General features: G+C 38.7%; 2 protein-coding genes, 3 long non-coding RNA genes and 1 other non-coding gene across 12 annotated transcripts; 3 read left to right on the top strand and 3 right to left on the bottom strand.

Annotated features, from left to right (window-relative positions):
- Window positions 1-8,836: 8,836 nt before the first annotated feature.
- LOC131257048 (small nucleolar RNA R71) lies at window positions 8,837-8,943 on the bottom strand. The gene has a single exon (XR_009177070.1). It is a non-coding gene; the product is annotated as a small nucleolar RNA R71 (small nucleolar RNA).
- A 16,935-nt stretch (window positions 8,944-25,878) lies between these two features.
- LOC131256201 (pre-mRNA-splicing factor sap145-like) lies at window positions 25,879-29,885 on the bottom strand. 2 transcript variants are annotated; one of them, XM_058257220.1, is made up of 6 exons: window positions 29,729-29,885; window positions 27,206-27,307; window positions 26,996-27,115; window positions 26,818-26,880; window positions 26,490-26,611; window positions 25,879-26,413 (listed from the first exon to the last, which is right to left on the bottom strand). In XM_058257220.1, the coding sequence occupies exons 2-5, from the start codon at window positions 27,290-27,292 to the stop codon at window positions 26,582-26,584; spliced, it is 300 nt and encodes a 99-aa protein (XP_058113203.1). In that variant the 5' UTR covers window positions 27,293-27,307; window positions 29,729-29,885; the 3' UTR covers window positions 25,879-26,413; window positions 26,490-26,581. The 2 variants fall into 2 exon arrangements, with proteins under 2 accessions (XP_058113203.1, XP_058113202.1); XM_058257219.1 differs by lacking the exons at window positions 26,996-27,115; window positions 27,206-27,307; window positions 29,729-29,885 and having other exon boundaries at window positions 26,818-26,979.
- A 6,487-nt stretch (window positions 29,886-36,372) lies between these two features.
- On the top strand, window positions 36,373-42,900 carry LOC131256200 (uncharacterized). Of its 3 annotated transcripts, XR_009176652.1 has the most exons (5): window positions 36,373-36,436; window positions 41,570-42,079; window positions 42,158-42,226; window positions 42,358-42,414; window positions 42,825-42,894. It is a non-coding gene; the product is annotated as an uncharacterized LOC131256200 (long non-coding RNA). The 3 variants fall into 3 exon arrangements; XR_009176651.1 differs by lacking the exon at window positions 42,358-42,414 and having other exon boundaries at window positions 36,374-36,436; window positions 42,825-42,900; XR_009176653.1 differs by lacking the exon at window positions 42,358-42,414 and having other exon boundaries at window positions 36,376-36,436; window positions 41,576-42,079; window positions 42,825-42,900.
- A 2,594-nt stretch (window positions 42,901-45,494) lies between these two features.
- LOC131256199 (uncharacterized) lies at window positions 45,495-46,733 on the top strand. 2 transcript variants are annotated; one of them, XR_009176650.1, is made up of 3 exons: window positions 45,495-45,608; window positions 46,163-46,359; window positions 46,438-46,733. It is a non-coding gene; the product is annotated as an uncharacterized LOC131256199 (long non-coding RNA). The 2 variants fall into 2 exon arrangements; XR_009176649.1 differs by lacking the exon at window positions 45,495-45,608 and having other exon boundaries at window positions 45,619-46,359.
- Window positions 46,734-57,822: 11,089 nt separating this feature from the next.
- On the top strand, window positions 57,823-58,324 carry LOC131256198 (uncharacterized). The gene is made up of 3 exons (XR_009176648.1): window positions 57,823-57,880; window positions 57,968-58,041; window positions 58,195-58,324. It is a non-coding gene; the product is annotated as an uncharacterized LOC131256198 (long non-coding RNA).
- Window positions 58,325-62,153: 3,829 nt separating this feature from the next.
- Window positions 62,154-64,757, bottom strand: LOC131256196 (uncharacterized). Of its 3 annotated transcripts, none has more exons than XR_009176647.1 (3): window positions 64,349-64,383; window positions 63,750-63,874; window positions 62,154-62,658 (listed from the first exon to the last, which is right to left on the bottom strand). XR_009176647.1 is itself a non-coding variant. In XM_058257217.1 (3 exons), exons 1-3 carry the CDS (start codon window positions 64,737-64,739, stop codon window positions 62,605-62,607), a joined length of 249 nt encoding a protein of 82 aa, XP_058113200.1. In that variant the 5' UTR covers window positions 64,740-64,757; the 3' UTR covers window positions 62,154-62,604. The 3 variants fall into 3 exon arrangements, 2 of the variants coding, with proteins under 2 accessions (XP_058113200.1, XP_058113199.1); XM_058257217.1 differs by lacking the exon at window positions 64,349-64,383 and adding an exon at window positions 64,670-64,757; XM_058257216.1 differs by lacking the exons at window positions 62,154-62,658; window positions 64,349-64,383 and adding an exon at window positions 64,670-64,757 and having other exon boundaries at window positions 63,506-63,874.
- Between the last annotated feature and the right edge of the window lie 7,332 nt (window positions 64,758-72,089).

The following is a 72,089-nucleotide window of genomic DNA, read 5'->3' as shown; positions in this document are numbered from 1 at the left end:
TCCATAAAGAACAAGCATTTTCACTCGAATGACTGTATTTGTTCAATATACATTCTTAAATGAGGGGATACATTGCTAAACCACTAGGTGAGCTAAATACTAATTAACAACATTAGTTAACAAAGAATCATAAGCATAAACATTTAAAAAACAAATATCAAAATATATAAGAGAAGAAAATATCTGATGGAAATTCAATATTAAAATTTTGAAATATAGATTAACTTTCTATGGATTGAAGAATAAAATAGCCCACCTAATAGTTTGGATCTTAACTTCAAGTTTTTGAATTGCTTTGAATACACTAGTCAAAAGTTTGAACCATTGCCAGAAAGAGGAAATAGATCTGACTGTGGTAAGAAAAATAACAAAAAATCAACCACAGAGAGAGAGAGAGAGAGAGAGAGAGAGAGAGAGAGAGAGAGAGAGAATCTGATGGGTTGTAGTTCTTATGAGTTAATTACAATCACTTGTTCAAAAATCAAATATACAGGATGAAAGATATCTTTCTCACAGCCTGTGGGGGTCCACCTTGATGATGTTCAAAACTCACACTTATTCAAATATGATGGGTTTTTCTTTCTACATGTTGGATTTCTTTGTAGAAAAGCAGATCTTTCTTTATTCATCTTTCATTGTTACTAGGAACTAATCTTTTATTGCTTTATGTGAATGATATTATCATTATCAATAATATTTTCTCTTTTATATTGCTTACTCATCAAATTAGGATCTAAATTTACTACAAAATATTTCGGCTCTCTTCACTATTTTCTCAGCATAGATGTTATACCCTTGATGAATGTGTTATACATCCATTCTGCCTATCGGTATTCACCCTCAGTTTAGGACGTAATCCCAAAAATTAAGAAGATCCATATCCAAATCTCACTGAAAAAAGTAGTAAATAGCCATTTAAAACTTTTTATAGGCTTAAAAGAGTCTTGGATCAAGCTGATCTTTGCATTGTCACTTCATCAAGGGGTTAGATGGAGTTTAATCACCTGGTTCCTTATATTTGCTTAAAATTTCGGACCACATCCTAAAATGAGCTAATAAAATGAATGGACAACATGGATATAAAACACATCATCAAGGTGGTGACGGAGGGATGAACGTGATGAGGTCGATCACCGTCTTCCTCAAGGATAACTACTCCGAATCCATGGAGCTTCTCTGGACTCCTCACAGAGACTTCTCGAATCCACGAGGAAAAAGAGCAAGAAAATAGAAATAAATTCTAATAAATTTGAAATTTAATTGATTAATGAAATAAATGAGTTCACAACCTTTTAAATAGGGGTACTAAGAAATGAGAGAGAAATCGGAAGCAAACTATAACTAAAGCTCCTAGAAATTTGTAACTTACTATAAATAGTAAATTTACTTTTTATGGTAAGTTTCCTATGTGGATTAACCACGTTATTCTCCTAATTATTCTAAGCAATTTTCATGTTGGACACAACTCCTAACACCCAACGGATGAAGAGTTATAATCAAACTAAAACTTACTATAAATAGTAGAAATGGAATTAAACATGGAATTCGGCCATCGATATGATGGAATCTTACAAATTCGGCATGGGTAACCTAGTATAGCTGGGTTGGTTGGCTAAAGTAGCTCATCCTACCCCAAAATCATATACGGTGCGTCGAGTAACTCATTCCAGTTTGCGAGATATGCCTGTTTTAAGGTTCTGACGGTCTTGATGACTTCTGCTTCTGATCGGGCCTTCTCTGATCCATCTTGGATATGAAAGTGTCTGTGACCCACTCTACATCAGTCTCCTCCACTTTAAAAGAACTCGTCATCAAGTTCTCGTGCTACTTCGGTTCATGATACTCGATATGGTGCACCATATTGATACCCGGATCAAAAGTTATGATCAATTTACGGTCCGCCTTCTTTTGGTCCAACCATACTTGGAATGTATCTGTGACATGTTCTGCATCAGACCCCTCCACTTGGAAAAAAGTCATCCTCGAGTTACTCAAAGGACTTGGTTCATGATTATGAGATAACTTTTGATGCCGATGTTTATTAATCCTTTTCTTGTATTTGGCATTAGGCTCTTAAGTTGACACAATACATGCACTCATGCTTTCCTTGACTTGACTAATATCGATCAGTTCCATCACTTCTGCCTTCAAGATCTCACATTCCTTCTGATAATGTGGGCAATTAGACAGACTTATCCCTGCGACAAGATCAATGTAGTTTTGTATATCTTGTATGGGAGGCAATTTATTAGGGAGTTCATCAAGCACAATCGCCTTAAACTCCTGCAACATTGGCTTAAAATCCCCTTGGATGTTTGCAGGCTCCATATATTCTTTCTTTTCAACTAATGGATATATATTTCTTGTTTCCTCAGATTGTTTAACAAAAGTTTATTCAGTTGTGAGAAATTGTTTCTCAACTTTAGAAGTCGTGGGTTGGTTCTCCTCTCTCACAAGGAGGCTAATCTTTCTACCATCTTCAGTAAATTTAAATACATTATCCTGATCTCTATGCATAACAATAACATTAATATTATTTTTCCATGGTCGACCAAGTAACGTATGACAAACTTTCATGTCGACTACGTGACAAAGTGCTTGATCCTTATAATTTTTACCAATTAAAAAAGAGACAGTACATTATTTGGTTACCTCTGTTTTGTTGACCTCCTTAATCCATCTAATCGTGTACGAAGATGGATGTTTTTCTGTTTTTAGTTGTAGCTTTTCCACCATTATTTTCTACACGAGATTCTCACTGCTCCTAACATCGATGATCACATTACAGACTTTTTGGTTTACAGTGCACCTCGTTCAAAAGATGTTGTCTTGCTGTAATTCTATTTCTATCTTTCGCATGTATAACGGTTTCCTCATGATTAAAGTGGTAGCCTGTAATTTACCATCATCTAATGGTGGTTTGCAGAAATCAAGGTTGTGTCGTATAGCGACCATGGGCAGTTGAGCATCACTTTGAGCTCAGGGAAGAATTAGCGCATCCGCAATATGGTTGAGGGTTGCCTACAGCCCTCGCATAGTCAACTGACTCTCCATGTAGAAAGCTTCCATTTTTTTTTGAAAGATAATGAATCCCTGGATCACCGTCCATAGGATTTTTGTTCATACCTTTGTTATTTGCTATCAACCCGAGAGGAATCCTAGCTTTTATACCAGTTGACGCAGGGATGAACGTGATGAGGTCGATCACCGTCTTCCTCAAGGATAAGTACTCTGAATCCATGAAGCTTCTCTGAACTCCTCACAGAGACTTCTCGAATCCACGAGCAAAAAGAGAAAGAAAATAGAATAAATTCTAATAAATTCAAATTTTAATTGATTAATGAAATAAACGAGTTCACAACCTGTAACGCCCTGATATTCGAGGGTCGAGCATAACTCAGCTCCCGAGTTCCAAAACATCACTTATGCAACATATTTAATGATGGATGATGTTGTCTGTATTAGTGCATAAAACATGGAATAGATTAAGCCAAAGCACAGATATAATTCAGGAATAAGTGAAGAAAGCAAGCGGAAGACTTATAGAAATATATGTGTACAAGTGCAAATCCCTGAAGTACATATATATACCAGGTCGTAATGAAAGTGTTACTATCAAAATTACAAGTATTAGATTACATCATTAAATTCCCAAAAGAAATCCCAACATCCCGCGCATCAGAACGAGGCTCATTAGAACCCGTTTGAAAACTGCATAAAAGAGAAAGCAGCCTCATCATCATCCATCTCCCGCTCTGCCTCAGAGGTCGCATCCACATCTACAACATCAGAACCTAAGACAGAGTCTGGTGGGTGTTTAACACCGCCCTAGAACGTGGGAGTGAGTGATCAACTCAGTAGAACAATAAGGCACAAGTTAACATGTTATCAGTTCAATCAAGCAGTAATGATAAAGTAGAACAATTAAACATGTCCTAAGTACTCTTGTTAATGCAAGGATGTATGCAGAATTATGCGTGCCCTCATGCGTACACCCTCAGCGTCTTCATCTTACGTTACGCATGACACCACCTCAAAGTGCGCCACGTCTACAAAGCACATGCAAATGCGGTGCATGAACATGATTACCAAGTTGTTATTAGTCCTTTTCATACAGCAGGATTGGAAAGCTAAGATACCTTCCTCATATCACCATCCAAATAGTGATCCATTCTAGGGCCGTCAGTCCTAAACATCTCATACGATCATATGGTTTGAGGTCGTTGCAAAGGGCTCGTCACCAATCAATGCACGCCTATCATACCATCGTTACTACAATAAGGCTCGTCACCTCAATGCAGTATCCAGGTATGCTCGAGGTCATTACAAAGGACTCGTCACCAATCAATGTAGGCCGATAGCACGAATATAGTGTCCCATACCACCATAATCGGCTCACGAGTTTGGTTGCTCACTGGTCACTATGGGGAGGCTCGTCACCCCAGCGTAGGCCGACAGTTCGACCACGGTGTCCCATACCACCATGTCCGGCTCATGAGTCTTAGCGGATCAAGGTACCATGGTTAATAGGATTTCATCGGTAAGTTCGGTACCCCAGATTCAAGCAGTAGCGTCCATACATGGTGAACATACATCGGACAATCGGGTTACTTGTCGAACTCGACTAGCATGAGCGCATGTTGGGTTGAACGACATAGAGTGCGCAAACACTCCACGTGGCCAAACCACTGCCGACAACTCTATTAAGACTCGGGTTCGTCTAATACGTCATTTGTGGCGAAAGCAACCTCAGCCACGAACTTAAGGCCGATTACCGATTTCCTGGACTAATGTATAGTCCCACACACATTACACTACAACAGATAATCGTATTGAATGTAAAACAATAAAGGAACAACAACTCAAATCATGTGGTACACAAACATTTGAAGAATATCAACTTAACATAAATGTAAGCATAAGTAATGCTTGAAATTAAACAACAAAGAATCTAACTTGCATGAAGGAAATCATACACATTAGTGGGAGAGTTGAGAATCACTTCTCAACGCCCATACTAGGTTGAAATAACACACTTTAGATCATTCAGACATTTTTACAAATACTTAGAATGCATAATACAACATACATGACGTATGTTGAAATACACACATTTGGACGATTCCTTTTACCAAGGAGTTGTCACACATACATCTAGCATACATACACGATAGATAATCATGGCAATCACATGTTCATAATTTATACGCATACGGTACTTTATACATACACATAGAATACACAATTCCCAATATAACACATGCATATCAGGAACGCAACATAAACATAACATTTAGCATGTGAAATCTCATCCATAACAAGAATAAATGTTGAGGGTCGAATATTGCATATCAGACCCTAGTTATTGCCAGGATTTACAAACATAGTACTGTTTATCGGCCTGATTTAATCATGTTTGTGATGCAGGGCGTATTTACGAGCCTGGACTGGGAAAAGGTACTAAAAGCATGGATTTAACGGTCTGAAATCACCAAGGCAAGCGACGAACCCCAGGAGACCAAGATCGACGAATGTGCATGTCAATGATTCAAGAAAATCGAGAAACTGAAGCTCAAGTGGCCCAAAGGACATCCAGAATGCAAGATCACAGGGTTCCCATCATCCGTTCAGCTCGAAAATTCATACATCAACCGAGGACCACAAATTAACCGTACATGTCAAATTTCATCCGTTCAATCCCTGTGCAAGTGTCCCAACAGACAGATCAGCCCATAAACCCTTGATTTGGGTCCCACCTGCTATCTGGATATGCTTAAAAATTGGTATCTACACATTAATTGAGTTGACAAAACGGATGGACGGAGCGGATTTCTCACGAAGTCTTCATAGGACCTCATGTGCATCGCATGTGCACGGTACACAAGTGCACTAGCCGTGCACTGAACTTCTCTAAGTCGGTCAGCGCACGCTGACCGACTCTCTTCTCCAATTCAAGAACGAACACATCGTCCTTGCGCCGTCTGTCAGTTCCGTGCAGTGGGGCCCATTCCTCATCAAAATTATCAATCTGGCCCGTCCATTATGTACAGAGGAGGGTTATTAACCTCACCTAGGTGGAATTTTTTTAGGAAGCAGCGTGTAGCGGATTTTGACCGTCGAAACTCAGGATGGACGGCGGAATACAATATCCAGTGGGCCACACAAGAACCTGCAAAAACCACTCGTCCCTGACTGGATTTTCACGAGGATTTCAATGGACGGTGTGGATTTCTCATAAAACATCACTATGGGGCCTACCGATCACGTCAACAGGTCTGCGTGAACCTCACGCGCGTCCGGGAAATCCAGAGATTCGGGGGAGTTGTGGGCCACGATCATCAATCTTTTCGATGATCTGAACCGTCTAAATGATAGAGAGGGAAGATTCATCCACTTCCACGCTGGTAGAATTGATTAGAAAATGAACAGCGGGCCGCACGAAGTCTCTGATTACTGGCTGCGTAAGCTGACCTGCGCCTCTTCTGCCGATTCCTTGCTGTGAAAGGGCTCTTCTGCACGCACCGACTCCAGCCGGGACTCCCTTCCACCGGCCTTCCTGCTATTAAAGAAAGAAAGAGATGTGAATCCAAAGGAGAGAAGAAAAACGGAAGAAGAGAAGGAAAGGCTGAAGAGGAGTGACGCTGCACGTGAGCTGGAGGTGTAGAGGAGTAGCCATGGCTGCTGGAGAGAAACAGTGGGATTGGCAGTGCATACAGGTGTCGGTCTTGGCTTTAAAAAATAGGAGAGATCAGCATGTGGAGTTGGGTGCTACTGCACATCAGGGAGAGTGAAAGAGAAACGGAGGGGAGCTGAGGAGGCAGCGAGGACTTGAGCCTGATTTTCTTCGTTCTCCTTTATATCTCTTTTATTTCTTGAGGTTAGCCGCATCATGACGGGCTAATCCTCTTAGCTAGGGCTAAGAGGTGAAGCCTGTAGCGAGATGGGAGACACTATTTCCTGCTTTTCATTTAAATTTATGAACTGAACTTGGTTTTGAGTTGATTATTAAAAGAATATTTTCTCAGTCTTTAATGGTCTGTTGTGACTGAAATTACAATGGGTTTGCAATGGCTTTGAATATCTCTTTTTCTCTTTTGATGTTTATGACGTCAGGAGGCCCTGTTGTTCACCATCGTCTCCTGGGCATGGTTGGATGATAGTACTCTTCCTAACTTTCATGTACTTTTGATTGGTTGGTAATTAGTTTAATCCTGTTATTTGCTTTGTCTCCTGGGCATGGTTAGATGATGGAATCCATTCTAATTCATATACCTTTCATCTCTTGAAAACCAGATCAAGTAAGTTCAGTTTGAATTCCATAATCCTTGATGCAGGCATAAGATCTCCCTGATCTCTACAAGTGGATCCTCTGAAACCCTAGTTTCCTTTCTTTGAATTCCTTAAAGTTTTAGATAATTATTCCATAATTATTTCCTAAATTCTATTTGGTTTAGATCACATCTTAGTCTAGTTCTATTTCTACCTAGTTTCAGGAAACGTACAAGTTTCAGTCCCTGTGGATTCGACCTCGGTCTTACCGAGTTTATTACTACATCACAACCCTGCACTTGGGGTGTGAACAAGTTTTTGGCGCCGTTGCCGGGGACTGACGGTTACGATTCTTTGAAATTAATTAGTTTTAGAATTAGTTTGAGATTAGGATTTTATTAACTTTAGTTTTAGATTTTTATTTCTATTTGATTTTTAGAACTAACTTGTTTCCTGTTTTGTAGGATCCTGACATAAACTTCTAAATTGGTAATTCTTTCCTAAATTCTCTACTTTTTCTGTTTTTAGAATTAAGGTTTAAATCTTAGAAATTTTCTAATTCTAGTATCCTCTCATCTGTAGGAAATAGAAACTAGGTTATTTCTTAATTAACTTTCTACTTTCTAATCTTAGAATCTAATTTGTTTCCTAATTTATTTTTAGAATTTTTGTTTAGAAACTAACCTTCCTATTTTGTAGGCCTTTAAGATAGAAATCTCTAATTCGGTACACTCCTTCTCTACTTTCTATAATTTACTTTCTAGTATAGGACTTTCCTAGTTTATTTTAGAAGTTTCCACTTTCTTTTAGAAATTAGTTTACTACTACCTTTACTTTAAAGGATTGTTCCTCTTCTTTTAGAATCTAACTTATTTTATTTTTATTTTGCAGGTCCTTAACTTAGGACTCCAATTTGGTAATTTCTTTCCAACTCTCTCTTTCTTTCTAGATTTTCTTTTCCTTTCTTAGGATTAGACTTTAAATTTAATTGAGGACTGCGAGTGTTTTCATGCCCAAGTGGGCCCGTGATAATACTCGACGTCTCTTAACTGAAGGAGGATTGGTTGAGGGGTTGACTATCCATCGCAGGACTAGACACCACTCGAAATCCCCTGAGTTAAGTGAAGTTATGGCTGAAGACCAACCTCCTCTACTTCCACCCAGGGTGGAGGATACCCAAGATGAAAATGAGGTGCAACAGGCACCCTCGCCTCGTACTTTATGAGATTATCTACAATCGGCGGGAGTGAGTATGCCCTCATGCATGATTTTTTCTGAAAACACAGGACAAATGGACATCAAGCCAGGAGTTATCCAACTCCTTCCCAAATTCCATGGACTTGAATCAGAAAGTCCATATTTACATTTGAAAGAGTTCGATGAGATTATAGCTACATTATGTTTTCCTAATGTATCTAAGGATACAATTAGGCTGAAACTCTTTCCTTTTTCCTTAAAAGAGAAAGCTAAGACATGGTTACATTCACTGCGTCCTAGATCCATTGGCGCATGGAACGATATGCAGAGGGAATTCATAAAAAAATTCTTCCCACATCATAAAACGATTACCCTCAGAAAAGCGATCATGAACTTTGCCCAAAAGGAAGATGAAACATTCTTCCAATGTTGGGAAAGGTTCAAAGATTTGGTCAATTCATGCCCACAACAAGGATTTGAAACGTGGCGCATTACAAATTTTTTCTATGATGGATTAACATCTTCCATGCGCCAAATGGTCGAGACAATGTGTAATGGAGAGTTCATCAACAAAGATGTTGACGAGGTATGGGATTACCTCGATAGTCTCGCTGAAAAAACACAATCATGGGACTATTACTCAATGGCGAACACCACGTCTAGGCCGACTCAATTAAAGGAGAAAGGTGGATTATATCTCTTAAAAGAAGAGGATGATCTCAAGTGTAAAGTGACTACGCTCATAAGGAAAGTTGAGGCCATGGAAGGAAAGAAGGATAAGGTCAATGAAATTGTTTGCGGCATCTGTGATTGCAACATTCACACAACTGAAAACTGTCCTACAATACCTGCCTTTCGAGGAGTGTTGAATGAACAAGCCAATGCCGTAAATAACTATCAAAGACATTTTACTGGACCTAATTCGAATACATACAATCCTGGCTGGAAAAATCATCCAAACTTTAGTTGGAGGAATGGACAAACGGCTACCCCTCCAGGTTTCTTCAATCAAAATCCAAATCAAGTGAAACCTCAAGAGGAACCGGTTCAAAATCCTATACAAGAGCTGGCTCAGGTAATGCGGGGAATTACAGATTTTATGCAAAAGATAGATTCTCGTATGACGGTTATAGAAAAGGGGATGCTTCCTGCACAACCTCTCCCCAATCCTAAACCGCAGTACGAGAATAATGATCCCAGCTCTTCAAATCAGATGGGGCATGCTAAATCCATCACCACTCTTAGGAGTGGGAAGATCATTGATAAAACTCTTCCGGTTAGGCCCGAAAAGCCTCAAGAACCAAAAGAGGACAACAATGATGGATCCAGTGATGCCCCACAAAAAGTAGAACCGGAACTTCTAGAGAAGCCAGTTGCTCCATTCCCCCAACGGTTGGTTTCACCAAAACCTCTCTCTAACTCTCAGGATATCCTAGAGGTGTTGAAACAAGTGAAAGTCAACATTCCTCTACTTGATGTCGTTAAACAGATACCTTCATATGCCAAATTCCTGAAAGACTTATGCACGACCAAAAGACGAAAAATTATTCAAAAGAAAATCTTCTTGACTGAGAAAGTGAGTGCCATCCTGAAGCAAGACGTGCCACAGAAATTCAAGGATCCCGGTAGCCCAACCATATCATGTGTAATCGGGAACCATCGAATTGATCACGCACTTCTTGACTTAGGAGCGAGCGTCAATTTGATTCCCTACTCGGTATACAAACAGTTAGGTTTGGGTGAATTAAAACCCACCCTAACCACACTACAACTTGCTGATCGCTCTGTTCGTGTACCAAGAGGGATAATTGAGGATGTGTTAGTCCAGGTCGATAGATTTTACTACCCTGTAGACTTTATCATCCTGGACACCGAACCCATCAATAACATGAGCACTCAGATTCCAGTCATTCTTGGTCGCCCATTCCTTGCCACGTCAAATGCAATTATTAATTGCAGGAATGGTATCATGACTATGTCTTTTGGAAATTTGACATTGGAGTCAAACATTTTTTTCAATAACGGCAGCAACTCAGAGGATGATGACGATTTCCACGACATTAACATGATTGACTCTTTCGTGGAAGATACGACACCGCTGACCTTATCCTCCGACCATCTGGAGACGTGCCTGGCCCACTCCCATGATTTTGATGATGACATGATTAGGGAGACGTGCGCCTTGCTTGATACTGCACCGGTACTTGAAGTTACCGGTGGAGGCCACAATTTGAAGAATTACCATAAAACGATGTAGTGCTTCTACCGTCTAACCTCAAGCCGCCGAAGCTTGACCTAAATCCTTTGCCCTCTGATTTGAAATATGCCTATTTAGGTCAAGATGAGACATACCTGGTGGTGATCTCTGCCCACCTGGAGAAAGAACAGGAGAGTATGCTCATATCTACTCTCATTGAGCATAAAGGAGCCCTAGGATGGACGATAGCGGACCTCAAGGGAATCGATCCCTCGATTTGTACTCACCGCATATATCTTGAGGATAATGCAAAAACCGCTCGGCAACCACAACGTAGACTAAATCCAAACATGAAGGAAGTGGTTAAAGCCGAGGTTCTTAAACTATTGGACGTGGGTATTATATACCCTATATCTGATAGTCAATGGGTGAATCCAACTCAAGTGGTCCCTAAGAAGTCTGGAATCACCATCGTAGCCAATGTTAATAATGAACTCGTGCCAACTAGAGTCACTATTGGTTGGAGAATGTGCATTGACTACAGGAAGTTGAATACCGTCATGAGGAAAGACCACTTTTCTTTACCATTCATTGATCAGATCCTGGAAAGGTTAGCTGGTCATTCCTATTACAGTTTCCTTAACGGGTATTCGGGCTACAACCAGATAGAGATAGCCCCTGAAGACCAGGAAAAGACCACATTTACATGTCCCTACGGTACCTTTGCCTATCGAATGATGCCATTCGGACTATGTAATGCCCCTGCCACTTTTCAGCGATGTATGCTTAGTATTTTTTCTGACATGGTGGGGCAATATCTAGAGGTCTTCATGGACGATTTCTCTGTTTACGGTTCATCTTTCAGCAAGTGCTTGGAAAGTCTTAAATGTGTGCTGAAAAGATGTGAAGAAAAGAACTTGGTACTTAATTGGGAGAAGTGCCATTTCATGGTTCAGAAGGGAATTGTCCTTGGGCATATCATCTCGTCCAAGGGAATTGAGGTAGATAAGGCAAAAATCGATCTTATCTCTAACCTACCCCCACCCAAGAACATCAGAGACGTGCGATCCTTCTTAGGACACGCAGGATTTTACAGGCAATTCATAAAGGACTTTAGTCTCCTCTCTCGTCCTTTATGCACTCTTCTTCAAAAGGATGCTCTGTACGAGTGGACTGAGTAATGCCAGGAAGCTTTCACCAAGCTTAAGGGCACGTTAACCATTGCACCTATCATGCAGCCACCCGACTGGAGCCTTCCTTTTGAGCTTATGTGCGATGCTTCTGATTATGCTCTTGGAGCGGTCCTAGGCCAGAGAAAAGATAAGCGGTCCTTTCTCGATTCGGAACGCCTCGAGCCATCATTAGTGATGGGGGCTCACACTTTTGCAATAAACCATTTGAGAGCTTAATGAAGAAATACGGTATCTCTCATAAGGTGAGCACCCCATACCATTCACAGATAAGTGGACAAGCTGAGATTTCCAATAGGGAACTCAAACACATTTTGGAGAAAACGGTTAACCCAGATCGTAAGGATTGGTCAATCCGATTGACCGATGCCTTATGGGCATACCGTACTGCCTTTAAAACTCCTATTGGAATGTCTCCCTTTAGACTTGTCTATGGGAAGGCTTGTCACCTGCCTGTGGAGCTGGAGCATAAAGCGTACTGGGCGATCAAAAATCTTAATTTCAATCTGGACAATGCTGGCTCGCTACGCAAACTTCAATTGAATGAACTTGAAGAAATCCGGAATGATGCGTACGATAATTCGAGAATTTACAAGGACAAGATGAAAGCATTTCATGACCAACACATTTTGTGAAAATCATTCATGCCTGGTCAAAAGGTCCTTTTGTATAATTCTTGATTACATCTCTTTCCGGGTAAGCTTTGATCTCGTTGGACCGGCCCTTACATTGTTGTTACTGTTTTTCCTCATGGGGCCGTTAAGATAAGAGATCCCGACAATGGCAAGGAGTTTAAAGTCAATGGACATCGATTGAAACCATTTGTCGAGAAATTTGATTCAGAGGACATGTCCATGACCCTGAATACTCCTGTTTACCAGGATTGATCTCCTAGTCTGATGGAGGTATAAGTAGGTTTATCGCTTTCATAGGACTAGGGTAGTTGCTTTATTTGTCTGGCTGAAGATGGTAAACTTAGCGCTCCTGGGAGGCAGCCCAGCTCTTCACTTCATTTCGTTTTTATCATTAGTTAGTTCAATGTTTGTGGGTAACATTACTGCAAACCCTCACGAGACTACAACTCGTCCACTAGGGGTAACCTAGGGGTTTAAAGGCTTGTTGCATATGCTAAATGCAATCGAGAGCACCTACGAAAGTGGTATAGATAGGATTTTATTTTTGTTATTTTTGTGTTACCTTCTTTCTCGTGCTAACCGACGCCCATGCTGCGATCTTTTGGAAAGCTTCTTGATTCCTTCGTCCAGGTACTATCTTTTCATCACTCCTCTTATATTTTCGTTGTCCCATGTGCATTGCAAGCTTATTTTGTTTACATTGAGGACAATGTAGATTTTTGGTTGGGGGTGGGAGATTAGGTTTCCTAATCAGTGTTTTCTTGGTCTTGAGCAAAAGTTGTGAAAATTTTTAATTTTTCAGGATTTCTGATGAATTCGAAGTGATTTTGACAGCCATCTAGGGCACTTAGAATTTCAAGATGCGTGATGTTGGTACCTTATGACTCTTGGATTCAGTTATCTATTAAATTTCACAGCTAAGTTTGAATTGTTAATCCATTACCAGAATTTGTAAACATTGATTGAGACATGAATTCGCAGGACACATCTCGCGTACATATTAAGGTTTCAGTTCGATATTGAAGGATTAACTTGGTAATTACTAAACATGAAAGGAACCAACTTGGAAAATTGAATGGATTGGGCAAACAGTCTTTACCATAGGTTTGCTCCCTATAGGTGAGGATTCGATTCCCCATGGATGATATTTGAAAAAGAGTTGGGTGTACAATCTTTACCTTAGGTTTGCTCCCTATAGGTGAGGATTTGATCCCTCTTCTTAAGCATTACTTCTAATGAAAAAGTCAAAAATTAAAAGAATAAAAGATAATGTGTGAGGCAAGTTCTGGTTATCGTGAATTCTCTTATTGGTTACCAATGATATCCTTAGATAGAGAGGTGAATCTTAATGTTGACAAGTTGAGATTAGACTATACATCCATGGAATTCAATATTTAGAATTGTTCTAATTGATGGACTAATATTTTGAACTTAATTATGAAGTTACCGTGTACTTAAGTCTAGGAGAGGAAGTAATGCCAACATTCATGAATCTTAGAATTCGAGTATCTGAATTGTTTTTCATAAATCTCTTGAGTTTGTAGAAATTGTCCTGTAATTCTCAATTTATTTTTCGCATACCTTGCTCGGGACTAGCAAGATGCTGGTTGGGGGTTGTGTTGAGGGTCGAATATTGCATATCAGACCCTAGTTATTGCCAGGATTTACAAACATAGTACTGTTTATCGGCCTGATTTAATCATGTTTGTGATGCAGGGCGTATTTACGAGCCTGGACTGGGAAAAGGTACTAAAAGCATGGATTTAATGGTCTGAAATCACCAAGGCAAGCGACGGACCCCAGGACACCAAGATCGACGAATGTGCACGTCAGTGATTCAAGAAAATCGAGAAACTGAAGCTCAAGTGGCCCAAAGGACATCAAGAATGCAAGATCACAGGGTTCCCATCATCCGTTCAGCTCGAAAATTCATACATCAACCGAGGACCACAAATTAACCGTACATGTCAAATTTCACCCGTTCAATCCCTGTGCAAGTGTCCCAATAGACAGATCAGCCCATAAACCCTTGATTTGGGTCCCACCTGCTATCTGGATATGCTTAAAAATTGGTATCTACGCATTAATTGAGTTGACAAAACGGATGGATGGAGCGGATTTCTCACGAAGTCTTCATCGGACCTCATGTGCATCGCATGTGCACGGTACACAAGTGCACTAGCCGTGCACTGAACTTCTCCAAGTCGGTCAGCGCACGCTGACCGACTCTCTTCTCCAATTCAAGAACGGACACAGCGTCCTTGCGCCGTCCGTCGGTTCCATGCAGTGGGGCCCATTCCTCATCAAAATTATCAATCTGGCCCGTCCATTGTGTACAGAGGAGGGTTATTAACCTCACCTAGGTGGAATTTTTCTAGGAAGCAGTGTGTAGCGGATTTTGACCGTCGAAACTCAGGATGGACGGCGGAATACAATATCCAGTGGGCCACACAAGAACCTGCAAAAACCACTCGTCCCTGACTGGATTTTCACGAGGATTTCAATGGATGGTGTGGATTTCTCATAAAACATCACTATGGGGCCTACCGATCACGTCAACAGGTCTGCATGAACCTCACGCGCGTCCGGGAAATCCAGAGATTCGGGGGAGTTGTGGGCCACGATCATCAATCTTTTCGATGATCTGAACCATCTAAATGATAGAGAGGGAAGATTCATCCACTTCCACGCTGGTAGAATTGATTAGAAAATGAACAGCGGGTCGCACGAAGTCTCTGATTACTGGCTGCGTAAGCTGACCCGCGCCTCTTCTGCCGATTCCTTGCTGTGAAAGGGCTCTTCTGCACGCACCGACTCCAGTCGGGACTCCCTTCCACCGGCCTTCCTGCTATTAAAGAAAGAAAGAGATGTGAATCCAAAGGAGAAAAGAAAAATGGAAGAAGAGAAGGAAAGGCTAAAGAGGAGTGACGCTGCACGTGAGCTGGAGGTGTAGAGGAGCAGCCACGGCTGCTGGAGAGAAACAGTGGGATTGGCAGTGCATACAAGTGTCGGTCTTGGCTTTAAAAAAAAGGAGAGATCAGCGTGTGGAGTTGGGTGCTACTGCACATCAGGGAGAGTGAAAGAGAAACGGAGGGGAGCTGAGGAGGCAGCGAGGACTTGAGCCTGGTTTTCTTCGTTCTCCTTTATATCTCTTTTATTTCTTGAGGTTAGCCGCATCATGACGGGCTAATCCTCTTAGCTAGGGCTAAGAGGTGAAGCCTGTAGCGAGATGGGAAACACTATTTCCTACTTTTCATTTAAATTTATGAACTGAACTTGGTTTTGAGTTGATTATTAAAAGAATATTTTCTCAGTCTTTAATGGTCTGTTGTGACTGAAATTACAATGGGTTTGCAATGGCTTTGAATATCTCTTTTTCTCTTTTGATGTTTATGACGTCAGGAGGCCCTGTTGTTCACCATCGTCTCCTGGGCATGGTTGGATGATAGTACTCTTCCTAACTTTCATGTACTTTTGATTGGTTGGTAATTAGTTTAATCCTGTTATTTGCTTTGTCTCCTGGGCATGGTTAGATGATGGAATCCATTCTAATTCATATACCTTTCATCTCTTGAAAACCAGATCAAGTAAGTTCAGTTTGAATTCCATAATCCTTGATGCAGGCATAAGATCTCCCTGATCTCTACAAGTGGATCCTCTGAAACCCTAGTTTCCTTTCTTTGAATTCCTTAAAGTTTTAGATAATTATTCCATAATTATTTCCTAAATTCTATTTGGTTTAGATCACATCTTAGTCTAGTTCTATTTCTACCTAGTTTCAGGAAACGTACAAGTTTCAGTCCCTGTGGATTCGACCTCGGTCTTACCGAGTTTATTACTACATCACAACCCTGCACTTGGGGTGTGAAAATCAACCTCCACAAGAGGTTCTCAAGGTCATTTCGGACCTCCAGCGGCATGGAGAGGCAAATGGAACACTGAACTGATTTCAGACGATATGTCTTCGTCAACGGCGACAAGATAACCTAAAGCAAGGATAGAAATGAGATACAACAACTCCAAGACTATTCTAAGCTCCATCACAGATTAGGGTTAGGTTAACTTACCCAAAGATGAACTCAGAATCATCAGAATAACGATTCAAAGTGAAGGTTCAAGAATGAAGAAGAACAGGAAAGAATCTAAGATGATTCACCAACTTCTCTCTCACTTTCTCTCTCTTTTCCACTCTCTTTCTAAGGTAGGGTTAGAAAATTCGTATGGAAAAGAGAGCTAGGGTTTTAAGGACTATAAATAGGCCTAAAGTTGATGAAAATAACCCCAGGGCCAAGGTATACTTAGGGTATAACCAAAACCGGCTTCTCACGATCCAACGAAGCACTTCCGGTGGGCTTATTACCACGAAAGGTCGGACTTAAGCTCTTTGACCATGGATCTAGGTCAAGCTGAGTTTTCGTACCAACCGGATCTTCAGATCAGCCGTGGCGGACCACACTCAAATCAACGGTCACTGAATCTCGATCAGGTCCATAAGCACAAGGACATGCCTGGGCCACCTTCCGTGATCAGAGGGTAAAATTGGGTCAGAATCCAACGGTCAAATTGCTTAAAATCGTCGTGCAAGCGACACGACTCAGATTTCATAAAAGCTTAATAAATTTCCAACCGTTCTCACACTCTTCACTTTGAACTCAAACAAATCGACCCAGGACATCTCATGGACTTGATTTTCGAGGTGATGGTCAAGCCCAACATGGTGACCGCAACAGCCTGAGATCATCGCTATCGGACTTTCGACGCCCGGTCCAGGTCCGATCCAGGACTTCCAAAAATTTCCCAGAACAACTGGATTTAGCGATGGATCCCAGATTTCAGAGTAACATAGCGCTAACTAATCTACAAGTTTTGAGTCATGTAGATACAATTTAAAGTGATTGATGCAGATTTCACAAGCAATCGAGTGTAGTGCTAATTACCTCAAAAACAACTACTAAGGAAAGATTAGCACAAAATTTTCCGGGTCATTACACAACCCTTTAAATAGGGGTGTCAAGCAATGGGAGGGAAATTAGAAGCAAACTATAACTAAAGCTCCTAGAAATTTGTAACTTACTATAAATAGTAAATTTACTTTTTATAGTAAGTTTCCCATGTGGATTAATCACGTTATTCTTCTAATTATTTTAAGCACTTTTCATGTTGGACACAACTCCTAAAGCCCAACGGATGAAGAGTTATAATCAAACTAAAACTTACTATAAATAGTAAAAACAGAATTAAACGTGGAATTCGGCCTTCGATATGATGGAATCTTGCAAATTCGGCGTGGGCAACCCGGCATAGCAGGGTTGGTTGGCTAAAGTAGATGTCCGACCCAAAATCATATATGGTGCGTTGAGTAACTCATTCCAGTTTGTGAGATATGCCTGTTTTAATGTTCTGACGGTCTTGATGACTTCTGCCTCTGATCGGGCCTTCTCTAATCCATCTTAGACATGAAAGTGTCCGAGACCCGCTCTACATCAGGTGGGCCCCACAGCAAGTGTGATAACCCAGGTAACACTTCACCTAAGGTTGTGAACATGCTACAGAGTTTAGTGCATTTCACTTCCAGTGGAATTGGTTTAGCTAAACACAACTGAATCCAAATCCACATTGATTTAGAGACCTAAATGGGTGGCATGGGTGCCGTTGATGGGTCAGTTGGCTAGAAATTTCCAATAGACTTGGGCTCAAAAGCCTAATAAATTAGTGAAAAAACTGGGCCCATATCCAGTCTCAAGTCCCATTCCTTGGACTCAGATTCTGTAGTGACCACGGACTGGAGTAAGCCATCCATAGCCTTCAGCTATGGATTGGGTTTGGTTGGGTTGGGCTGAAGCTTGGATGAATTTTTTAAGTGGGTCTAGTTTCAATGATGATGATGGACGATTCCAATCATCATATCGTCTCTGCAGGTGGGCTTGGAAAACACAAATATCACTAAACTTTTGTGGCCTCGAGAAGTTTTAATGGTAGGTGTTCTATCACAATTGTTTCCTGTGGTGTGGTCCACATGAGATTTGAATCTTCTTCATTTTTGGGCTCATGCCCTAAAATGATATGGAAAAACAATAGAGGGTACAAAACACATACATCACAGTGGGCCCCACAAATCACAGATCTATGATCCCACTAAAAGGTCACATTGATTTAGCGCTTGCAGCTGCAACTGTCATAAAATGTACTTTTGCCCATTGAATGTCTACCCCATTTTTGTTCCCCAGCCAACCAATAAGATGTTTGAAATGATATGATCCAGGCCAACCAAATGGAAGCGGATTGTGTAGTGAGGAGCTCGCCACGATATACCACGTGTGGATGCTCTGTGGGGCCACCATGAGGTATGTATTTTATCTACCCATTTTTCTAACTAATTTTAAGATTTGAACCCATAATTGAACTATATCCAAAGCTCGAGTGGACGACACCACAAGAAAGGAATTCAACGCCCGCTGTTGAAAACTTCTTAGAACTATAAAAGCTTTGGGTAAGCTGGTTTTCCCTTCATCCATCTTATGAGCAGGTTGGATGACAAACAAACATCACTGTGGGCCCTAAAAAAGTTTCAACCGTGGATGTCATTATCCCCACTGTTTTTTATAGTGTGGACCACCTAAGTTTTCGATATGCTTCAATTTTGGGCTCATGCCATAAAATAGATGGACGGCGTGGATAGAATACCTACATCACGGTGGGCACTCCTCACTGCTCAATCCCCACCCAACCAATTGGACATGTTAAATCATATGATCAAAGCTTCCCACCGCTGGGATTATTAGGCCACAGGTTTCATTAGGCTTCCAATCCATGGTGGGCCCACAAAATGAACTTCTTAGATTGAAGGGTATATGTTCTGTATATAATCTGATGGGACCCACAGGTGATGGTTGTTTGCTAGCTGCAACCCCCAAGGGTCGCAACGTAGGAAAAGGGGGGAGAGAGAGATTCAGGCTCCAGCGAATGGTAGGAATCGTTGGATGGTCGGATTCGATTTGGGAAGGGGAATGAGAAGAAGATGAAAAGGAAAAACCGAAAAGGGGATCCAGTCCTTGGATTTGAGAAGGAGAATGAGAAGAAGAGGAAAGGGGAAAATGGAGAAGGGTAAGCATCCGGTAGGCTGGTCTTGTTGACTGCTAGATTAGGGATTTTTTAAACCATTGCAATTTATATGATACTGAGTCGAGTCGAGTTCGAGCCAAGTCGAGCCTGAGTCAAGTCAATTGTTTCGAGTCGAGTCGAGTTGAGTGACTTGGTGCTCGAAATCGACTCATTTTCTGACTCGAGCTCCCTAGTGTGACTCGACTCAACCCGTCCCAGTGAGTCGATGTGAGTTTTTTCGAGTCGAGTCGATTGAGTTTCTCGAGCTGACTCGACTCATGACTAGGTCTACGCAGGAGAATAGAAAAACCAAATGACGACAATGGTTGACTTCCTGGTAGTAGACTGTCCCTCTGTTTACAACATCATTCTTGGCTGACCATCTCTCAATGGTATGAGGATGGTAGTCTCAACCTACCACCTCATGATGAAGTTCCCCACCGACCACGGCGTCGGGCGAGTTAGAGGTGACCAGCACAAAGCCCGCTAGTGCTATTCTATGGCATTGAGGGCAGGAGCGCGACATAATGCAGTTGCCGTCACAACCTTGGATCCACGAGACGAGTCCCTCGAAAGAGGATACTCGATGGAAGAGCTAACGACCGTACCTCTCTATGAGAACGACCCATCCTGAATTGTGCAGTTCGGCTTGCTATTGGCTCCAGGACTGCGAGATAAAATTATCGACCTGTTGAAGTGGTACGCTGATGTCTTCGCATGGTTCCACTGAGATATGCCCGACATCAGGCCAGAAATCATGGTCCATAGATTGATCGTGGACCCTGACCATCGACCTGTGAGGTAGAAGCGGCGAGCGTTTTAGCCAAAACGATATGCATCATTGGGGAATAGGTCGAGAAGCTCCTCGAGGCTGGGTTCAATGAATAAATCTACTATCCCGATTGGATCACAAATGTCGTACTGGTGAAGAAGTCCAACGGGCAGTGGAGGGTATGTGTCAACTACATGGACCTAAACAAAGCATGCCCCAATGATAGTTTTTCTCTCCCAAGGATTGACCAGCTGGGCACAAGCTGCTGAGCTTCACGGATGCTTACTCGGGCTACTACCAGATCGCCATGCACTAGCACGACGAGCAGAAGACGTCCTTCGTCACAGACATAAGGGACTCTACCGCTATAAAGTCATGCCCTTCGGATTGAAGAATGCTGGAGCCACATATCAACCGCTCGTAAATAAAATGTTTGCTAGGCAGATCGGGCATTCTATGGAAATCTACGTTGATGACATGTTGGTTAAGAACACCAAGGTAACAAACCATGCGACCGACCTCAAGGAAATGTTTGTCGTATAATGGAAGTATCAGATGGAGTTAAACTCGAATAAATGTGCCTTCAGTAAACTACTCCTCAGGATGGCTATGTAGGCCATCTCGGATGCTCGACCTCGTCCTCCTACTACATGTTTCATCTGATTCCAACCACTCAAACCTTATCGAAGAGATCTATTTGAGATCTTAGAAGATAACAGGGACACATTCGGGATACGATTCCCTTTACAATACGCACCTACTAAATAGAGAGATTGTCATCTACGACACCGCACCTTTTAGTTATAAATAAGAGCATATCCAATGGTGAAAGATACACACAAATCACACAAAAAAAAACCTATGTTCTACTAGACCTAGCTTGCCTATCTGACATTGGCATCGGAGGGTCCCCTGTTGCAAACAGGGTCTCCATTTCTATCATCTCTTGCAGGTACCCAGTGGTCTAAGGAGGACGTCCAGATTTCTGCATCAACAGATGTTTCTCTACCAACTGTTTTCTTTAGTGTGGCCCTTAGGCCTAATGTGGGATTACATGTTTATGGTTAGAGTGGATCTCACATACTCATCATGATGGGCCCTATAAAAATTCAAGGGTGACTGAACCATCATGATCCATATTTGATTCAGGTGGGGCCACACCTAAGGAAATAGTTTTCAGAGAGATGTCCAACCTTGATTTTATAGGGCTTTTTTGTGATGATTATTTGGAATCCACTCAATCTGTTAAATGCATCACAAAAATTTAGGCCTGAACCTAAAGGCTCATTCGAGATTCAGGTGGGCTACACCAAGGGAAAGAGTTTAGAGGATGAGGGATGTCCTGGACCCCATTTTCAATTGTTTTAGTCTACCTAAATCATAAATGGGGCTAATGTTTTAGGATATTAACTTAGCATGATAACAAATCTAGTTGCTAGGGTGGATTTCACATAAACATGATTGTATGGCCCATTCGAGCTGCCGACCCCTTTTCTTGCAAGAATAAAGTTCTTAAAAATTCTAACCTAAGGTACGCCATTGACAATTACTTAAATTAATGTTGTGGCTTATTGAAAACATCTTTGAAAACGGTACTAGAATGTAAAATTTTATATTATGTAGGTGGATTTTTGTAAAATTACCTTTTTCTTTTCTTTTTTACTTTTTTGAAAATTCAAGTTCATGCTCCTTGCACAAAATGGACGGGCTATGGCTAGCACATCAACTGTTTTCCACATTAAAAGTGGGTATTCACACCAAGACTAGGAGTTGAAAGTCTTGCCAATATCTTCAAATTCTATTTAAAAAGGGGGGCCTCATTTTTTGGGGCCTTGAAAGAGCATTAATAGATGCACATGACGTATGGATTTGATGTCCTGCATCCATCAACGCGGGCTCCACACTCAATTTGGAAGGTTCTTAATTGTGTGTGTCTCATCCCAACTATGCCAATATGGCAAACATTTGAGACATTGGGCTGTTAACCAGGTGGGGCATCTATATGACATATGCCCTATCTAAAAATTCATGTTAGCGCACTCATAAGGTACACCACACATGTACGTTTAAATAACTTTTATTTTTATTGAGTGATGTTGAATTTTCTTACTAATCATCCATTTTTCATCTACATGTGTGACTCACCTTATGGGTGATTAGTCTGATTTATGGGCCAGGGCATCTTCAATCATTGGTGAGGATTACCCAATGGGGGCAAATATAGACTGAATTATTAAATGGATGGGATTAGTTAGGATCCATTTGCACTCATACAGTAGCAAGCTTAGCCTAGTCCTAGCCCACCAATGATCAATAAGCTGACTATTGTTAAATGAGTAAGTTGGAACTGGGCCATGGAGATAAATGTCAAAATGGGGGAAAGTCCTCATTGAAAACTTTGGTTGGCCCTCCCTGGATGCAAATTGAGTGGTGAGGAGCTCACAACCCTCTCCAGCTACATACGGTTGCTAATAAAATCTCGCCACTTAATGAGCTTTTTCAACGTATATACAGGCTCTTTTCTAAGAAGTTTTTTAATAACCTACATTAATTTAATTAATTATCATTGGGCAGATTCGGTAAGAGATTTGTCAATCGGAAGTTGGGGTTCCGCCGTGTGAGCAATGAGTTGGTAGCTTGGGTGTGTCCCGCCATGATGTTTATATGAAATCCACCCTAACCATTAGGTGCATCACCCCATATTATGCCCATTGCCGAAAACTCTACCGCATCTATGATTCAAGTGGACCACGTGATTAGAAATAGGGTACAAGTAATGCTCACCCTCAAAATTGTTTCCCTTGGTGTGGCCCATTTGGCTATTGTATAGGCCTGATTTTTGCGCCCCAAGCCTAGAGATTGGTTTGACATCTAACGGTTGGAGTAAATTTCTTATAATCATCACAGTGGGCCCCATAAAAAATAAAGAGTGGATGTATCTATTTTCTTTTTGCTTGGCCCACCTGAATAATGGATTAACCTTTTTTTCTTTTTTGAACCTAACATGGGAATACACACTTAGTGCTAATGGCCCACCTAAATAATGGATTAACCTGATTTTTTGGCGTTGAGACTAATTCGGGATTGCACCTAACGGGAAGAGTGGATTTCACATAGACATTATGGTGGGCTATCATCTCTCAGCTATTCTTAAATTTCAGCTTTAAAAAAAAAAAAAAAAAAAAAAAAAAAGGAAAAAAAAAAAGAAAAGAAAAGAAAACTCCAACTTTGATTTTATGAGGCCTGCCTTGAGGCCACTCAACATGTAATCCAATGTTAGGTTCAAGGACAAAAATTCAGTTTTGATCCAGGTAGGCCACACTAAATAAAACAATTGGGAGAGTCTACCCTCAGACGGTCAGGATTGGCGTGTGTGGGCTGTTTGTGTGAGGATAAGTTGTCACAACCTTATGAGTTTCGCAGATGAATGCCTTATTTTAGCTATGCATCTACACATGCATCTCAACAAACATGTGTGTGAAAGTACATCCATTCATTAGGCAGGGACCTCTGGTGATTGTGCCTTTGGCCTAAATGATCATGTCAATCCACCACCCATTCATCATGTGTACTGCCTAACTTCACCCTAGGACCTAAATATCAAGTCGTTCCAAAGCACAAGTAGGCCGTACCATAGGGAAGTTGGGGCCATCATTAATTTTATGGGCTTACACCAACAGTTAGACGACATCCAATCCATTTCATCTAATGCACCTCATTCACCGGATGTAGAATCACCCTAAATATCTTGTTGTTTCATAACTTAGGTGGGCCACACAATGTTAATATAGTTAATATGGGGTTTTAGGGATGAGCTCCGGTATAGGTAAACGACCGGAGTTCTACTTTTTTCCGACACGAATAAGCGCCGGTAAAATTTATTATGAACGCCGCTAAAAGTAGCTTTTGACACTTTTTCCTATGGAAAAGCGCCGTAAGATTTCTACACAAGCGCCGGTAAAAGACTTTGTATTGATTTTAGTGGCCATTATGCCAAATCCTCAATATGGCCTACACCTAGCACGAGTGACGTTAAAAGGCTGAAGTGCTTGTAGGCCTAAATTTAGGCACAATTGATTGCACCAAGGAAAAAAAGAAAAAAGTCAAAAAGTAGCATTCAACAAATTGATGCATGGAAAACAATCAATCCTTTGATCTCGTCCTTAAAAAGTCAAAAACTATCAAGGCAACAAATGTTGTAACTTTAATTCCATTACATCTATTGGCCCCACATTGATGCATGTGTTTTATCCACGCCTGTCCATCCATATGCACCCTTCACATGTGACATTCAAGTGTACAAGTAACCAATATCAATTGTGAATTTGGTAAATTAATTACAATTCTATGATCTACCAAATACCAGTTTTACTTTATTCAATATTTTTTTCATAGGAAGAATATGATCTACATAAAGATTGGATGGTAAATACCATAATATTTCCAGACATGCAATTATTATGCAATAACAGTGTTAATTCCATAAAATGCAATTTCATGCCATTTAATCCGGAGGACCAAACTGGGAAGCAAAGGTACTAACCCAAGGAAAATCAGAGTTAACAATAATACAACATTCAAGGACAAAAGGTAAGAGACTAACAAGCATAGAACCTTCCACTCAGATTGCAGTAAAGCATTAACAGCATGTTCTTCCTCTCTAAACGGAAATATATATTACCCACCTGCCAAAAGAAGTTTAGCAATGGAAAGAATTGAATTGAACAGATACTACAGAACTGCAATTCTAAGTATATTACCATGTGGTCAGCCAAATTGTCGCAGATATTAAGGCGCTTAATCTCTCTCTACTTGCTCAGCTCCTCAAATAGATCTGAGTCGTGGTCTATTTGCGGAGGTAGAATTCAAGCAAAAGAAATGAGGTTGGTTTTACATTTCTATCCCCTATTTTTTCCTCAATACAATGCAATCATACATTTCACTTCAAAATGGAAACCTGCAAAGATTTTGAGGTGCATTACTTTCAACAACCTAAAATCAGAAATACAACGTCAACAACGAATCAAAGATCTAAAAGAAATGGAGAAAAATACATATAAAAAGGAAAATTAAGAAAGACCTCTGCGGCATCAACGGTAGCAGCCCTGACAACAAGACCTTGGAAATGCCTCCTGTTGAGCCCCACACCTTGGAAATCCTACAAGAAATTTTTCTGATTTTCTGCGGTAGAATCTGGGAAGATCAAACAAAAAAAGAGGTTCTCAGAGAATCTAAGAGCCAGAAACCAAAAAAAAGTTTTCGACTCGAAAGCCGTCGACAACATCTGAAAGAGAGAGAACATGAATTTTCTGAAACAATAAATTTTCTGAATTGATAGTAGATAAGTCAGCAAAGGGGATGAAAATCAGGGACTTGATGATCAGCTTCTCAACACCGATCATATCAGATGCTTCCCCAAGCAAGTTAAATCTACATGACAAAAAAATCATAACCACAACCCTTGCTTACCTGGAAGACATTATATCAGAGTTTTTATTTAGTTTTCAAAAGTCTACTTTGTCGCGGGGTCCTGGGAGATGGAACAAAGTGTAAACATCTTATATTAAATGAGAATGTCAGATTTCTCGCAATAATACAAATAGAACCATCAATGTGAATTGATTGCACTCTACTGGATGTAAGAAGCATGAAAATCCATTGTGCGGCAGTTCTTGGTTAAGATCAAATGCATACGTGTGATAACAATAATCTATGTATGGCAAAATTTAAAGATAAAGGAAACTAATTCTTACAGCATGAAGATAATTGAAACTGTAATAACTTGCTGGTTCATGCTTCATATAGGTGGTGCTTGAACCATCCTTTTCAACCATCCAAAGCAAAGAATTTTCACCTACTAGACAAGTTCTAAATCATCCTCTGGTTGCCAAAAATTTTAGTTTACGACGTCTTTTATTTCTTGAGATGGTTTAACTCATCCTATCTAAGGTTATGTTGTCTAAATCATCCCTGATACAGAGGTTTCTCAGGCTCCTTCCTTTGTTGCTTCCGGAGGTCGATGACATCAGGGGTCTCCACACCAGTGGGAGTGCTGAATAAAAAATGAAGGATTTCAGTACTAAGAGTGTTATATAAATAGAACAGTTGCACATGGGATGGGTACACACCTCGAAAGACTGTCCACAGATTGAATGCCTGCCTCCAATTCCTCTTACTCCATCTGTTCTTCTTCTTCCTCCTCTTCTTCCTCCAAAGCACCTCAATGCTTGCTCCTATCAACAGGCTCTTCCTGATTTTGGAAGCAACACAAACTAACACATAAATTTGGGAAAGCAAATTGATAGAAAATATTGAGCGCAAGCTGATGACGCTGCAATGTTCTGCTCAGAAATAGTAGGACTAAAGCTGAATAAGCATTAACAAGTTGAACCTGAATAATGAATCGAAGTCTTCTATTGAATTTTTGGGAGAAGTAGAAAAGAGATGCGAAAATACCTCATAGTTGAGTTGTTCATGTTGTTGGACACCAAAAACATCTCCGTATAAAGGACGCCCATACTGTTTAGCACAAAATGGAATTTCAGGGGATAAACAGATACAGAAAGAAACATATCACATCTGATAGAAAACTATGGCATGTTAAGTACTCATGAAAGAAAAATTAACAACTCACTTCATCAATAGGAGGTTTACCCCATTCTCCAGGATGATAACCAAAGCTTGCTCCAGGAGGGATCGTAGCATTCAAGCCAGCAATTTTGAGATGCGGATAAGAAGGTGGAGGACCATATCTCTGATAAAAGATAATATATGTTAGTCCAATTAAAACTGGAAGGAAGAAAGTCGTCAAATAGAACATCTGCCAGTTATTTGCTCATCCCACCTGCATGTTGATAAGCCAGGGAGGAGGGGCACCATCTGGTATACCAAGAGCTTCTTTTAGTTCCTGTGACAAGACACCTGGCTTCATCTCCCTAAGCTTCACCTGTAAAACCAGAAAAGATAGTACTATGAATTGCTAATGATTCCAAGCTTGCAATCAGCAATTCCCAACCAGAATAAAGCTATTATCTACACTAGCATACTAAGATTTCACATGTTGCTGATACTGAAGGCAGAGAAAATACTAAAACCAGACGAAGTGAATTTTTAAGGCCCCTCTTGAAACTGACAATGTGCTGGCATTTTTCCATAATTGGTTACAAATAACCAGCCAACAAGCAACCCTTAGAAGCACAATCCAAACATGGCCACAAACAGAAACACAAAATCAGCACTACAACACAATTGGTGGCAATTCCATAGGAAACCATCTCAACTCCTTGTTGGCCAATAAAAAGAATCACTTAAAATTGGAGAAATTAGAAATTTTACTTGTCCCAGTTGATTTCCCTATGACCAATGGATTGACTTGGAGGAGGAGAAAATCTATGGATGACAAAATAAAATTTTGCTGAAATTTTCTAGTAGATAACACAAAGATAGCTGTGCAACTTACAGTTAATATATTGGAAATGAACATCCTACAATCATATCCCATAAAAACTAAAATTTAAAAAAACAAAAAAAAAAAAAAAGAACATATTTTTTTAGAACATCAATGCATCAAAAGTTACAAACGATAGTTGATTTCTACTTTCTAAAGAAGTTTCCACCCCTGAAACTCAGCCTACCACAAAGATTTATTGGGCCAACAAAGCAAACAAAAATGGAGTCCATTTGGCAGTCCCCAAATTCAGGTTTTAGCAGTTATGATGCATAGAAATGTCTCACTGTGACATGCTCAGAATTTTTAATAACAAATAGGAGAAGTGTCCTTTTTACATTTACATGAATACACAAGCAATGGAGATTAAATATGGATGCTTGATCCAGAATCAATTTTCAGTCCAGAGCATTGCAGGATCTTAATAGAAATTTCCAACCTTTAGAATGGGCAGATTATATTCTCTTTTTAAGCTTAAAATCTGATCAGTCCACACATGTAGATTTTCAGCTAAAACCAAACAAACATCTAAAATATAATTTTCTTAAGATTTGCTAATTTAACTTCACTTGCAGCAAGCTTTAATAAAAGGAAAATCAGGTAGTCGTGCCCTAGAGCCACTGATGATACACAACCTTTTCACGGTGTTGACAAACATCCTACAAGGATGTGAGATTAATGATAAGATACTATTGTCTTTGTTGTCTTTATGCTTGATATTGATGTGCAAATGAAAACAAGCAAACAGACATCCATCCATAAGTTAGCAACTACTAATATAAATAAATTTCATTTGTTTCACAGAATTTCATTTGTTTCTTTTAACAGAAAAATTGAGGAATTTTTGATGCTTATAGGAATCTTGGAAAATGCAGATTCCAAGGGTTGGAAAGGAGCAAAGGATTTGGAGATGGAGACTTGGGTGTCTTTTCACCATCCTGTATCAGGCAAATCTTGGTTTTGAACATAAAATTCACTTAAACATAGATAAAATATATTCACTTAACCTCAATGTGGCTGCCAGATGAATGAACCTAGCTGACTTTTGTGCCAGGTGATCTTCACAAATAGATCCTATCTGATTCACAGCTCAGATCTCCCACAACACACATAAAATTTATAAAAAGATTTAAGATACCTGCCGTAAGCATGTGAATTGTGTAACCTCCATCCCATCCATCAAAATTTCCCAGCCCAATCCCCAAGCCCCGAGAACCTATCAACATTTTAAAAAAATAAAAAAATAAAAAAAAAGAAGAAAAGAAAAAAGAAAAGAAAAGAAAAAAAAAGAAAAAAGAAAAGAAAAGAAAAGAGAAGGATTGTAACTGAGTTTGCTAATAAGACCGTTAACTATGCCAAAATTTCCAGGCCAACTAAGTACTCTTAAGCTTACAGTTATTATCTAATGTAACATGAGTACATGATACAATTCAAGTTGTATCTCAAGCTTCTCAATCATACTTAATTGATCTAGCCCAGATCATACTAAGAAAAGAGATAAAATCAACAACCAAAAAAAAAAAAAAAAAGTAAAGTAAATCAGTCAATTCGAATTTTAAAAAAAGGCCTACCGGACTTTCCCAATTGTCCTCCATGAAATGTATATCACAACATTCATTCACATTAATACTTGCTAAGCATGTTAGTTTCAGATAGTCAAGCCCAGAAGGTATGTAATAGAAAAAAATATTGATATGTACTAGATAACAGATTATACAGAAACCACGGATCCTAAGATTGAATCATATCTAATTAAAATGAGCACTCACTCAATAAAAAGCATATATCAAATAATGACCGGCTTGGAATTCCATGTTTTCAAGGTGAACTTTTCTTCTTTTTGATTAAAGAAACATTTCAGTCCTATAACAGAACTGGTGATATCATTATTTAAAAGTGTGGTGGTCATAGAAATAATACCTCCTCCTTATTCCCCCATCCATCGTAGGAGACATGATATCCATTTGGAGTGAGACCCTCGATGGTTGCATCATACCTGAAAACAAAGAAAAGGTACAACAAGTGAAAATTGATTCAACATGTAAAAGGAATAAAGCAATTTTCCTTTTTTTACACAGACCACTCCCCTTCTTCGCTCCAGACAGCTTGAACCTTTGTACCAACAGAAACCTCTCATATGTGATAGGATTGGGACAAGCATCAATTTTATTGTATTTTAGGCCCAAGTCTCCAATAATCTTCTTGGTTTCATAGAAAGACCTTGGTAAGGTTTCACCTTCAGGAAGTACATCCTTCAGCAATTCAAGTAACGTCGTGAATGACTTGTCGCTCCATCCACCAAATAACGAAAGAGAGCTTACTAAACTTATTGCAGCCTGGGTACAATTCCTTATCAGTGTTTTCTACTAATTTGAAAAATTGTTGTGCTTCAGTATTAAGTCTCTGTGTAGGTTTATATGTTGCATCACTCTCTTGATTATTCGGACCCGAAAAATCGAATGCATCATGTAACAATTCGTGCAGATCATCATTTGGATCCAGATTAGGCATAGAAAAGGACGTGGCTTCCCCATGAAAACGCCAGTGAGTGTAACTCGTATTGAATCCGTCACACACGATATGATCGTATGCTTCTTATCGAGATACCTAGAGGTTGTTATTGCAGTTCTTACATGGACATAGGATCCTCCCTCTATCACTTGTATTTGTAAATGCAAAGTCTAGGAATTCCTTAGCTCCACTTAAGTATGCATTACTTACCCTAAATCATTCAATGCAATTGGAGGACATATCAAACAATGCATCTTAACCATTGGGCTACAATAACTAGAAGGAGAAGTTACTGAGATACCTTGACAAATGAATCCAACTCTTATCCATCACTATGTTCCTCGGCTACTCCGACAAGTTAGTTGAAATACAACATGAGCTCGACAAAGCTTCTTAGGAGAGAGAAACTAAAATGGGTTTAAAAGAAATTTAAGGAAGAATACTAAAGAAACAAATTATAATGAAACAAGCACCATTATTGCTCACCCCACAAGCGACGACGATTTAGGCATGTAATAGAATCTCTAATGGTATCTTTAACTGACTAACAAAATCAATCACCCACAAGGTGTCCCGTATCGGTATCGGTTGGCGTAACAGTGTCCTCCAAAATCGATACGGATACGGGGGCATAACGGTGATACTGGGGCGTAACGGCCCATAACGGTGCAAATTTTTTTTTGCCAAAAAAATATGAAAAAATATAGATTAAATCCAAAATATTCTAAGCATTCCAAATATGCATTCATTTATAAATTGGAACATATTTATGGTGGTGTAACGGTCCACTCTTTGGTGAGAAGTTGTATCGGACTGTCTGATGAATTTATGAACCAGATAACCTGAATTTGACTACAAAATTCATATATTTAATTTTTTAATTACCTACTATCAATGAAAGATATATTAGAATGAATGTAAAATGAAAATATCTTACATTAGGTGTTTGTAATTATTTTTGAGGAATTTCTTGAACATACCTATGCAGTGTGCACGTGACTGTGATAGTGTGATTCCTGTCTATGACCTGTCATCCTCAAGTCAAGAATATTAAAAAAAAATAATTAGTAGTATCTGATATACTCCCTTGCAACTTGATTAAGGATTACTTGATTGGTTGTCAGGGGAGCTATTTTAAATACAAGTTCGGTAGTGTCAAATGTGTGCATGGCTTCTTGCAATAATACTGTTGTGAGTTGTCTGCTGCAAATACTTACCTTAACACAAATATATACTCAGAATCACAAGTCACCACCAAAATGAAAATCTGCTTTTTTGTGGTTGCTCGACCTCCACATCATCGTCATCGTCACCATCAGGCTGAGGCTGTCCAATAGGTATAAGTGCTGCATATCCATAATATCCAGTGCCAGAAGGAAATACTAGATCAACGAAACTAGATGATGACTGATCCTGACTAAGCAACGACTCTGACCCGGAGTAAGGATATCTACCAGTGCCCGTCGAATAGCCATACTGGTGCCCATACTCAGGCTGTTGAGAATCTTGAGATTGTGAGTGCGTCTGCTGTGATGAATAACTTGGATTTGGATCTCGATATCTATAATCATATGGATATTGATCGGGAGGGCTACTCCAACATGAATGTGATGGAACAGGCTCAGTATAACCATCATAATTCAATTGACCATAAGAATATCCATCATAATAACCAAGACCATGAGCCTGCTGATGTTCCGGACCTCCCGGACCTGGTGCACCACTAGATGTACCCACCTCCTGCTGGCTATATCGTGACTCGGTACACTTATAAGTCCGACCTCGTGTACCATCTTTTCGATGTTCATCGACATCATGATCTGTAGACAGCTGTATAGGGCGCTGAACAACACCAGAAGTGTCAGCACCAGGGGCAGGGGGGTCATCGTCATCATCCGACATGGTCACGCTACCATTGCTCGTACTCTTTTGTTGATCTTTAGCCATATCCGTACGTTGCATAAACGCTGCCCCTCTTACTGGGTCCAACACATCTGCACGACTCTCTTGTTGCGCTCTGCATATTTCTGGGTCATCAATTTCCAATTCTTCACTATCCTCTTCAATTTTCTTTTCCCTTGTTTCCAACCAATGTAGAAGTGGGTCATCCCCATCATAAATATTGTCCAAGTTTATTGGACAGTAGTCTCCGTCATTAGCAGCTGTAATACTTCTATGATGTCGTCGCATTCTTAGTTTTATATTGTAGTGCATGAAGACAAGTCTATCTAATGTTCTAGTCTGCAATCTATTCCTATTCTTTGAAGGAATTAGTGCAAAACAACTCCAATTCCTTTCGCAGCTAGAGGAAGATGTTGTCTGGCTCAAAACTTTTACTGCAATTTTTTTGAGAGCCTTCGTACTCTCTCCAAAATTAATCCACCATTCGGCCGGTTGCAATCTAGATACTGCATGCTGTGCAAGAGCATCTCCAAAGCTACCAAGGCGATTTCCAAATGTATCTAATTCATTCAATGCCTTTATTTGTAGATCTAAGTCAGGCTCTAATATCTTTATCACATTTTTTAGCCCAACATGAACTTCATCATCCGCAACAAATGATTGGGCATTTCTATACCTAGGATTTAGGTAATAACCTATTGCATGAAGATCGTGATGGAGTTGTTTTGTCCATCTCTTGTCGATCATCTTCCAATAAGTCTCCTAACTTCTACAATCATGTTGAATTGCAAACTTTGCCTTATCCATGGCATCATATAGGAAGCCCATGGTAGGTGCTTCATCGGATTCAACAAGACGGAGTACCCTCATTAGTGGCTCCATCACCTTTAGGATCGCCTTGACCTTCTTCCAATATTTGTTGTCCCGTATGGTGTTCGCAACTTCGACCGGTGTTCCTGATGTCTTCTTCCCATGTTTTGTGTTGAGCCATTCTCGGGAAGCGAACATCTCACTCAACTTTTCCCTATGCTGGAATAAACTCTCTAATGTTATAAAGTTTGTTGTGAATCTAGTTGCCGCAGGCCTCAACAACTCTCATCCTTTCGTAAACTTTCTTATTATTGCAACTACTTGATTATGGTTGTAAATAAACGTCGTCACTTCCCTTGCCCTTTCGACCATTTCCTTAATATTCTTCTTCTTCCCAATATCTTCCAATATAAGATCAATACAATGGGCAGCACATGGTGACTAAAAAAGATGTTTTCTCTTATCCATCAACATATGTCCTGCAAGCTTATATGTTGCTTCATTATCTGTCACAATCTGCACTATATTCTCCTCTCCAATCTCGTCCACAATTTTATTCATTAGTCCATTAATACAAGTAGAATTTTTTGTTGCCTCCGAGGCATCAATTGACTTGTGGTATATAGTTCCTAAGTGGCAGTATACCATGAAGTTGATCATGCTACGTCTGGTTGGGCCAGTCCAACCATCACACATGATTGTGCATCCTCTAGCTTGCCATACAGGTTTAAAGGTAGCCACGTATGCTTTCACATCCGCAAACTCTGCATCTGTCCATTTTTCCCTAATCTCCTTAGCCGTGGGAGCTTTTATTCCTTCACCTGCTTTTGCTGCTGCATCAATTACCACCTGCTAATATGGAGAATTGGCTGCGTTAGGAGGTATGTTGGCATGTATAAATAACTTTGCTGCTGCTTTACCTAATTTCTCAACGGAAGTTCTACTCCACATTTGTTTCATCTTCTTTTGTTTAGTTGATTCTTTCCTAAATAGGATTGGATCAATAGAGGGTCTCCTAGGCTCATTTACTTCTTCATCCAAACGTATAGGGGCATCACGTGAAGATGTCTGTCGTCGGCTCCCAAACATACGTCGTAACCCACCAAACCTACCCCCCCACCCCCTCTTGCAGAAGCAGTTGCACTTCCAGTTGCACTCCCACTCCCACTCCCACTCCTACTGCCCCCCCTGTATCACGCACTGACCCATGCGTGCCAAACATGCGGCGACGTTTTTCCTCTTCACGAGCTAGACGCAAGCTCTCTCTCCTAGCTATAGTAAATTCTCGATCTGAATCTTCGTCAGAATCAATAATATCTTTATCACGAATACCCATATATTCAGGGCCAAACACTTCCTGTCGAGCTGCATCCAAAATATCATCTTTCTTCATTTGTACAGCAGCACGTTTACCATTCGACTCATCCAGACTAGCTTGCATTAAAAGCATTATCTCTTTCGGTACCTACTACATGGCGCAACTTGACCCTTTCGATGTGCCAAATGTTGTTTGAGACGGGTAATTCCACCAGTCACTAGTTTATCACAATACTTGCACTTCATTTGGTGCCTAGTACCACCAACCCTCTCACAATGTTGTCATCCAATATCATCACTTACTTGTTGTTGGCCAGACCCAGACATTTCTTTAGGTTTAGGTAGATACTAGATAATTAGATATGAGTATGAGTGTATGACCTATGCTAATAAAGATGATTTTATATTCTAACTAAACCCTAAGCTCCAAGGCAAAACCTGTCCAATATAAGCAAATAAAAACATGAAGTCACTAATTCGAAAATAGAAACAAATTATAAAATGACACCCCAAATCTGTAAAATACACATTAACATGTTCTACTATGATTAACACATCACATGGCATGATTAAAACAGTAAAACAATCGTTAAAAAATTATTTTTCGAATTTAAAAAAAAAAGGACCATAATTAATGCGTAAATAGAAAAAAATATTAAAAAATTATAAAATGGCACCCCAAATCTGTAAAATACACATTAACATCTTCTACTATGATTAACACATCAAATGGCATGATTAAAAGAGAAAAACAACCATTAAAAATTGATTTTTCGAATTTAAAAAAATGGCCAAAATTCATGCGTAAATAGAAAAAAATATATTAAATATATAAAATGGCACCCAAAATCTGTAAAATGTATATTAACATATTCTACTATGATTAACACATCATATTACATGATTAAAATAGCAATACAACCATTAAAAATGATTTTTCGAATTTTTTAAAAAATGGCCAAAATTCATGCGTAAATAGAAAAAATATTTAAAAAATATAAAATGGCACCCCAAATCTGTAAAATATATACTAACATCTTCTACTATGATTAACACATCATATGGCATGATTAAAACAGCAAAATAATTAATAAAATTTGATTTTTTGAATTTTAAAAAAAAGTGGCAAAATTCATGCGTAAATAGAAAAAAATATTTAAAAAATATAAAATGGTACCCCAAATCTATAAAATATATATTAACATGTTCTACTATGACTAACACATCATATGGAATGATTAAAACAGCAAAACAATCATTAAAAATTGATTTTTTGAATTTTTTAAAAAAGGGGCAAAATTCATGCGTAAATAGAAAAAAATATTTAAAAAATATAAAATGGCACCCCAAATCTGTAAAATGTATATTAAAATGTTCTAATATGATTAACACATCATATGGCATGATTAAAACAACAAAACAACCATTGAAAATTGATTTTTTGAATTTTTAAAAAAAGGGTCAAAATTCATGCGTAAATAGAAAAAAATATTAAAAAAATATTAAATGGCACCCCAAATCTGTAAAATACATATTAACATGATCTACTATGATTAACACATCATATGAGATGATTAAAACAGTAAAACATATTAAAAAAATATAAATACCTATTTTTGACAAATTTCTAAAAAATGGCCCACCAAGCTTTGATTCAACAAAATTAGCAATATAATGTGTTTTTTCCTCAAATATCCAGCCAAGGTTGGTCGAAATTACTAGTAGAATGAGTGAAAAATAGTTTGGAAGTAAGAAGTTTTAAAAAAACAGTAAAAACGGACCTTAAAATGCAAAAAAAATGTTACCGTTTTTTGACCGTTACGGCTGACCGTTACGGGCCAGTAACGGCCGTTACGCCCGTAACGGGCCCGTATTGGCCGATACGGGTACAAAAAATGGTAACGGCCGATATGGCCCCGAAACGGGTAACGGTTCCCACTGTTACCGTTACGTATCGACCGATACGGCCGATACGTAACTGATTTGGCATACCTTGGTTTAGTCGGTATATGATGATTGACATTGATTTATCATTTGTAGGGACACTTAGCGAAAAAGGGAAAGACTACGACTTGCAGTAGTACCGGGGTAAATTTTCACACAAATCGAATAGTTCTTTTATTATGTTTTGAGATTATTGTGTTCTTAATTAGATGTAATATACAAATGATGCAATGTATTGTGTTAAATAGTAAATTTTATTTGTAGGATGTAATCGAAGTTCTTCTTACTAGTATTTGTGGGGTTACTATCGCTAGAGGAATTGTCTTGAGTAAGGATCCGCTCACAAAAGTAGGCGGGTTCCTACTTGGAAATGGTTTTTGAGAAGTATATATTCAGGTGGCAATTGTACGTGAAGAGACTTTGATGAGACCCTATGGACGATACAGAACAATTAGGGATCTGGAACAAGTATTTGTTGGCCTGATTGTCGTTGTTTGGTAAGATTTATTTTATTTTATTTATTTATTTTTTTGCATATACAATAGAACTTATATAAGATTCTAAATATCAACTAATTTCTTTTTGTTATTTTGTTTTGTAGGTTGTGACAACTATGGATTGAGCTAAATGGAGGGATCTCTCTCTCTCTCTCTCTCTCTCTCTCTCTCTCTTGTTATTTCTGAAAACAAAAAAAAAAAAAAAAAGATTTTGGCAGTTGGTGGACTTTTGGGATTTCTCACAAGGTGTTGCTTGTATAACTCTGCCTTTTGTAGCTCTGCTTGTGTCTAAGTTTACACTGATATCCTGACCCTTCAGTTTGGAATTAGCACTCAATTGATCTTTATGTTCTGATGGACTGACACCTGAACTAAATGAGACTGACAATAGTGGATTTACATTTATTGAAAATCAACACTTTACTACATGACACTTGAACTAAATGAGACTGCCACCGCCACTGCTGCCGCCCCCATTTTCTACTATGGGATAAAAAGGGACATGCCACATATGTGCTGATTCCAACTGTTGAAAGGATTGAAGTTTTAACTATTTGGTTCTATAGTCTTGTTCTTCATTTTGGGCATTATTATGCCTTTTGAAGGATGCAGAGCTCATCTTCTTAATTAATGCCCAGTTTCCTTACTAGTTAATTCCTTTTTCTATATCCATCCTGCAAGTGAAGGAAGAATACCGATATTTTTCTATGGCGGCTATAGTCTAGTAATAGCAGTAGCTTGTACAAACTCATCTAGAAGCTGGAACTGACTAGAGCTGCTCATGGGCAATATTTATCCCAAAGCCTTGAGCTGACCACGTAACAGAAGATACACATATTTCTATTATGATTTGTTTTGATTTTTTCTCTGCTTATGCATAAAATGTTCTGATTTAAATATTAAGAATTACGTAGTGGCTTGATCCCAATCTTCTTAACATTGGGTATGTAGGCAGCCGTTCATACTAGACCGTATCGGTGCAGCCACAAATTATTATTTTTTTCCCCTTCTTATAGTGTAGATGCATTTTCATCAGGACTACTTGGCAGTAAGAGAAGTGGATGTAAGTTCTTGAAACCTTAAATTAATCTAGATGTCAGATTTGAATCACTGAAATTCCATCTAACCAGACCATGATCAAAATAAATTTATGAGACTCTTCTCCATTCCCAAGTTACAGTGCATTCAGTAAAAATTTCTCTAATTTATCATTGTTGGTTTTTTAATGCCTGATTGTTTGAATTTGGAATGACTGATAGGCTAGCTGCAGCGAAATTTCCATTTTGTGGATGTTTTATATGCGATGTTTGTTGGCTCTACAATTGGGTCTCATTTTGAACTTCTACATGCACTTGGATACTCTCATATCTGGCTTTTTGGAAATTTGGTATTGCTGGTATTCTTAATTGGGTCTTGCATTTTGAATGTCTACATGCACTTGAACTCTCCCATATATAGTTTTTCGGGTATTGCTGGTTTTCTCAACTGGTTTTTCGAGTGTTTTTCTTGTTCATTCTGGTTTTGATGAAGTTGTGGTTTGTTTAATTATAGTTAATCTGTTTATGGTGTTGGACAGAATGTATGATCTGGAGCAAGGCATCATGCATCCAAACATCTGGATTGATGGCAAGTGCTCCTGAGCAATACACCTCTTTGTTAGCCATGTGCTATTTCTACCTTGTAGCACCATCATGATGGCTGGTTTGGCACCATGCCAAGTAGTTGTCAAAGGTTTTGCTTGATGATCAGTGTCGTGTGCTGCATTCTAGTATGTCTCTCATGGATATCAGGGGTCTTGAGTGCTGGTTTAGGAGAACCTCCAGAAAATCCTGATCCTGGGTCTAATAGTATTGATAAGAACTATGAATAACGAGATCACATGAATAACAAGTACTTTCTGATATTTTTCTTTAGTATTTATCCAAAATGGATTATTCTGTCTGTATACATGTACCATTCTTTTGTTTTAACTCGACCATGTTTTTTCACTCTTCAATATTTTGAACACTTTCCCTTTAATTTCAATGTCAAGCAATATGTTGGCAAGGCAGATTTCTTAGTTTTCCGGGCACTAAATCAGCATGGTTTTCTTGGACAACTACAAGAAAAGAAGCTTGTGAGTCATGTGGAGTTTCAGCTGTTACTTAGTTTTCTAGATGTGTTTATTCGACTGTCTATATTGTACCCATCTGTCATTGGCTAGTTTCTGTTCCTAAATAGTTCACATTAGTTAGAATATTTATGTGGTAAAGCCTTCAAATAAGATCTCTAGTTTTTTCCAGCAGTACTCTGAACTTGATATTAGTAAAATGGGTGCAATCTGATGAGCGGAATAATCTTTTAGCATAGTAAATGTAATAAAAGTGTGGGAAAATGGACTTGGGACTATTTTTTTTTTCTAGTTCAATGGATTCAATAGATGGGAGATACCCAAGATTCAATTTGATAGTGTATCCAAACGCACTCGACAGGCTAACTTCTAAATTGTAATTCTGTTGGTTTCAAGTTGGACTTGAGAATAACAAGCGGGCACATTTAATTAATATTAAGGCATTTCATGCCAAATGAAATGTCTAATAAATTTTTAATTCATTGCAATTAAATTGCACATTCATTGCAATGGTGAACAGTCACATTTGATCTAATCGTAAAAGCCTATACCGGCGGTCATCTTAACTGTCGGTAAAGCATGACGACTGCCGGTAAAGCCTTTACCGATGGGGCTTTTACCGGCGGTTACTTGACCGCAGGCAATGGATTTACCGGCGGTCAAGTGCTAACTTTCTTGTAGTGTAAGGAAGCAGATTGCCTATGACAGCTTGTCAAACTAGCTTCCTAAGCGGGGAAGCTCTGTTATATAGGGCCACTATAATGTTCGTTAGAAGCCCATCCAGTCCTCTCTTCTTCCTTTTTATTTATTTATTTATTTGCATATCAGAATGAGGCAGATGAAAGACTAATGGCTTGTTTGTTAACTCTTACAATTAGCACTTACATATTAAGAGTTCACTACAAGAAAATAGGCCTTAGCTGACCGATGGGCTAATGCTTTGCCGGCTGCTAGTTTTAACGGCTGCCGGCAGGTCCGTATAGATACATATAAAAGAAAAGGAAAAAAACCCTAACCTATCGCGCGCCTCTCTCTCTCCTTCTCACTCCCTCTTTTTGCCGCTCGGTTTCCCTCTCACTCCATCACTCTGCCGCTCGCTCTCCCTCTCACTCCCTCGCTCTGCCGCTCTCTCTGCCTCTCCTTCTCCATCTCCGGCCCTCTCCCTCTCTCTCTCCCTCCCTCTCTCTGCCTCTCCCTCTGCCTCTCCCTCTCCGATCGCTTTCCCTCTCTCTCTCTCAAAACCCTAGTCTTCTCTCTCTCTCTCTCTCTCTCTCTCTCAAAACCCTAGTCCTCTCTCTTTCTATCTCCTCGGCCCTCTGCTGCAACATCAGGTATCTGTCTCTCCACTCGATCTCTGCTGCAACATCAGGTATCTCTCTCTCTCTCTCTCTCTCTCTCTCTCTCTCTCTCCCCCCTTATCTATTCATATCAATTTGGGCATTTTTTGGCATTTTTTTAATCCTTCAAGCAACAATGTGCAATGATTTGTGTATTGGGATTTTTTGAGTTTCGAATCCCTAATTAGGGATTTGTATTGTCGATTCCCTAATTGCGGATTAGTGTATAGGTGTTGTCTGAGAGAAGACAGTCATGTATCAGAGGTTCATTTGCATGAAGATGTTGATATGGGGCTAGAAAGGTTTTGGATCCCTTCGTCCAGGTCTGTTTGACCTAATCAATAGGTTGGATGGCAAATAAAGATTACAGTGGGCCCTAATCTCAAGATGCATGTCTACTACTTGTCTAAACCATATTAAACGTGAACTTTCCATTCGCTGAATTTTGGTGTTTCTATTATTTTACCATTTTTAATTTAATTTTTTTTACCGTATTTCTAACAATTGAGGCTGAACTAGAAATGAATATTTCCCGTTCCTTTTTTTTTGCCATATGCCTAACTACAAGTCAAACAAGTTACATCAAAGTCATCCTATAGTATTAAATCCATGGATCCAGCAGACTATGAACAGAAACTTACCTGGAGAGCTAATATCCGATCCTCCACTGTATCTTTAAATGTTAGCCGTGAAACAGTCACAGGGCGAGTCTGCCTAATTCAATGTGCCCTGTCAATAGCTTGATCTTCGGTAGTTGGGTTCCACCAAGGCTCTATAAGAATAATGTGACAGGCAGCAACCATGTTTAGACTGAGATTTCCAGCCTTCAATGACATGATCATGACAGTCACCTGAAGAAAAAAAAATCAAGTTTAAATCAATGTATAATACATTTCTAGAAGGCAACAGAAAAATAACAAAGGGAACCTTTACAATATCTCATGCACCATGCATCTCTTAAAAAAAAAAAAAACAATAGGAAAGTAAGAATAAAAAGAACCCATAAGGCTAAAGTGAGCTTCATACTAATGACAGCAATGAACTTTACACATTTCTCTAAAGCTGAAGTGTCAAACCTCTGGATCAGAGGTGACAATTAGATTCCATGCTTACATTCCCAAATCCTCCTTTGCTAATTTAAAATCAAGGGATAGTATACCTGGTTTTCAATTTTGTAAAAGTTGCATGTTTCAGTGATAGACTGCTGGTAACTCTTCACATTTAAAAAAAAATGTACCACCTACTTTTTATTTACTACTGAAGTTTGCCTGTAGTCTTGTGGCACATGAATTGTAAGAATGCTAGCTATATTTGATAATTCAATAATTTTTAGTTGCAGGGCATTGAAGGAATGTTGGAGGATAGTCAAGGAACCACTCCTTCATATACTTTTAGCAATGGAAAACCGGATTATGGTGATATGTTTGACGCCGAAGAGGGGTTTTTTCATGGACTCACCACCTCTGTTAGCAATGGCTTCAATGGCGTCAATTCTGGTTGGAGCAGTGCTTTTAGTGATCTTATTTCAGATCTGTACAGTCAAGCTGAGCAGATATCCACTGTAAATTCTACTCGACAACCCACTGCAAATGAATTTAGTTCAACTCAGTTGGGCCTGAATTCAGATTTAGTAAATGGTGATGATGATTTGGATGAAAATGACTGGGAATTCAAGGATGCCTTCTAAGAAGGCACAGTTGGAAATGGGAATCCTGAATTTGAGATTGTAGATGCACATCAAAACTTTTCCGCTGAACTAAAGCTAAAGAATTTTGTAGGTTTCTACTCTAGATTGAAAGACGAAGCACGATTTTTCATACTTGACCATCTTGATGATCTCAAGGTGAGTGCAAATTCATTGTTAAGATCTATCTTTATCATTTCATAGAGCTGAAAGAAATCGAATGGTGGTTGGTATTAGAAAGCCAAGAAGGATGCTGCTCTTTCTAGTGATGAAGTAAAGGTTATGGCCTTTGATAAGGAAATTCAGGTGTGTAGTTTCATCAAATTAACCTTGGTCTTTTCCTTTGGAACCTTTTGTGTTTGTGTGTGTGTGTGTGTGTGTGTGTGTGTGTGTGTGTGTGTGTTTTGACATGTTTGCCTGGGTCCTATATGTTCCAGTTCACTTTTGGGGGTGTGGTATTTCTTCCTTAGGATGCTTCAGTTTAGTAATTCCAGGTTTGTGCTAGTAAAAGTATGAAATACAATATACAGGTCACCTAGAACTTCAATTATTTTACTTGGGCTAATGATGGTTAATCATCTACATTGTTGGAGCTACTTTTGTAGCCTACTTGTGCTGCTGTCTTCAATGTCACTCAGTTGTCGTATACCTGGTTGTTTAGTACATAAGGCTGTGATCAGGAGTTGAGTATCAGTTGTTTACTAATGGGATCTATTTTGGGTAGGATATGGATTAAAAGGTTGTGAATTAAACAAGTTTCTATTAGGAAGCATAATGCTAGTATTTCAAGTCAGACATGGACCAGAGTCGGTTCCCAGAGTTGTCCGTACATCATCCAACTGGATTCAATTAGCTTGAGGAGAGGCTCCTAATCTGCTTTAATTTGACATTTGTTCCGTTTCAGCCAATGGAGATATATGTGGATGATGAGGCCAAGTTGACCTTGCATGGTCTCGTACAGGTACTCGATAGTTTCTGAAATGTGCATTGAGTTCTCTTATTACCTTCTGTTTTCTTGCCTTTTTTGTAATTGCTCCGCATTTCTTTTCTGACCATATATGCGGATGCTTGCTTCTGAGGTGGGAGTAACTAATGTATCTTTTCTTTTATTTGCTCATAAATGGTGAGCCTGTGGCATGACTTGTCATGAAAGTGTATTATTCTGTTTCTGCATTTGGTTGAAAAAAAAATAAACACTAAGCTATGATGGTTTTTAATGGTTATGGATGAAAGACCTTGTTCAACAAACATATAGTTGTGATTTTTATTTATTTATTTATTTTTTTATAATGCCATTTCTTTGATGGGTTTGGTAAGTTTTCATTTAGAAAGCTCTCTTGAAGTTTCTACTCTTACACTACTTAGTTTACCACGCTATAATAATTTCACATGTGCCAATTTGACACATTTGTATGGGATCCAGGACGTTCATCAGATGAGAAAAAAAACAAAAGTCGGGTCCGCAATGTAGATCAAAGTACACAACATTGCAATGTTTTGGATGCTGGTCTATGCACCTCCACCTGTTTTGGCTTTGATACACATACTCATGGGTAGTAGAGGTGCATGCTGGATGACTTGGATTAGTTGGACTTGGATGGTTAGTCATATTTTTTTAATATATTCCTTTCAAAAAGTCTGGAAATGAAATCAATTGAAAGTTGTCCATTTGTTAAAAAGCTACAGTTGTTGAGATGCAATACCTGTCACTTGCCCAATCAGGATCTGTAACCCTGCAACAGCAGGTGCAATTCACAGGCAGAGAACGACAAATTTTTGCTGCCTTATAAAGGATCCACCATGCGTTTGAAAAGCAAAGATTAAATTATGAGAAGCGTTGCAGGTATTTTTTCCAAGTGGCTGATGGGTTTTGCACAATGCAAGAAAAAAAAAATCCTATTGGTGATTAAAGACTTCTCAATGATCAAACACTTAATTCAATAGCTCATTAACTTCTCTCGTTTATTTTTCACAAAGTAACTATATCTTAGACCTTAGTAGGTGTATACTATCTTGCTTGGAACAACATCAGAGGATGTGTTTTGCTGACAAATCTCTAACTGTCGAATTTCTAGAGGACAGTTATGGAAGCTGTGACTGCTGTACTTGGAGGCGGGCTGCAAATTGGTGTTCTTCTTCGGGGTAAGAAGGTTAGAGATGACAACAAAATGCTACTTCAGGCAGGAATCTCTCATGATGATAAACTGGATAGTTTGGGTTTTATACTGGAGCCTAACCTTGCACATTCTCCACCACCTCTGTGCCCGGAAAGTTCTCAGAGTCTACTTCCCTGTGACACAACTCAGCCACCACTGACCAGGTAACAAGACAATTCACGAGTTAGAGGTTTCTGTAATTTGCTGCAGTTGGATGAACTCGAGAAAATTAAAAATAGTGGAGACTGAGTTTCATAAGAATTAACATCTGATGGCCCATTATCATTCCTTTGAACTACAGTATCACTATTTTAAAATGATTAAAGTGATGTATACATTTTCAAGTTTCTACTGTTTCCTGTGAAGCATAAAAGTTAGTGCCAGTGCAACTTCATAAAAAACTCAGTGTTTTTCTTGTTTTCTGCAACATAATTCATGTTTTTGGCTGGTTTGCTGTCTGGTTAACACTGAATCGTAAATGGTGATGACTTGCCCAAGGTATTTGACATATATGTTGTTTTCCAAGTTAGTAAACTTTATTTTCTGAATAGAAGTTATAAGTTGTTGATGTAAATCAAGGCTGTCACAATTCCTATGGCTTTTTTTATTATTTATTTATTTATTTTTATTTTAATTCTTAGATATGCTGTTTAAAATTATTCTTGCACCTTTGCCACGTTTTTATAGTTAAATTGGTTGAATGATCATAATCTTCCAACCAATGCCTACAAAAGTTGACAGTCCATATTTACCATGCTACAAATAGTCTGATCATTGATCTGACATCGATGATGTGGCTCTTATCCTTGATAGCCCATCTGTTTCAAAAACCACTTTGGTCGGATGATCCTAACTTACAATCAATAACTAAAAAATTGAACTTTCCATCATATGCAAAGCTGATTTTGCCCTGGATTAAACCCATAGTGCATGCTAAACTGATTTTTCCCTGGATTGAACCTTTCAATCCAGACTATCCACGTAATCCTCTGCTACTGTGCTACATCTGAGTACTTTAGGTTGCAATTGCTAAGCTTGGTTAAATGCCTGAATGATTCCATGGGTACTGGCTATTGATATGATATCGTGTATTTTTGTTTTTGTTTTTATTATAATTTATTTCCTTTTTACACTAATAATAATAATAATAATAATAGTAGTAGTAACAACAACAACAACCCAAATCTTCATGCCTCTACTAATTCTGTTTGTTAAACAGGAATTTGGCAGGTCTATCTTGCAACTCTGCTAATAGCCAAAGTGGAGGGTGTCATGCTTGAAGCTTCTTTTATGTCTGAACTGGCTTCTCGTTATTTGGGATCAATCGGGTTACTTGGAGAGTACTGTCCCAACTTCGAGAAAAAAGTATAGGCCCTCTTCAGAAAGAGCACTTTTCCACCATATTAACCCAGGCATGACAAAAACCAAATTGCAACAACACAAGACATAAAAAAGCTCCAATTGAGCCGATCGTAAGCTTGTTCCATGTCTAATTTCAACGGGATGTTACCCCCACAGACTTTCCTATTAAGGTAACATGAAATGACCTGAATTCACCAAAAATATATCCATCAATCAGTAATGAGTATCATCCAAATATCCAATCAATCTGATTTTGGGTTCACGACTAGTTACAGTAATTCCCAGAGTCTAGACCATTTAACTTGACGTATGTGCTGCTGCATGTGAACAGATGCGATTCCACATACTTGTGAGCTTAACGTCTGTTTTATGTTTACTTCATGTGTTTTTAGACTTGTTTAGTCGCATATGATAGTTGGCATCATAGCATGTATAATGTTTGATTATAGTAGCTTAGTTTTTGTTTCTGCATGGAGAACTCGTTGAGAAGCCAATGTGTCTGGATCAGTTTGCAGTCATTCTATGATTTGAAGCTCAGATTGGATGAGTATAGTAATTTCACATCTTGAGTTTGAAATTTAATTGTGTTAATTATATTCTTATAAAGAGTTATCTATTTGGTATGACTTAAGGAAATTTAATTGAGAATTCTTGCCATATAATCTTTGGCCATTTTTTTTTCCAGGCAATTGATTTATAATTTTTTCTTAACCGTCTTTTGTAGGACGTTGATTGACAGATTAGGAAATTCGATCTGTAAGATTTTCGGAGCATCTTCCATCTATGGCAGTGCCTATCAAATCAAAGTTTGGATTTTAGAAGTATCATCCCCACTTGTAACAAGCATCATCAAGATACTTGGACCGAATGCCCTAGGAACTTATACTCCCTGTTCTATCCATGAATAGTTTCTAAAGTTAGGTATATGCTTCAAATTCTTTTATAAAATTTGAGCAAGCAAACTCTAGCAAATTCTTTAATTACAATTTTCTTTTCCAGACATTTTTCTCACAGCAGAGAGTGCGATGATCTGCACATGCAAAGTAACCAGAGAAAATGAAGAACGGTGGAATGGTGATGAAATGTTTGGATGATATCTTGTAATTGTAACAGGAGGGCATGGATATTTTGTTTCAGATATTTTGATATGTAACCATGTGCTAATATTTGTTATATGTTCTGTACTTTAATTCATAGAAACTGTTCAATTAAGGTTTGATTTATTTCACTATAGGCATTGTCTGCCTGTAATATGTTAGTTAAAAACTGAAATAGGAAGCAATTTCTTTACAGTATATGCCTAGGAGGTCTTCTATGAATTTTATTTATTGCCTATCATATGCTTAGAATAACTAAGAGTTTCCCTGTATCTTATTGGGGTAAGCTGATATGGATTCAACACTGCCGTATCAGCTGATGTGAAACTGATTTTCTGAACCCCACTCAGCAGGCTACGCATTTACTGTGGCTGCGGTACCAATGGCTACAGTTGTACTGTTTGGCTAGTCATATTTAGCTACGGATTTTATCCGTAGCTTTTAACCATTTTAAACAAGAACTGACGATTTAGCGGCGTCCAGAACAACTGTCAGTAAAGGTCGTGGCCGCCGGTAAAGCCTTTACCGACTGAGGCTTTACCGGCTGTTAGCTAACCGCAGGCAAAGGATTTACCGACGGTTTTCTTGGCTTTTGCCGGCGGTTTTGACCGCCGGTAAAGACTAGTTTTCTTGTGGTGGTTGTTTGTTAACAGTGAAATTGAAAAGTGCTAAGTGATTTTCTGCAATATTTCGCCGAATTCTTTCGGCGATGGGAGTCTGGCTTAATGGTGAATGTCGAATGCACTCCATAAAATTTTCTATTAAAAGAAATTTTTGCTTCCAAAATTACCCTTACTACTACCGATATTTTTTTCTCTTTTAAATTATTTGCTGAATAGAAAACTAACTTTTAACATGTGAAACTTATTTATGCCCTACCATGATTTATGTGTTTGATCCACACCGTCCATCAACTTTTTTAGATCATTCTTGTGCATGCACCCAAAAATGAGGTATATGTAAAACTCAAGTGGGCCACACCATAAAAACCAATGAAAATTGAATAAAACTCAAGTCCACCCTTAAAAACCTCTTGGGGGCCATAAAAGTTTTGGATCAAGATGATCTTTGTTTTTTCCCTTCATCTGGCCTGTATGACCTAATCAATAGATTGGATGTCAAATAAACAGTGATGTGGGCCTTAGGAGAATTTTAATGGTGGATATCCAATCACCATTGTTTTCCTGTGGTGTGGTCCACCTGAGATTTATATCCCTCTCTTTTTTCTGTTTTTGGTAAAGCCTTAAAATGATCAGTAAAAATGGATGAATGGAATGGATGAAACACATGCATCATGATGGGGCCCACATAGCACTGACCACCAGCCACAGGGTTGGTGGCAGGGTCGTGGGAAGACGAGAGCCTACGTTCCTCGAGCTCCGAGTTGTGCCAACGGTTCAAAGGAGATCAAAGTTACATGGGCCCACTTGCGAAAGGCTTGCGTTAGGAAATCCATGTCCGTCCATATGCCGAATTTACCGCTAAAGCCTCTTTGCAGAATTCCCCGCATTGGACACGTAGGTGGGAGCCACCTTCATGTTTGTGAGAAATCCACCCTACCCATTGGTTTTATGAGTTTATCTTAAGACATGGGACCGAAACTGAGGTGGATCCAATAACCAAGTGGGCCCAAAACGTGAGGATTGAACGTCCTGATTTGAAATATTCGTGGGGCAACATAAGGAATTTATCTATTTTTTATGAATAACGATATTTTAATTTTCTCTTAATTACTTTAGTTTATTTGAATTAAATAGAATAATTTTATTTTCATTTAATAAAAAATAATTTCTTTATAATGTAAAACATTTCCAAACAGGAGATAGGGGCAAATGCGTCAAATTAACGCATTTTGGACATTTTAGATGTTTGTTAACAAACACGTTGTTTTAAATTCGGTACTTAATTTTTAGACTTCCGTCATAATTACCAAACAAGTTTTTTGACTTCAGGATTTAGCCTTCAGATTTCATATCCAGGCTTCAGATTTCAGATACAGGCTTTAGACTTCAGATTTAACAAATGGGGCTGAGTCATCAGATTTTTATTTTTTTTCATTCACTGAAATTTCAAGTTTTATGCTGAGTTAGATGCTTACTTGCTATTGATAGAGCTTTCTATCTTGAGAATTCTTTTCGTAGCATTCCTCATGTCTTTATTCTTTGTTTCCTCTGTTATGCAAAGGCTATGTTGGAATTCACAGTTCAGGATTCAGAGATTTCCTTCTAAAGCCGAAGCTTCTTCGAGCCATTGTAGATTAAGGATTGGAGCATCCTTCATAAGGCAAATTCTTGTCTGGTCTGGTAACACCCATTTCCGATCGGGTGTGAACGTGAAAGGCTCATTTTATCTACGGTGTCCATCCATCTTTGTAGAAAATCTTAGACCATGGGCACAAAAATTGAGGTAGATGTAAATATCAGCTGGACAACACCACAGGAACAGTATTGTTTGAATGGCTGCCGTTAAAAAACTTCCTATGAGCGTATGAGCCACAGAAAGTTTTGGATCAAACTGATATTTGTTTTTTTTCCCTTAATGCAGGTCTGTGTGATCTTATCAACGGATAGGATGGCTAGTAAAAATTATGATAGGTCCTAGGATGTTTTTAATGGTTGGTGTTCAATCACCAATGTTTCCTATGATGTGGCCTACTGGAGATTTGGATCTTCTTAATTTTTAGGCTCATGTCCTAAAATGAGCTGATAAAGTAGATGGGCACCTGGATATACAACACTACATCAAGGTTTGGCCTTACAGTGACGGTGATACAGAATGCTCCCCTCATTGCCTAACATGCAAGCAAGAGTCTAAGGAAGCAGATTGCCTATGACAGCTTGTCACACTAGCTTCCTAAGAGGGGAAGCTCTGTTATATAGGGCCACCATAACGATCGTTAGAGGCGCGTCCAGTCCTCTCTTCTTCCTTTTTATTTTTATTTTTATTTATTTATTTATTTATTTGCATATCAAAATAAGGCAGATGCCTGTTTGTTAAAGCTGAATTTTTGCACTTAACGTGGAATTGGAAAAATGTTGCGCGTTTAGTGGTGTTTGTTAATGCGTCCTTAATGCTGAAGAAGGAAAGCGCTAGTGGTTTTTCACCAATTCTTTCCATAATGGGAGTATGGCTTAATGGTGAATGCCGAATGCGCTCACTGAATTTTTCATTAAACAGCAAATTTTGCTTCCAAAATTATCTCTTTTCATATTACCAACCTGTGAAACTTCTTTATGCCCCACCATGTTGTATGTGTTTCATCCATTCCATTCATCCAAAAATGAGAGGAATATAAATCTCAGGTGGACCATACCACAGGAAAACAATAGTGATTGGATATCCACCATTAAAATTCTCCTAAGGCCTAATGTACTGTCTATTTGACATCCAATTTGTTGATTAGGTCATATAGACCTAGATGAATGGAAAAAACAAAGATTAGCTTGATCCAAAACTTTTATGGCTACCAAAAAGTTTTTAATGGTCAACGTTTATTCAGCAATGTTTTCCTATAATGTGGTCTACTTGAGATTGTGATATATCTCATTTTTGGTCTCATACCATAAAATGATCTAGAAACATAGATGGACGGCATGGATGAAACGCATACATCATGGTGGGGCCCATATAGCACCGACCATCAGCCATTGGCTGGTGGCAGGGGAGTTGCCAATCTGTTTTCGCGGCCACGGATTGCATACTGATAGGTTGAGTAGCGAGACTTGCTACTGAAGTTACATCACCAAGTTATGTGGGCCCCATCATGATGTATGTTTTGTATCCACGCCGTCCATCCATTTGGAAATATAATTTTAGGTAAAGGTCCAAACAATGAGTCAAATCCAAAGCTCCGGTGGACCTCACCACAGAAAACAGTGGGGAGAGTGATGCCCACCATTAAAAACTTAAATAGGCTACAAAAGTTTTTCATCAAGCTAATATTTGTTTTTTCCCTTCTTTTATGTCTGTGTTAACTTGTGAACGGGTTGGATTTCAAATAAAAATCACGGTGAGCCTTAGGAAGGTTTCAACAGTAGGCATCAATCTCGCCACTGTTTTTTGTGATGGGTCAACTACATATTTGGATTTGCCTCATTCTTTAACTAATGCTCTAAAATTAAATCTCCAAATAGATGGATGGTGTAGATAAAGCACATACATCATAGTGGGTCCATGAAACTTGATGACGTCACTTCGGTAGCGAATCTCGCTATAGTAGGATGCGGAAGAAGCAGATTGGTTGGTGTACCACACACCAGCTATATAGCTGTAGGTACATGTCGTGCGAAGACGAGTACTGACGCTCCTCGAGCTCCGAGTTGTACGAACGGTTCAAAAGAGATCAAAGTTTTATGGGCTCCACAGTGATGTATTTATTATATCTACACCGTTAATCTATTTTTAGAGATCATTTTAGAGCATTATCCAAAAAATGAATCATATCCAAAGATCATCTAGACCATACGATAAATAGCAGCGGAGATAATAATTTTCACTATTAAAAATTTGTAGGGCCCACCATTACGTTTATTTTCCATCCAATCTGTTCATAAGGTTACAAAGACCTGAATGAAGAGGAAAGACAAATTTCATATTGATCCAAAACTTCTGTCACCACAGAAAGGGTTTCAATGGTAGACGTTCAGTCCCCCACTGCTTTTTGCAGTGTGATCCACTTGATAGTTAGATCTATCTTATTTTTCTTCTCAAGCCTTAGTACGAGCTCGCCAATTGGATGGATGGTTTGGATATAACACATACCTCGTGATAAGACCCACCAGCCAATCTGGTGTACCTCACACCAGCTATATACCTACTATATTGACGTCAGCAAGTTCTATAGGTCCCATCATGAGGTATGTGTTATATCCAAACCATTTATCCATTTGGCAAGCTCGTATTAAAGCTTGAGACGAAACATAAGCTGCAAAAAGCAGCGGGAGATTGAACATCTACCATTGAAACCCTTGTTAGGGTCACAAAATTTTTAGATCAATATGATTTTTTTTCCCTCTTCATACAGGTATTTGTGACCTTATGAACATATTGGATGAAAAATAAACTTAAATAGGCCACAGAAGTTTTGGATCAATATGTTTTCTCTTCATTCAATTGGGAATGACCTTATAAACGGTTTGGATAGCATATAAATATAAGGTGGGCCTTATTTGAAGCTTTTGTTGCTACTAGTGTTCAATCCTATACAACACATAGTGAAAATCTTCCCGCTAAGAGGAATTGAGGGCCTTATGATGATATTTTAGTTTTTTTATTAAGTATTTTAGTTTATTTGAATTAAATATAATGATTTTATTTTCATTTAATAAAAATTAATTTTGTAAAACATTTCCAAATGAGAGATAGGGGCAAATGTGTCAAATTAACATATTTCAGACATTTAAGATGTTTGTTAACAAACAGTTTGTTTCAGATTTAGTACTTAATTTTTAGACTTCAGCCATAATTATCAAACAAGTTTTTTTTTTTCTTCTTTTCTTTAACGTTAGATTTCAGATTCAAGCTTTAGATTTCAGATTCAGGCTTCAGATTTCAGATTCGGTCTTTAGACTTCAGATTTAACAAACAGGGGCCTAAGTGGGCAATAGGACAAGGTAATGTGGGTTGAATGCATGTCTAGCATTGGAATATTTAGGAGGCCATGTGAGTTTTGGATTAGGCTAATATTTTTGTGTTTTCAGCTCAAGCATACCAGGAAGGTTTCAACCCAGGGAGGTTTTAATGGTAGGCATTTACCCGAACGTTTTTATTGTGTCGTGTGGCCTACTTGAGTTGTGAATTGCCTAATCTTTAGGTCAATGTTTTAACATGGCCGCGAACGATTTAATTTAATGATTTTATCACCATCGTAAACCTCACTTAGCTTCCAATCTAGTGAGTTCGGGCAATTCCTTGTTAGACAACCTCATATATATATATCTTGTATAGCTAGCATACCTTGTATAACTCGTTTCCATAGGTAGATGATTCTGATTTTATTATTTTCCTTGTATAGATGATGTAATCTCTATATATTCAACCCCTTTGGTTTGTCTCAAATACAAAAAAACTTCAGCTCCTCTCGACTTTCATGGTATCAGAGCTTCCCTGATCCGAAACTGCCCCTGCGTCATCCGGTCACCACCCTTGTTGCGTCGTCCCCCATCCCTGCTGTGTCCGGCCACTGTCTCTGCTCGTCCGACCGCCCCTTCTGCGTCGTCCGGCCATCCCTGCTGCTTCCAGCCACTGTTCCTGCTAGTTCGACTGCTCCTGCGTCGTCCGGCCGCCCCTGCTGCATCGTTCGGCGACCCCTTTGCTCCAGAACTGCTCGTCCGAACCCTATTCCAGATCTGCTCCGAACCCTGCTGTTCGAACCAGTTGCTATTGTTGTTGTTCCATATCTCGATTTTCCAGATCTAGAGCTCCTATTGCTGATCTAGATTTTCTAGATCCAGAACCATTGTTTTTGTTGCTGTTCCGCCAGATCTAGATATAGCTTTTCCACATCTCGATTTTCCAGATCCAACAACCCCTGTTGCTGTTGTAACCCCTTGGGTATCTCCTATTGTACGGTACATTTAAAAACTTCTTTTGCTGCAACTTTTTGCGTGCTTTACATTACTTCCGATCAATGGACAAGAATAGAGGCCCTACATTGTAGTTTTGATGGTACCAACTATTCACTATGAGCCATCCATTTTCAGAACTTCCTCAAGGGTCGTGGTTTGTGGGGACTAATTGATGGATCTGTTACTATCCCCACTTCCACAGATGCCGACAAATTGGCTGATTGGAAAATGAGCAACGGACGGATTATTACCTGGATTCTCGATTTGGTCGATCGGTCTATTGCCGTTTGCCTCACACCTCATCGCACGGCTAAGGCAATGTGGGAGCATCTTCAGACAATTTATCAACAGAGTAATGCGGCCCGATTATACCGTCTAGACCAGGATTTCGTTAACCTTACTTAAGGTGATGGCAATATTCAATCATTTTACTCTAAAATTGTCACAATTTGAACTGAGATGGCTATGATGGATCCAACGTTTCCTCATGACTATAAGATTTTCCAAATTATGCGCGAGAGTGTGCAAGTTCGCCAATTTCTTATGAAGTTGCGTCCGGAATTTGAGCATTGTCGGGCTGCTCTCTTGAACTATAGCCTTACTCCTTCATTGACTTCGGTTATTAATGATCTATTGGCTGAGGAACAACGACTGAAAGTTCTCTCTCTTCTTTCCTCAACTCCGGGATCATCTGATATGGTGCTTGCTGTGTCCACTACTATACCAACATGTGGTTCCACTCCTTTGACTTGTTGCAGCTGCCACAAGGTGAGTCATGTTGTCACTCAATGCAAAGAATAGTGCGCTTATTATCGACAGACTAGTTATGGTATTTAGGACTGCCGTACACGTGCCTATGCATCTTCCTTAGGCCGTGGACGTGGTGGTCGTGGTCGTGGCCGTGGTTGTGCTCTTTCTGCTCCTACTGCCACTATTTCTTTCGAGCCGTCTGTTAGTGATTCTACATCTTCTGCTGAAGATCTTTCATTACCTTTGACTCCTGCAATGCTCTAGCTAATCGTTTAGGCCCTTTCTGCGACCGGTATGTCATGTATATCCCCATCTTCTCCATTGTTCTTCGATTCAGGTGCTTCCAATCATATGACTGGTGTTATATCCCATTTTCGTGACATTCGTCCCTACACCAGCAATCAGGCTATTTCTACTGCGGATGACACTAGATTACCTATTCAGTCTGTTGGATCATTGACTTTTTCTCCTTCTACTCATCGCCAGTTCACCCTTCGTGATGTGTTTCATGTCCGTAACCTCTCCTCCAATTTAATTTTAGTTGGTCAACTCACATCCAATAACTGCTTAGTCATATTTCTTCCCAACTGTTGTTTTGTGCAGGATCTGACGACGAGGAAGGTACTTGGGATGGTAGGTGGCATGGTCGTCTGTACGTACTGGACTTTGATCCATTTGTCACTCCGGCTCGTTGTTTCTTTTTCCCATCTTCATCAGATATTTGTTCGGCAAATAAATTGTGGAAATTGTGGCACTTTCGCCTGGGTCATCCACATTCTGATCGGTTAATTCAGTTATTTTCTTCTGGCATATTAGGAAACGTTTCTCTTAATAAAAAAGATTTGGATTATTCTTGTTCTTCTTGTTGTCTTTCAAAAAGTAAATGTATTCCTTTTCCTCTAAGTATTATAAAATCATCTTCTATGTTTGAACTTGTGCATAAAGATGTCTGGGGTTCTTCACCAATTATGTCACTCTCTGGGTTACGTTCCTATGATATATTCATTGATGATTTCACACGTTACACCTGGATTTACTTTTTACAATCGAAGTCACAAGTTTTTAAAAAATTCAAGATATTTCACTCTATGGTGGAGACTTAATTTCGGGTTCCAGTTCAAACTCTCCGCTCTGACTTAAGGGAGGGGGGATATCTCTCAATCGAGTTTCGAACATTTCTTCAGGGTCATGGGATTATTCATTAGACTACCTGATCTGATACTCCACAATAGAACGGGGTGGCTGAACGAAAAAATCGTCATATTGTCGTAACTGGCAACACCCTTATGACAGCTATGAGTGTTCCTCGTTCTTTCTGAGCGGAAGCAATGTTACATTCAGTCTACTTGATTAACCGAATGCTAACCACTGTTCTGAATAGTAAATCTCCATACTTTGTTCTCCACGGCTTCCCTCCTGCATATTCCACATTTCGTGTTTTTGGTTATGTCTATTATATTCACCTGACTTCACGTGAGCATAACAAACTATCTCCTAAATTGATCAAATGTATGGACTTGGATTTGGAGAAACTCAAAAGGGTTTTCGATGTTATAATCCGGTTTCTCATCGTATTCGGGTTTCACAATATGTTGTTTTTCTTGAACATATTGCATTTTCTTCATCTCTTTCTCCTCCACACGCCCCAAAATCTTCTGGTCTAACTGCCTTTCTTGATATTCCTTTTGCCTCGAGTACTCTCCCTCGTCGTTGCAGGTTTACTCACGTCGATCACGTAGAGATCCACCACCTATTACTCAACCTGAACCTACCTCGATACGTCATTCCGATTGTGTACATCAAGCGCCTGATTGCTTGATATGCTTTATGTCTGCCATGAATGCTACTCTGGATACTATTTCTATTCCTACTTCATACTCTCAGGCAGCCACTCATGATTGTTGGAAGAGGGTTATGGCAGGAGAACTTGCGGCATTGGATGATAATCATACATGGGACATTGTCACTCGACCCGCTGACCAACAGCTAATTGGTAGCAAATGGATTTATTCTATCAAGCCCAAGTCTAATGGATTATTGGATCGATGAAAGGCTCGACTTGTCGCTCAGGGATACAAACAAGAATACAGAATTGATTATAATGAGACATTTGCTCCCGTGGCTAAGATAAAAACTGTTCGTACTCTTCTGGCAATATCTTCCATTCGCTCTTGGCCACTTGCTCAGATGGATGTGAAAAATACTTTTCTTCATGGAGACCTCCAAGAAACAGTATATTTGAAACCTCCTCTGGGTCTTTTATCCCTGACAATAAGATATGTCGCCTAAAGAAAGCCCTGTATGGCCTCAAACAGGCACCTCAGGTATGGTTCGAATGCTTTCACGATGTTGTTACTGGTGTTGGCTTTACTTAAAGTAGTCATGACCCATCCTTATTTTTGTGCACCACTGCTCGCGGAATTGTCATTGTTCTCGTCTATGTTGATGACCTACTTCTAACTACTAGAGATGTTACTGGCATCTCGGCTTTAAAGGAAATTCTGCAATCCTCCTTTAAGATGAAAGACCTCGGCCATCTCACCTACTTTCTTGGGCTTGAAATTTCACGTTTTAAACGTGGGATCCTAGTCAGCCAGCGTAAATATACCAAGGATCTTCTCGCCTTGGCATCATTGACAGATCAGAAGACAGTTCAGACTCCCTTAAAACTTAATGTTCAATATGGCCGTGATGATGGTGATCTACTTGCACAGCTCGACTTATACCACCGTTTAGTTGGGAGTCTAGTTTACTTAACTATGACTCGCCCTGATATTGCTTACGCTGGCCAAGTAGTCAATCAGTTTGTTTCTGCTCCTCGGACTCTTCATATGACTGCGGTGTTGTGCATCCTACGGTACCTATGTGGAACTATAGATCGATCACTGTTCTTCTCCTCCACGGCGACTTTAGACCTTCGTGCTTATTCAGATACTGATTGGGTCGGTTGCGCTCTCACACGAAGATTTACCACTAGCTACTGTGTTTTTCTCGGCACTTCTCTTTCTCTTGGAAGTGTAAGAAGCAGGCCACTGTTTTCAAATCAAGCACAGAGGCCGAGTATCGGGCGATGTTCGCTACGTGTAGTGAGCTTGTTTGGTTACGTGGACTTCTTTCTGACTTGGGCGTTCCTCTGCAGAATCCTACTCCACTCCATGTTTATAATCTAAGTGCCATTTAGATTGCTTCTAACTCGGTCTTTCATGAACGGACGAAGCATATTGAAGTTGACTGTCACTTTATCAGTGAGAAATTTCAGTCTGGGCTCATTTCTCTTCCACATGTTGCATCCCATGATCAAATTGCAAACATTCTCACCAAGTCCCTCACTTCTGCACGTCACTCATTTCTAGTTGGCAAACTATTACTTGTCAATGACCCGCATTAGTTTGAGAAGGGATGTTAGATAGCCTCACATATATCTTGTATAGCTAGCATACCTTGTATAGCTCGTTTCCATAGGTAGAGGATTCTGATTTTATTATTTTCCTTGTATAGATGTTATAATTTCTATATATTCAATCCCTTTGAGTTGTCTCAAATACAGAAAAACTTTAGCCCCTCTCGGCTTTCATTCCTATCCAGCCCAAAAACACAGCAGATCCAAATCTCAGTAGACTGCACCAGAGAAAACAATGGTGATTGGCCATTAAAAACTTAGCTCGACTACAAAACTTTTGTATCGAGCTGATATTTGTGTGGCCATTTCATTCATGGGTTTTTAACCATTATCAATGGTTTGAGGGCAAAGAAACATTCCAGTGGCCCTCAATATCATTTTAAGGGTGAGCACGAAGTTCCTGTGGTGTGGTTCACTTGAGATTTAGATATGTTGCATTTTTGGACTTCCACCTTAAAATGTTCCCAAGAAATGAATGGACTGCGAGACACATGTATACCTCTTTGTTTCTATGGATTGGTTATGCAAAATGTATGTCCATTATAATTTTCAATTTCATTTTGTTGCTTGCAGGTTAATGAAATGCATGCGGGTGATAGATGATGAAATATGCTCTCGTGCCAAGGAGTGTTAGTATTTTATTGATATGTTAAGTTTTGCGTGGTTACTTCTTATTTGTGTTTTTTCTTCTGCTTATGTCTGAATAAATTGCCTAGATCTTACAGTCCACAAACTGTTTACCACCCGGGCTGATCTCTATCGAGTAGTATATACGCATGCAAAAGTTAAGGTATATAGAATTCCTACATTATTGTTCCCTCAGTATTTATTTTCTAATTGAAAATATTCATATTAGTACAACTTTGTCAAACTATGCTGCTGTAATCTGTTGCTGAATCTATTTAAAGTTTTAAACCTACTAACTGATGATATTCATCTTAAGGCAATGGAGCTCATGTTTGTAGATGCACTTCTAAAAGCAAACAGTTTTCTGAAAAGAAGAGTTTTAGAGATTGAGGTTGAAGGAATTCATACTCCTACCTCTTCAACACAAGTAATATGCATGGCCCACCATTAGGCCCAATCATCTTCATCACAATTCAGTTAGATCTTAGTAAATATATTGAGTAATTACTATATTCCCTAATTTATCTAATGTTCTTCATGAAAATGTGTTGGTTATGATAATGTACATACGCCATTTTCCGTATTGAGAATCTTTTCTTCTTCTTTTTTTTTCTTTTTCCTTTTTGCTTTTTAATATAAAAAAATAAGAAAAAAGAGAGAAAAACATGACAATGATTGCCCTTTGACAAAGAGTGTTTTGTCAAAAGCTATGGATGAAGGCTTTTAGTAATTCATCTTGAATGACATACAAACATTCAGCAAGCAATTGGGAGAAGGAATGAATAAGTGCAGAGATCCCATATCATTTTCTATCAAACAAGCATGAAGATTAGTTTAGTTTTAATAGCAAGCAATTGGGATCCATTTTAGAAAAATCTCATTAGCCTAATCACATTCTCTAATTCCTCTTAATTCTAATGCTAATTGCAACTTGGATTTAATACAAATTGCAGGCCCAAATCATCAGTTTCGATCTTGAGAAGATCAAGTGATACATGGATTGGAGGAGAAGGAATGCTCCATGCTGTATCCTTTAAGAAAGACAATCAAGGAAAATGGACCTTGTCCTACAAGAACAAATACATTGAATCAGAGATGTACAAGCTTGAGAAAGAGAGGACTGCAAATGAAGGGGATTCTCCGGCAATCCTAGTTGCTTATTTACTAAATCGGGTAAGGCAATTATTTCTTCTAAATTAGGCCATAGATCTGTTTGAAACGGTTGAAATAAATCATTTAAAGTTGTTAAAATTCATGTTCGTGATTAATTAAATCAAGTCCTAGTTAATAATATTGTATTCATTATATTTTTCTGGAGGCAAATCATCTTTCCAGCCTGAGTGGCTGCTGCAGTTGGATATAGACTCATTGACTTGAAGCTAATTTTTTTTCTCTGCTTTAGGTAAAAGATATAGCAGAAGTGGATTTTTTATCTCCTCATGATTCCAGGTATTTTCGTCATCTCTCTATAGCTGAATCGATTTTAGAATTTTCTTCTTTTCATTTTTCCTGCAATTTTATATGATGAACTGTCATTGTGTTTCATCTTTTCAATTTGATCGATTTTCTGCTGTCTCTCTACTTGGAATTTGAGAATTAAGGAATATCTTCTCTTCTTGAGGTGAATGTGTATCATGCTTGGAGCTAAAATGCAAACCACATGTTTGGAGGCAAGTGGCTATCTACAAAATATAGAGCATGGTTGATGGTATGTTTATCTTTTCGGGATGCTTCACTTATCCTGTGACTTTAATTCTAATTAGGTGCTTATGGATTGTGTATTTTAAAAATTGTTTGTTGTTTTGATCAATCTGCACTTTTTTCTTCTTTTCTATTCTCTTCCTTTGTATTTTTTCTCATGCTTGTTTTGGGCTTTTGCATTTTGGATCGTGTATTTTTTATATTTTTTCTTGTTTTTTTTTCTCTTCCTTTGTATATTTTGTATATTTTACAAACTGTCAGTGGCTGTTATTCCTTTGGTGTATGTCTTTGGGTTCATCAAGTCAGTGAGCTAACTCAGTTGACCCGATGAGATTTTGAGTTGAGTCATCAGGTTTAGGAATGCAGGCCTCACTTTGGTGTAGGTTTTATGCTGCCCTGTTTTCAGATATTGAGTCATCAGATTTTATTTTTTTTCCTTCACCGAAATTTCAAGTTTTATGCGGAGTTAGATGCTTACTTGCTATTGATTGAGCTTTCTGTCTTGAGTTGCTTTTGATAGCATTCTTCATGTCTTTATTCTTTATTTCCTCTGTTATGCAGGGGCTATGTTGGAATTCACAGCTCAGGATTCAGAGATTTCCTTCTAAAGCCGGAGCTTCTTTGAGCCATTGTAGATTCAGGATTTGAGTATCCTTCAGAAGGCAAATTCTTGTCAAGTTCTTCTCATTTTCTGTTTGACTTCATGAAAAACTCAAATTTTGTTATAATGAGAAGCCAATGTTATGAATTAACTGATATTAAAATTTTGATGTGCTAAACAACTTTCAGCAAATATTCTTCAAAAAAACAAAAAAAGAAAAAGAAAAAAAAAAAGAAAAGAAAAAAAGAAAACTCTAATCACAAAAATTGGTGTGTTTGTAGATGTTATTGCAAATTGTTAACACAATGCATACATTTATATATGTGCTCAATTTGGAAGGCTTGCTTGTTCTATACTTATATTGCATTTCCTTATGTTAGTAGGAGGAATCCCAATTCGATGGTGTTTTCATTCGAACCAGCACTGTACAGGTGTGCCTTACCTTTCATTGATCCAGACCATGCATCTAGTAAGCATAACCATGGATGCACAGTTCTACACGAATTTCCCTTTGGATAATTCCATCTATTTGATAAATGGTTTGCAAATGGATGGTTAAAGAGAAAATATGTACAACCATCTCCATGTGACAGAAAGAAGTCGACAGATCTCATTGTTCAGATGAGGATATCTACTTTAAATTGTCTATTTTCCATCCAATGTGGGTGCCACCTGATGAACTATCTAAATTGTTGAAAAGGGGAAATACCTGTAAATAATGCTTAGTCCTCGATGCCGCAGCCAAAACACCAGCAATTTGGGTTGACTATTATATAATAACCATGTTAACATGCACATTTCTCTGAGCAATTTAATATGACCATTTCAGGTAACGCACCACTTCCACACACCTGAATTTGGAGGAGTCAATTGGTTTGCTAAACCTTTTCTTTTAAAAGGATCTGGAATGTCAAATTTTACTTACTAAGGGTTCCTTCACTCCAATTTTATTTGGTTCTACATCAGTGCAACATGAGTGCATACCTCAAGCCATCTTGGGGATTGATGTCATCTGTCAAGCAAAGTCTGAAATGGGAAAAACTGTTGTTTTTGTTCTCTCTACCCTGCAGAGAATGAGTGCCCGCATATTGTTGTTGGGACACCTGGGAGGATTCTGGCTCTAGCAAGAGATAAGGATCTCTCATTGAGGAACGTGAGGCATTTTATCCTTGATGAATGTGACAAAATGCTCGAAGCGCTTGGTATGTTTTTAGCTTTTGCACTTGTTTTCGAACTTTGACATGCATTTCTACACTATATTTGAACTTAAATGTGTATTACTTAATCCCTGTTGTTTAGTACATAAAGCTGTGATTTGGAGTCGAGTATCAGTTGTTTAATAATGGGATCTATTTCGGGTAGGATATGGATTGATAAGTTGTGAATTAAAGAAGTTTCTGTTAGGAGGCCTAATGCTAGTATTTCAAGTCAGATATGGAAGCATAAAAACTGAATTCTCTCTCAAATATTTCTTAAAAATCACACCATACATGTAGTATATGTATGTATCTATGGAGTGTTGCTAATAGCTTTCCAGTCTCTAATTCCCAATACAAGCTTCTTATTGAATAAGTGTCGGTAAACAAATCGAGAACTAACTACTCGCTTGGATAAAAATAAGAAACTATCTTTGCCCATATGCACGAAGGAGTCTATAAATGGGGAAAAATTCATGGTCAAGGTTAGACCACCATACGTTCAATTTTCTGTTGAAGGCTTGCATGAGAATTGAAGGCCGATAGGAAGGCCACAAAGTCTTTGAAGTTCAAGCCATCAACCATTCTAAGCAGCCCTTGCAAAGAAATATATTGGCCATTAAATAAGAGTACATATGAGATGAAGCTAGAAACTAGAAAAGAGCGCTCTTGAAGATGGAATCTGTCCTTCAGAGAACTGAAGAATCAGCTGTTGAAGATGTGTGTGTGTATAGCTAAAGTTTTGAGGAAACATAATGTTAATGGAGTAATTTTCTTGTCCAAATTAATGGTATATGTGGGATCCACTTTTTAATGATCCCAATTGTTCACATAGTTTCACCATATTTTATGTATGATCCCAGAAATCACCCATCAGATGATCCAAATCCAATTTGGCCCCTGTTAGCCGTGGATAACTGGTTGTAATTGCCCATTTCATCAGATGGCTAAGATCATCTGGCATGGACATACTAGGCATGGTCTATCCCATTTCTATTAGAGGCTTAGGTTGCAGAAAGGTGGGCTACTGTACCAATTTTTGGTTGAAGAAAATAAACTTTGTTTTCTTTGATTGAGCATCACGTACATTCAAGACAAGAACATGATTGACTGTATGTATGGCTACAATATGATAAAACTAAAAGAGGAAAGATTCTACTAGCTATGCTGTGAAACACAGCCGCGCCCCTGAGCAGGATCTCATAGCTGGGTCTATCCAAGTGCCATGTCAATCAGGCCAGCTGCATCTCCTCACATGTTTCGTTTCTTTAAATATGATTACCTACAACAGGTTACAGAGTTCGATACGAGGCAAGGCGGAAAACTGCTCCTGCCAGCAATTTTTTGATAAGCATCATCACGGTCCAATGAAAGATTAAGAGAAAAGTGGCAAAAATGACAAACCTCTGCAACATGCTGATAAGTTTTTTATTATTATTTTTTTTATTTTTAATTAATATATATTATGATGTTAAGGCAAGCTAGCTGGTGCTTTTTATTTTTCTGGGCCCACCATCTGGTAATTTAAACCATTCGGCTAGTAGAACCCACCATGGATGAGCCACGACCAAAATTCCCTCCATCAGAGAACCCTTTCCATCTGATTGGTGGCTCACAAAACGATGGTTACAATCAACAACTCACACTAAAAGAGAAAAACATAGGCCCAATTGATCTGTTAGGAGTTAGAATCATCAAACATTGGATATTTTCATAGCATGCTCCATCCACATGAGGCCCACCAGACTGTTCGGCGTAGCCAAACATTATATATTGTTTTCTTCAAAATGCATCATGTTTCATCAATCAAAGTTGGGAAATTGATAACCATCTACAAAATCTTTTCGAATTTCAGCTGAAAATTTTATATTATATTTCAAAGTCACTACTGACCATAAGTACATGCTATATGTAAAGCTGTGTGGATGCAAAACCAAACTGAATTGTGAAAATTCAATTCTATGAAGAGGAAATGACCAAATTGAAATGATTTTTCCAAGTATTTAAAATTAGGAAGTAGCCCCTTCAATGGAAATTTACTTCTCATGCAAGCCCAATCATCACACCTCTCAGACGATTCTAGGCATTTGATAGGAAGTGAGACTTGTGGGAAAACGACACAGGTTTAAACAATCTTAGGAAACTGTTCACATTCAATTAAGAGAGTTCATCCAAGCACTTGGTATTGTCAGACTGGTCTGATTTTTGTGCTTTGGGACATCATCCATGGTGGGGCCCAGTGAATGAGAGACCCGAGATTCTTATTTGTGCCATGTGTACACATGCAGGTACGCGCGGTGTTAGCAGTTAGCACTTCTATACAAATGTATAATTGAAAGAAATATGAAAACATATCAGAGGACTGTCTAGTACCTGAGACGGGGGATTGACAGCAAATTCAGAAACAGACAAGAAATCATCTGCAGATATAAAACCTTTCGCACTTCGATCGAGTTGACAGAATCTCTGATACAACGACACAATTTCTTGCTGCAAAACTGAATTTACCACCCAGAAGAACTGAATTAACTTTGTATTTACAAAACAGGAGAGAGACCATGATGGAAGAGAAACGCTAAGCCAGTTTGCTCCTTCTGCCCCACCACGTGATGATCATGACCGTTCATCTAGGTCCCACCATAAATCAAGCACATGGCAAAACTCTCTTCGTAGTAGATCTTCCACTCCATAGAAAGGCAAGCTAGTAGCAACCATCCAGAAAAGTAGTTTCCAACGTTGTATGGACGGTAACAATCTCCAATCCATAAGATTTTCGACATTGGACCCATCTATGGTTGGATATTCAAGATGAACGGTCCAGATCATCACTTGGTAGGGCAGAAGTGAGGAAATTCCTTAACAGTCCCTATAACAGAAAGAAGAGCTTTCCAGCTCGCTGCGCAATGAACCGTTGCAATCCATCGCCACTTTATAGTAGAGCTCGCCGTACAATTAACGAATCGGGTCCGTACTCTAAATCTCGACGATTGACAGTTTTCTATTTCAGCCATCCAATTGAAGGCCACAAGCTTTTTTTATCTACACTGGCCCACCAGATGGACGGTTGTAGTAACCATCCTGTACATCCAATGGATCAGAGAGAGTGAGAGAGAATTTTTTTTTTTACACACACGCACACACACACACCCCACACACACACGCTCACACACGCACACGCACGCCGTGGGATTTCACCACTGGTGGGAACTCGAACCCATGACCCGGTGTTGAAACTCCTGGGAGTCTACCACTCGGCTAAGAGTAAGGATCCGAGTGAGAGAGATTAAACATACAGAGATTGTCGCAGTGTTCTTGAACTTCTTTGATATCGTACTGAGTCAACATCGACGACACGTTCCCCATTTCTCTGTGTTATCTAATACTGAAAGAGTGATTTCTCTCTGTTATCTAAGAACGAGAGAGAGAGAGAGAGAGAGAGAGAGAGAGAGAGAGAAGATTGAAGAAGGGAGGATCAGTTGTACATTTAACTGGGTGGGGACCTATATGATACTCTGTCAAGGTATGAGGCTTGAGACGCAGGTCAGGTCCTCCGAACATGGACGTGTGACTCACAATCAATTAAATTAAACTGTCTAAATTATGAAACTTACTGTATTTAGGTATCGTGCAGAAAATCATATTCTTGGACACTTCCTATCCTCATATTAGAAGATACATTTAAACAGGACCGTTGGATGCCTTTTCATTTTAATAGTCCAATAAATGTCCACTAATTTTTGGTCCATGATACATTTAAACTCGATCTCATAATTTGGACCATGTAATTTTAATTATGTATGATTTTTATGTAAATATCTAAGTGCATGTGTATCATCTACCATAGCCTGCTAGAGTATCAAAACTCGAGAAGAAAATTTTCCTACTGTACGACCCATATATGGCCCTCCCAGGAATAAGCCCCAGCTGTACGGCCTCCCCCTGCTTTTCCTTCCGGAAGCGGATCGCCTGGTGCTCGAAGATGAGCGCTGACGCTCCTCAAACTCCGAGTTGTACGAACGGTTCAAAGACATCAGAGTTACGTGGGCCCCATAGTTATGGATTTATTATATCCACAACGTTCATCCATATTTCGAGATCATTTCGGATCATTATCAAAAAAAAAAAAAATCATATCCAAAGATCAATTGGACCACACCACAAAGAGCCGCAGGAAAATTGATTTTCACTGTTAAAAATTTTCTAAGGCCCACCGTTACATTTATTTTCCATCCAATCTATTCATAAGTTCACAAAGACTAGCATGAAGAAGAAAAACAAATTTCATAATGATCCAAAACGTCCGTGAACCTAAAAGGGTTTCAATGGTAGATGTTCAATCCTCCACTACCGTTCACAGTGTGGTCCACTTGATAGCTAGATCTATCTTATTTTTCGTCTCAAGCCTTAATACAAGTTCACGAAATAGTTGAAGGGTTTGGATATAACACATACCTCATAATGGGACCCACAAAAAGCAGTGGGGATTACAACAAGCTAAAAAAAAAAAAAAAACCAGAGCCAGTGAGTCGGGTCGACAGGGTCCTAACGCGGTCAATGGGATCAATTGCTACAGATTATAACCATAGCCATCATAAAAGTGCCACGTACTTTTTTTTTTTTTTTTGTTACATAGAGAACTTTATTCTACCTACATTTTTTTTGTCATGTATATTTATATAAATATGTATATATAAGTATATAAAAAAATTTCTCTCTTTTTTTCATTTCTTTCTTTATTCATTTAACAAAAATATCTTCTATACCAAAATTAGTTGATATACCATATATGATTTTGGGGTTGGAGAAGCTACTTTAGCTAACCAACCTGGTCATTTTCCAAGATTCCATCAGTTCGATGGTCAAAAATCTATTTCATTCACTTCGTGGTCAATTTCATTCACTTCGTGGTCAATTTCAATCAGTTCGTGGTGAATTTCATTAACTTCGCTGTCAATTTCATTCACTTCGCAGTCAATTTCAATCACTTCATGGTCAATTCTCTTCATTTCATGGTCAATTCTATGCATTTCATGGCCAATTTCGGCGATTCCCCTTCACTTCACGATCAATTCAATTCATTTCACGATCAATTCCCTTCACTTCACAGTCAATTCACTTCACTTCACGGTCAATTCACTTCACTTCACGGTCAATTCTAGTGATTCCCCTTCACTTCACGGTCAATTCAATTCATTTCACGGTCAATTCGCTTCACTTCACGGTCAATTCCATGCATTTCATAGTCAATTCCGGCGATTCCCCTTCACTTCACGGTCAATTCAATTCATTTCACGGTCAATTCCCTTCACTTCATGGTTATTTTCGTGCATTTCACGGTCCATTCGCTTTACTTCACGGTCAATTCCCTTCACTTCACAGTCATTTTCATGCATTTCATGGTCAATTCTGGCGATTCCGCTTCACTTCACGGTCATTTTCATGCATTTCACGGTCAGTTCCCTTCACTTCATGGTCATTTTCATGCATTTCAAGGTCAATTCCCTTCACTTCACGGTCAATTCTAAGCATTTCACGATCAATTCCCTTCACTTCACGGTCAATTCTCTTCACTTCATGGTCAATAACGGTGATTCCCCTTCACTTAATGGTCATTTCCATGCATTTCACAGTTAATTCTCTTCACTTCACGGTCATTTCCATGCATTTCACAGTCAATTCCCTTCACGATCATTTCACGGTCGGCCCAGAATAGCTATTCACCCCCTTGCAATCGGCCCATGCCCAGTCGGCCGGGTCAGTGGGACTTGCCATCATGCAGTTGGCCTACCCAAGATGAATGGCCTGAATCTTTTATCTCTCATGAAGTATCCACCTAATCCTCCTACATTTAGGTTAAGTAGGATCTTTTCTTGTAGTGATCCTTCGAAAATATATGGAAATGACCGTGAAGTGAAGGGAATTGACCATGAAATGCATGGAAATGAATGTGAAGTGAAGGGGAAATGACTGTGAAATAAAGGGAATTGACCATGAAATGCATGGAATTGACTGTGAAGTGTAGGGAATTGATTGTGAAATGCATGGAATTGACCGTGACGTGAAGTGGAATCACCGGAATTGGCCGTGAAATGTAGGGAATTGACCGTGAAATGCATGGAATTGACCGTGAAGTAAAAGGGGATTGACCGTGAAATGAATGGAAATGACCGTAGAGTGAAGGGGAACTGTCGGAATTGATTGTGAAATGCATGGAAATGACTGTAAAGTGTAGGGAATTGGCCGTGAAATGAATGGAAATGACCATGAAGTGGAGGGAATTGACCGTGAAATGCATTGAATTGATCGTGAAGTGAAGGGAATTAACCGTGAAATGCATTGAATTGATCATGAAGTGAAGGAAATTGACCATGAAATGCATGGAAATGACCGTGAAGTGAAGGGAATTGACCATGAAATGCAAGGAAATGACCGTGAAATGAAACAGAATCACCGGAATTGACCGTGAAATGAAGGGAATTAACCGTGAAATGCATGGAAATGACTGTGAACACTACCAAAAAACTGAGAAAAGGCTATGGATAAAAGCCGTAGCCATAGACCTATGGCTACGGTTTTAGTCCGTAGCACGACATAGTCGTAGGTGCCGTAACAATAGGTCTTGAACCTATGGCTACAGATTTAATCTGTAGCTATAGATTTCAATAGCTACAGATATAATCCGTAGCAATTATATCTGTAGCGAAAACCACAAACAGGAACGGATATTATTTTTAGCTAAAAGTTCGTAGCAATATGCCAAATTAAATAATGGCTACTATTGTCAGATAACCAGCTATGGTCAATATCCGTAGCTATTTTGTACATTAAAAAAATATATAATCATTTGTTCATTCAATTACCACCTGCATAATCATTCATTCATTCCATTACAATCAATTACAATCATTCATTCATTCAATTACAATTAATTATAATCCTTCATTTAATCAATTACAATTACAATCAATTATAATCCTTCATTCAATTAATTACAATTACAATCAATTACAATTACAATTATAATAATGCTGAAAATACAAATCTTTGGCTTCATTAAAAAAATTTGCCCAACTTCACCCTGAAATATCAATAATAAAGAATTGAAAGAGAAGATATATTTTGACGGTATGATATGTTTTTCACAAGTAAATAGGCCTTTTTCAGCCATCATCCACCTGAAGAATAAAAAATCGATTGTTGTCCACGTCCACTACTTTTCCTTTCAATTTCTTAGTGACCTCTGTAAAATTACTTCTACGGTCATTTATGTAGTACTTTGAAGAGTTGTCTTGAAATGCAACTCTAGTAATGACAGAATCACTTCCTACAACAACTTCGTATATTCCATCATCCTACAAATAGTCATGGCATTCATAAATTAGAATGACTATTGGGGGAAAGAAAAACAAAGTGAAAGAAGTGCATCATGTATAACCATTTTTTTTCTTAATGAATTAATAAAAACTCAAAGAGGAATGAGATTGACACAAAAGGAATGGTTTCACCATATGGTTTGTAGGGCCAAAATAAACGTCTGAACGATTTTCACAAGGAGGACCATCAGTAGCCACAAGTACCCACTTCCCAAGGAATGGTTTCACCATATGATTTAGGTTATAAGTTTATGTTAATGTCGTAGGTTATAGGTTTAGGTTACAGGTTTAGGTTATAGGTTTAGGTTTAGGTTTAGGTTTAGGGATTTGAGAATACATTTACGTTTTACGTTTAGGTTTAGGGATTTGAGAATACATTTACGTTTTAGGTTTAGGTTTAGGTTTTACGTTTAGGTTAAGGTTACAGGTTTAGGTTTAGGTTATAAGTGTAGGTTATAGGTTTAGGTTTAGGTTAGGTTATATGTTAAGGTTTAGGGAATTGAGTTTAGGTTATAGGTTTAGGTTTAGGTTATAGGTTATAGGTTATAGGTTAAGGTTTAAGTTATAGGTTAAGGTTTATGTTTAGGTTTTAGGTTTTGGTTTTGGTTATAGTTTTGGGATTTGAGAATAGGTTTAGGTTAAAAGTATAGGTTTAGGTTAATGTTATAGGTTATAGGTTTACGTTATAAGTTTATGTTAAGGTTGTAGGTTATGGGTTTAGGTTATAGGTTTAAGTTTAGGTTTAGGGATTTTAGAATACATTTAGGTTTTAGGTTTAGGTTTATGTTTTAGGTTTAGATTTTGGTTATAGGTGAAATGATTACATTAGTAGATATGTGATGATGATGATGTTGCCTTTGTGAATTAGGTAATCTTGTGGTTATGCTTATTATGAGTTAAATGTACAAAACAAAAAAAAAATCCTCCTTGTAGGATCCCAGAATCAGAATCTAGCATATGGACCCTAGGAACCGAGAATGGGGTACTACGGAGGCTGTCGGCACCAGATTCGGCAATCGGGATTCCTGTGAATCCGATTTTCGGGTTTGGGGGCGTGACAATATGTTATAGCTTTAGAGAATTGAAAATAGGTTAAGGTTTAGGTTTAAGAAATCAGGTTCGGGTTAGGGATCAGGTTTAGGTTTTCAAGGTTAGGTTTAGGTTTAGGTTAGGGAGTTGAGATTAGGATTAGGTGTAGGTTTATGTTTAGGGATTTGAGAATATATTTAGGTTATAGGTTTAGGTTTAGGTTAAGGTTTGGTTGTACGTTATAAGTTTAAGTTATAGGTTATAGGTTATATGTTAAGGTTTAGGTTATAGGTTTTGGTTTAGGTTTAGGTTATAGGTTTAGGTTTAGGTTTAGGTTATAGGTTTAGGCTAGGTTTAGGTTTAGGTTTAGGTTATAGGTTATATGTTATAGGTTATATTTTTTGGGAATTAAGAATTGGTTAAGGTTTAGGTTTAGGAAATCGGGTTTGGGTTCGGGATCGGGTTTAGGTTTGGGTTTTCAAGTTTAGGTTTAGGTTTAGGTTAGTGAGTTGAGATTAGGATTAGGTGTAGGTTTAGGTTTAGGGATTTGAGAATACATTTAGGTTTTAGGTTTAGGTTTTGGGATTTGAGAATAGTTTTAAGTTATAAGTATAGGTTTAAGTTGGGTTATAGGTTACAGTTTAGGGATTTGAAATTAGGTTATAGGTTATGGGTTATAGGGTTTAGGTTATTGGTTATAGGTTTAGGTTTAGATTTAGGTTTTAGGTTTAGGTATGGGCTTAAGTTATAGGTTATAGCTTATATGTTTAGATTAAGGTTTAGGGATTCGGGTTTAGGTTATAGGTTTTGGTTTAGGTTATAGGTTATAGGTTTAGGTTAAGGTTTAGGTTTAGGTTATGGGTTTTGGGATTTGAGAATAGGTTTAGGTTATAAGTATAGGTTTAGGTTGGGTTATAGGTTAAGGTTTAGGTTTAGGTTTAGGTTATAGGTTATAAGTATAGGTTTATGTTTAGGTTAAGGTCTAGGTTTAGGTTATAGGTATAGGTTTTGGGATTTGAGAATAGGTTTAGGTTAAGGTTATAAGTATAGGTTATAGGTTAAGGTTTAGGTTTAGGAAATCGAGTTCGGGTTCGGGATTGGGTTTAGGTTTGGGTTTAGGTTTTAGGTTATAGGTTATAGGTTTTGTTTATAGGTTAAGGTTTGGGTTATAGGTTAAGGGTTAGGTTATAGGTTATAGGTTATAAGTATAGGTTTAGGTTTAGGTTTAGGTTATATGTATAGGTTTTGGGATCTGAGAATAGATTTAGGTTAAGGTTATAAGTTTAGGTTAAGGTTATAAGTATAGGTTATAGGTTAAGGTTATAGTTTAGGTTAAGGTTATAAGTATAGGTTTTAGGATCTGAGAATAAATTTAGGTTAAGGTTATAAGTATAGGTTTTGGGATCTGAGAATAAATTTAAGTTAAGGTTATAAGTATAGGTTATAGGTTAAGGTTATAGTTTAGGTTAAAGTTATAAGTATATATTTTGGGATCTGAGAATAGATTTAGGTTAAGGTTATAAGTTTAGGTTAAGGTTATAAGTATAGGTTATAGGTTAAGGTTATAGGTTTAGGTTAAGGGTGTGGTACCTGTAAATACAGATATAAACACGGCCTGTTCAAATGGCTAGGCCCCTCCAATACTGTCCATAGGAAATGGACAGCTTCATCATGGTCATGATAGCGGTTCCCACCTTCCAGGGATCCCTGCTCATCCGGATAGCTCTAACGCACATCCGAGTCTGCTCCATTAATTTCGAGCAAATACATAAACACGACATATCCAAATGGTCAGGCCACTCTAATGCTGTCCATAGGAAATGGACAACTTCATCATGGTTATAACAACAGTTCCCACTTTCGAGGGACCCCCACTTAACATCCGGATAGCTCTGACGCACATCCGGGTCTGCTCCATCAATTTTTACGGAATTATGCATGTCCTGCTCATGAGCATGCCTAATATTTCCAATGCATGAGATTCAGCACAAATACCTTTTCATGATTCAAAGAAGAGAACTCAAGGGTTTTCCTTACCTTCCATTGTATGCTTCCAAGGTGCAGATGACCCCTGAAACACACATACATCCTGGGAGTCGCTTCTCAAAACCGCAGACTGTTTTGTTTTGAAACTTGTTAATCTCACCTGAAAACCTGTCACATAATGAATAACTGTAACCACAATGATAACTATTGGAATGCACTATAATGAACAAATTATTATTATAGATAACTGTAATTACAACATAGATATTATGCACACGATATCACATAATTATTGTTTGATGAACTACACATGTGCATTCTTGAC

Source organism: Magnolia sinica, chromosome 9 (assembly GCF_029962835.1).
Source record: "Magnolia sinica isolate HGM2019 chromosome 9, MsV1, whole genome shotgun sequence".
Lineage (NCBI taxonomy): Eukaryota > Viridiplantae > Streptophyta > Magnoliopsida > Magnoliales > Magnoliaceae > Magnolia > Magnolia sinica.
The sequence above is the reverse complement of the archived record's forward strand: the minus strand, read 5'-3'. Positions and strand labels throughout refer to the sequence as shown.

Excerpts from the sequence above, each read along its gene's own strand:
- LOC131256201 (XM_058257219.1), bottom strand. The coding sequence starts at position 26,933 with ATGTTTCTTTCTGTATCTGTTTATCCCCTGAAATTCCATTTTGTGCTA. Across the intron at positions 26,612-26,817 it reads ATGAACAACTCAACTATGAG|GAAGAGCCTGTTGATAGGAG; the intron begins GTATTTTCGCAT and ends TTCCAAAATCAG. Across the intron at positions 26,414-26,489 it reads TCTGTGGACAGTCTTTCGAG|CACTCCCACTGGTGTGGAGA; the intron begins GTGTGTACCCAT and ends TTTTTTATTCAG.
- LOC131256196 (XM_058257216.1), bottom strand. The coding sequence starts at position 64,739 with ATGGGGAACGTGTCGTCGATGTTGACTCAGTACGATATCAAAGAAGTT. Across the intron at positions 63,875-64,669 it reads AGAACACTGCGACAATCTCT|TTTTGCAGCAAGAAATTGTG; the intron begins GTATGTTTAATC and ends TGGTAAATTCAG.